The 72089-nt window shown below is 34.0% G+C and overlaps 6 protein-coding genes across 6 annotated transcripts in view; 2 read left to right on the plus strand and 4 right to left on the minus strand.

The window, feature by feature from the left end:
- Nucleotides 1-32889: 32889 nt before the first annotated feature.
- On the minus strand, nucleotides 32890-33641 carry LOC107647986 (long chain acyl-CoA synthetase 5-like). Its single transcript, XM_021104144.2, has 4 exons — nucleotides 33585-33641; nucleotides 33396-33452; nucleotides 33264-33312; nucleotides 32890-33017 (listed from the first exon to the last, which is right to left on the minus strand). Exons 1-4 carry the CDS (start codon nucleotides 33639-33641, stop codon nucleotides 32890-32892), a joined length of 291 nt encoding a protein of 96 aa, XP_020959803.1.
- Nucleotides 33642-35276: 1635 nt separating this feature from the next.
- LOC107646416 (uncharacterized) lies at nucleotides 35277-42147 on the minus strand. The gene is made up of 5 exons (XM_016350600.1): nucleotides 41959-42147; nucleotides 36062-36623; nucleotides 35759-35963; nucleotides 35513-35656; nucleotides 35277-35406 (listed from the first exon to the last, which is right to left on the minus strand). Exons 1-5 carry the CDS (start codon nucleotides 42145-42147, stop codon nucleotides 35277-35279), a joined length of 1230 nt encoding a protein of 409 aa, XP_016206086.1.
- An 8692-nt stretch (nucleotides 42148-50839) lies between these two features.
- On the plus strand, nucleotides 50840-55373 carry LOC107647985 (GDSL esterase/lipase LTL1). Its single transcript, XM_021104145.2, has 5 exons — nucleotides 50840-51243; nucleotides 51321-51448; nucleotides 51583-51825; nucleotides 53794-54046; nucleotides 55026-55373. Exons 1-5 carry the CDS (start codon nucleotides 50877-50879, stop codon nucleotides 55259-55261), a joined length of 1227 nt encoding a protein of 408 aa, XP_020959804.2. The 5' UTR covers nucleotides 50840-50876; the 3' UTR covers nucleotides 55262-55373.
- A 4381-nt stretch (nucleotides 55374-59754) lies between these two features.
- Nucleotides 59755-60183, minus strand: LOC148554759 (uncharacterized). Its single transcript, XM_088490478.1, has one exon. It carries the CDS (start codon nucleotides 60181-60183, stop codon nucleotides 59755-59757), a length of 429 nt encoding a protein of 142 aa, XP_088346604.1.
- Nucleotides 60184-63032: 2849 nt separating this feature from the next.
- Nucleotides 63033-64268, minus strand: LOC107646413 (uncharacterized). The gene has a single exon (XM_016350597.1). It carries the CDS (start codon nucleotides 64266-64268, stop codon nucleotides 63033-63035), a length of 1236 nt encoding a protein of 411 aa, XP_016206083.1.
- Nucleotides 64269-71036: 6768 nt separating this feature from the next.
- Nucleotides 71037-72089, plus strand: part of LOC107645748 (GDSL esterase/lipase At5g33370-like) — a 1502-nt gene continuing 449 nt past the window's right edge. Inside the window, exons 1-3 of the mRNA XM_016349833.3 lie at nucleotides 71037-71304; nucleotides 71384-71511; nucleotides 71587-72082. Coding sequence (XP_016205319.1) covers nucleotides 71064-71304; nucleotides 71384-71511; nucleotides 71587-72082 — 865 coding nt within the window. The 5' untranslated portion in view covers nucleotides 71037-71063. The remainder of the gene's footprint in view (nucleotides 71305-71383; nucleotides 71512-71586; nucleotides 72083-72089) is intronic.

Genomic DNA, 72089 nt, shown 5'->3' on the forward strand with positions numbered 1-72089 from the left:
AAATCAAAGATTAAAGTATAGAATACTCCCTTTGAATATTTGAATTTCTCCCCCTTTCTAATTGTCACATGGCTCCCCCTTAATGTATGCTATTTTACCAAGGAAAGCTTTATACCTGTAACAATTTTGATCAAGTCTAAGGCAACAATGTTATTCAACATATTCATTATGTAATGTTGAATGGCTTGATTTATGAGCAGAATTGAATGATAATCAAAACTTATTTGTTATCAATAATTTGATTTTCTGCTCAATCACATAAAAATAATTTTGGTTCCAACAAAATTGATGTTTCCTGAAGCAGCTTTTCAAGCCCTTTTGAAAATATTTTTCAATAAGCAAATCAGATCAAATTAATTTTAGCAAAAAAATATTTCTAGTCAAGCATGATCATCTCAAACCATAGCAACTATCAAACTTTATGTTTACATCACAGCTTAAAGGAACTGCCAAAAATAAATCTAAAACAGCAGACTTTTATCAAGGTAAGGCAAATGTATCACAATCACAATAATCCTCATTTTACCAAGATAAGTCAAAATAAATTTCAGACAACAATCAAGGGAACATGTGCATTATCAACATTAAACATATTATCACACCAAGAAATTGAAACTTGAAACAAAGGAGATCATGAATCCTCAAAAGAATTTCATCCCTGTTTTGTTGTTAATTTCAATTTTCTTGCACCATTTCTCCCCCTTTTGGCATCAAGGGCTCCTGCAAAAATGACAAAGAACACAAAATATGCGAAATATACACAAAATGTTAAAAGTGTATCACCAAGTCATAGGTCCAACAGTATCCAAACAGACAAAATAGAGTGTCAAATTGAGCCTAAACATTCCAATATCAAATACTAAACAGATTAATCATCAGATAAATGAAGTTCAGATTCCTCAGCCCCTTCATTACTAGCAGCTCCCAACTCCTCCTCAAGGCTCTCCAGCATCAGACTTACCCTGTCCTTGCATCTCATCCAAGCCTTTTCATTTTCATAGGCTAGCTTGCGTGCCGCCTTATGGGATTGTACCATGAGCTCCGACATGTTTAAAAATTCTGTGAGAATTTCTTTGATAGATTCGGTTGCCTTGGAGGACTCAGGCCGACTTTCATATTCACTATCCGAAGCCACAGATTTCTTCCCTTTGGTTCCTTTAACAGCTCTTCCTCCTTTAATCATAGATACCTTGTTTTCTACAGCCTCATTTAGGAGATCAATTTTAAAATATTCAAAAATACTTGTTAAAAACATCCCATAGGGCAGATTCGCCTTTTTGGTGCTTTTAACTGATTCCCACATGTGTCTGATCATAAGGTAACCAAATGATATAGGAGTAGATGTAACAAGATCAAAAATGATGAGAGAGTCAGAGAATGTTACTCTATTATGGGAGCCGCCTTGAGGGGTCAGGATGTGGGTGATGATCCTGTGAAGCAGAGAGTTGGTAGGACTGAGGGCTTTGTGGGTAGGAGTTGTGCCATTCAAGCCGGATAGGTTTTCACAGATATGTTGGAGGACAATCTTATAGGTGACTCCGACCTGGGAGTCCTATTTCTCGGCAATATATGCTCTCGGCCCCTCCTCTTTGTAGCCTAGAGCCGTCCCAATAGTTCCAGTGTCAAGAGTTATGTGAATCCTCTTCACATAAGAGTGGATGGTGCCATCAATCAATCGCATGTTGGCATAGAACTCACGTACCAAATCGGGGTAAACCGGTTTCTGGATGTGAAGCAGTGGTGTTCATTGGAGAAGTTCAAAAAGAGAAGAAATATTTATCCCTTTGTTGGTGAGTGAGTCGAGATTGACGAGATAGGTGGCACAGAGATAGCGTTTTTCCATAACCTCCTTATGGAATTCATATGAAGCACATGAGTTGAACCTGGCAGGATCATAGTGAGAGTGTGGTTTGCTGAATTTGTTCTTGAAATCCAAGGACTCCAGGTTTGCTGGTTCCTTGGTGTTGTGCAACGCGAACCCTTTTGTTTTCTGAGCACTCCTTCCGGGTGTGGCTTTCTTCGGTGGAGATGGTGGTGGTGATGGAATGGGTGAGGTGTGTGATTCTTCCTCTTCTGCCACAGGAACCTTTTTCTTCTTTTTCCTTGAAGAGGTTTTCGTGGCTATGACTTTCCTTCTCATGGTGTCTGTTTGTTTCGAGGGTGGTGAAGGAGAAGATGAGGATGTAGAATGGATATGGATGTGAGTGTGAGTTTGTGGTGTGGATGGTTTTTAAGAGAATAAAACCCTTTCACTTTTTCTAGGGGCGGTTTTCTTTTTCATGGTAATGAAAATGGAGAAGTGGAAGATGGGGGGTTGAATAGAAACCGAATTGAGTGAGGGAGGAGGGAGGTTAGGGAAGCATTAAATGTGGAGTAGAGAGAGAATTGGAGGGAGTTTAATGACCATTAAGGAGCGGTTAATACCCAAGGAAGTTTCTCTTTTATTTGAAATAAACTGAAAAGTGGTTTTCTAGAATCAAGGGATTAGATGAAGAAAAAGATTTGATTTGATGAGACAACAAAAGGAGATTGTGATTTACACAAAGAGAAACTAACAAAACGGTCAGAGTGGGGTCAAGGAAATTTGGTGGGACCCATAAGAATTAATTTCGGCGTAGTCTCCCCCTTGATCACAGCCCTTCCAACACATTCTGATTTTTATCTCCTCCTTTCCTACGAGATAAAACTGAGCAGAATCAAAATTTCACAAGTTATCAATAGAACTTAAATCAATCATTCCCAAACTTTTTCTCAAGGTGCAGAATCTGTCTTCACAGAGGGGTTTTGTAAAAATGTCAGCAAGTTGGTCTTCAGATTTTACAAATTGAATATCAATAGTACCCTTTTGCACATGTTCTCTAATGAAATGATATTTAATTTCAATGTGCTTGGTTCTTGAGTGCAGAACCAGATTTTTTGAAATATTTATAGCACTCATATTATCACAAAACAAGGGTATACTATTGATCTTTAATTTGTAATCTTCCAACTGCATTTTTAACCAAATTAATTGTGAACAACATGCAGATGTAGCAATGTATTCAGCTTCAGCTGTGGATAGAGCCACTGTGGCTTGTTTTTTGCTTGACCACATGTTGAGTGATCTTTCAAGGAAGCAACATATGCCGGAGGTGCTCCTTCTATCCACCCTATCTCCCGCATAATCTGTATCACAAAACCCTAATGCACAAAAGTCATCAGATTTAGGATACCACAAGCCATAATCACAAGTTCCCTTAATGTATCTAATGATACGCTTAACGGCTGAAAGATGAGATTCTTTTGGATGAGATTGAAATCTTGAGCATACACCCACACTTTGAACAATATCCGGTCTAGAGGAAGTAAGGTACATGAGTGATCCTATCATTCCTCTATACCTTGTTTCATCCACATCTTTGCCATCATCATCCTTTTCAAGTTTTATGTTAGGATGCATTGGAGTTCCCATTGGTTTGGAACTTTCTAGGCCAAACTTTTTGATAAGTTCTTTTGCATACTTTTCTTGCTGAACAAAGGTACCACTAGGAGTTTGTTTAATTTGAAGGCCAAGAAAGAAAGTTAACTCTCCCATTAAACTTATCTCAAACTCACTAGTCATGAGTTTTTCAAACTCTTCACACAAGGACACATTGGCCGATCCAAACACAATGTCATCAACATAAACTTGAACTAGGAGGATATCATCATTAGATGCTTTAATAAATAAAGTAGTGTCGGTGGTACCCCTTTAAAATTGATTTTCCAACAAGAAGGCACTAAGCCTTTCATACCAAGCCCTTGGAGCTTGTCTAAGACCATAAAGAGCCTTAGATAGTTTGAAAACATGATTTGAAAATTCTTTATCTTCAAAACTGGGGGATTGTGCCACATACACTTCTCTATCAATAAAGCCATTAAGGAAAGTACATTTAACATCTATTTGAAACATTTTGAAACCCTTATAGGCAGCATAGGCAAGAAGCAACCTAATTGCTTCCATTCTAGCTACCGGAGCAAAAGACTCATCAAAATCTATACCCTCTTCTTGATCGTAACCTTGGGCCACTAATCTAGCCTTGTTACGAACAACTTGTCCATCCTCACCAAGTTTATTTTTAAAGACCCACTTAGTACCCGTCACCTTCTTACTATCCGGATGAGGTACTAGTGTCCAAACCTCATTCTTGTCGAATTGAGCAAGCTCTTCTTGCATTGCTTTGACCCATGATGGATCTGCAAGAGCTTGTTTTATATTGTTGGGCTCCATTTGTGACAAGAAGGCAAAATTTCTTGGTTCAGATTGTCTTTTGGTTGAGGATCTTGTTGATACACCTTGAGAGGGATCACCAATGATAAAGTCATGAGGATAACCCCTCATGGACTTCCATTCTCTAGGCTTCCGGATTGGTGTTGAGCTTTGATGAGCTTCTGTGGATCTCACTATTTCAATTTCTCTTGCTGGCTCAAGAGACAAAATGGAAATGTCTCCTCCAATCTGACGAGACAAAGCTGGACTGGCAGATTCTTCATTTTGAGTAGACTTGGGATTTTCTTTACTTGTTCCAGCTTCTTCACAATCTAAATCATTATCTATCACAGTACTGGGAATTAAATTAGAATCACAAAAAGTAACATGTATAGATTCCTCTATGGTCCTATGTTCTTTGAGATAAACCCTATAGGCCTTGCTAGTGGTGGAGTATCCAACAAACATCCCTTCATAGGATTTTGGATCAAATTTGCCAAGGTTTTCTTTATTGTTAAGTACAAAGCATTTGCATCCAAAAACATGAAAATACTTAAGATTTGGAGGGGTTCATTTCCATAATTCATAAGGAGTTTTCTTCAACCCTTTTCTAATAATTGTCCTATTCAAAATGTAACAAGCTGTATTTACAGCTTCAGCCTATAGAAATTTAGGAATCTCATTCTCACTAAGCATTGCCCTAGTCATCTCTTGAAGGCTTCTATTCCTTCTCTCAACCACCCCTTTTTGTTGAAGGGTTCTAGGACATGAAAAGTTATGAGCAATTCCAAAGTCATCACAGAGTTTTTCAAAGTCTTGGTTTTCAAATTCTCTTCCGTGATCACTTCTCAAATGGGCAATTTTTAAATCTTTTTCATTTTGACTTTTCTTGCAAAGAGTTGAAAAAGCATGAAAAGCATCATTTTTATGAGCAAGAAAAAGTACCCAATCAAATCTAGTGTAATCATCTACCACCACAAGACTATAGTGTTTACCTCCTAAACTTTGGGTTCTTGTTGGACCAAAAAAAATCAATGTGTAACATCTCTAATGGCCTTTTGGTTGAGATTCCATCTTTTGGTTTAAAAGAGTATTTTACATGTTTGCCCAATTGGCAAGCATCACAAGTAAGATCCTTATCAAATTTGATATTTGGAATTTCTCTAACAAGATTTTTCTTAACTAGCTTAGAAATTTGGTACATGCTAGCATGACCCAACCTTCTATGTCATAGCCATTTTTCAGATTCAATAGAAGTAAAACATGTTACATTTTGTTCTTTCAAGTCCTCAAGAGTCAATCCATACACATTATTGCACCTTTTAGCCTCAAACAAAATATCCCCAGATTTTTCACAAACAACAAAACATACAAACTTTCTAAAAATAACTTCAAAGCCTAGATCACACAATTGGCTTACACTAAGTAAATTATGTTTCAAACCATTTACAAGAAGAACATCATTTATACAAGATGAAAAGCTTTTACCAACTTTCCCAACAGCCACTATCTTTCCTTTAGCATCATCACCAAAAGTGACAAATCCTCCATCATATTCATCAAGCTTTATGAAGAAGGTTGTCTTTCCGGTCATATGCCTAGAACATCCGCTGTCCATATACCACATATTCTCCTTCCGTTTGGATGCTAGGCACACCTACAAAACAAGCTTAAGTGACCTTAGGTATCCAAATTTTCTTGGATCCTTTCACGTTAAACCATCTCTTATGTCCTAAGCCATTATAATCAAAAACAACTTTGTAAACTTTATCACCAATCATCCTCTCACCAAAAAAGCATTGAATGGGAAAGTGTCCATTTCGGTTACATAGCCTACAAAATCTTGGAGTTGCTGTTTTGTTCAAGCTTGTCGGGGTTTTGAAACCTTGTATCATTGGAAGATAAAGTAATGTTTTCAAAATAAGGTTTCTCAACAGATTTATAGAACCCCAAGCCAGCTTTATCATAAAGAGGTTTTTGACTAGCCAAGATTTGATTTAGATTTTTAGAACTTTGAGTGAACTTGGCTAAGTCATCTTTAAGTCTTTTGACCTTTTTAAGCAACTCTTCATTTTCTTTAAAACAGTTTACATATGCAACAACTGAATGGTCACTTTCACAGCTTCTAAGTTGGGCTTTTAACTGCTTATTTTCTTCAACAAGATCACAAGCAGTTTCGGTCTCCCTTACTTTTTCTTTGAGAAAACTATTTTATGCTTTAAGGATGGTGATTTGTTGTTCAAGATCTTGGTTATCCAACAAGAAGCATCTTATTTTTTCAGAAAGATGATCTATCATAAGATGAAGAGATTTAGTGTCAGGGTTAGGAATGATTACTTGTTCAATGTGGTCAGCCATAAGACATGGTTGAGACTTTGTTTCAGATTCTTCATCGTCTTCTGAGTCATTTTTCAGATCCTCCCATGATGCCATCAGTCCCTTTTTCTTTCCTTTCTTCGGCTTTTCTTCCTTCTTCAACTTAGGGTAGTCAGATTTGAAATGCCCCGTTTCCTTACAGTTGTAGCATGTCACCTTGTTGAGATCTTTCTTCTGTTTTCTTGAGCTGCCTTCTTTGCCTCTCTCCTTGAGCTTCACCATTTTTCTGAATTTTTTGGCAAACAACACAAATTCATTTTCAGAATCACTGGATTCATCATCCAGGGGGTTAGTCACAGATGTAAAAGCAATTCCTTTCCTTTTTGAATCTTTTTTCAAATAAGTGTTTTCAAAAGCAAGTAAATTTTCCCTCAAATTATCATATGTCATGGAGTCAAGACCACTACTCTCAGAAATAATTAATGCTTTTGTTTCCCACTCTTTTGTGAGACATCTCAATATTATTCTCACTAGCACAGATTCAGGATACTTGATTTTCATAGCATCCAAGCCGACAATGATGGTGTTGAAGCGCTCAAATAATTCATCAATGGATTCTCCTTCCTTCATTGCAAACATTTCATACTCTCTGTTTAACATATCTATTCTGGTCTTTTTTACCATGGTGGTTCCTTCATGAGTAACTAGGAGTTTGTCCCAGATTTTCTTTGCCGTTGTGCATCGTGATACACGTCGATACTCCTCGAAGCTGATAGCACAGTTGAGTAAATTGATGGCCCTGGCGTTGAGTTCAACCTTCTTTCTGTCATCTTCGGTCCAGCTTGCTTCTGGTTTAAGAGAGACAACTCCTTCGGCACTTGTGATGGTTGGATATTGAGGACCCTAAAGGATAATCTTCCAAAGTCTGTAATCCACTGCTTGCACAAAGATCTTCATTCTCTCCTTCCAATAGGTGTAATTTTTCCCATTGAAAAGAGGAGGTCTGTTGCTTGACTGTCCTTCGGTCAGGTTGTAGGACACCAGATTTGAGCCACTGTTTTCTGCCATCTGGATATTTTCACCAAGCTGCAAAGCTTGATCTCTTTGAGACCAAGCTCTGATACCAATTGATGGTTTTTAGTGGCTAAGAGAAGGGGAGGTTGAATCTTAGCCCTTTTTTTGCTTAATAACACTTGCTGGTCTTTGAAACAACTTCTGGAGACTTTTTTAACTTTTTGTCTCGTACTCAGCCACGAGACTTTTTCTTTTGTCTCGTACCCAACCACGAGACTTTTCTTTTTGTCTCGTCAACCGGCACATGATATTTTTCAGTTTTATCTCTTGGGCAGCAGAAACAGAAATGGAGTAGAAGAAGGAGAAGATTACACCAAGATATATCCTGGTTCAGCTGCTAAGTACAGTGCAGCCTACATCCAGTCTCTATCACAACAATGATGGAATTTCACTATAATCATCCTTGATTACAAACACCAATTCTCCCTAGGAACTACCCTTCCTATCCGGGACAAGTCCAGAATCTAAACCCCAATCCTGAACTTGACTTGGTCACTGCCAAGCTTTCAACTGCTAACTGCTAACCCAACTTGCAAAGGGATTCCCACAGAATCATGAAACACAACACAGATGCACAAAGGACCTCTAAGGACATCTATGGCTTTTTCTTTTAATTTTGTATACTCTGCCTTTTTCCGCTCTATGGCTTTCTCTTACAAACCTCACTGTTTGTCTTTTTCCATGAGACTCAAGACAGACAAAATTAAATAGAAAAATTACAAAATCGAAAACATTGAAGGAGAAGAACTTCTGTTAGCTTAGGTAGCTATGAAAACCCTGTGCTTTGCACTTTCACTCCTTGCTTCAAGCCCTGGCTGTTCACCCTTATATATAGAGGAAGCCTCCACGGTTGAAACCAAACAAACCAAGCTAATCTTCTTCTTCTTCAACCAGAACCGGTTCGGCCAGAGAGAGAGAAGAGATAACTCATGCAAAACCCAACATGCAATTACCTCTAGTTCTTCCTTGGTCACCAATCTTCATCAATCCGAGCCCTCCATCATTGCCTTGCTCTCCAAGATGAACTCCTGGCTCTTGATGCTTCATGATGATGATAGCTTCATCTGCTCCAATCTCTGCTTCCTCCATCACGTAGCCACTGTAGCTACCTCCTGTGGTGGTTGAGCAGAATCAGAGACAAGCCATCCCTCCAAGGATCTTCTTCTCTGACCGAGATCTTTATCATCCATATTTGATATGGAGAAGCCAAGATCTCTTCACAAATTCTTACCACAAGTGAATGAGAATCTTAGCCACAGCATACTTTTAGTGTTCTTTTTCTTGTCATCATTGTGATGGTCTTGTGGCGTGCATCTTCTTCTCTTCGGTGGCTAGCTCTAGCTTCCATGGTTTGCTATGTAATGACCGAATAGAGAAGAAAGAAATGAGAGAGAGGAAAGAGAAATTATGAACAATTAATGAAACAAAGAAAGAGAATAAAAGTGAATTAATTTCTCACTCTCTTTGCTGAGTAGCATGTAGCTTGATGCAATCAATCATGTCAATCACACTTTCTCTCTCATGGTTCTCAATGTAACTTAAATTCAAATTAATTGAATTTTGATTTATTTTAGTTCTTTTTATTTTAGAATTTTGATTCTTCTATTGTGCAGTTTGTAGATAATTAATTGTGGAGAATTAAGGAAGCTCTGCTGTTTGTTCAAGTAGAAATCAAAAGGTAGCATAATCTATTTTTGGTTGAACTACAACTCCTAAATGTGAAAGTTTAGTAGTAGAAGTAGGTGTAGCTATAACAATGACAATGTTCAAATTCTTTGATTTGTAGAAGTGTTGTACCATATGTATAGTTTCACTTCCACCTCATAGTTAGAGTGTGGCTAGCCAATGTTGGAGGGCCATAGACATTTTATGTTGTAAGCTAGTCTTTACTTCAAGTATTGTTGTCAAACTCGCAAGTTAACTCGTAAACTCGTACAGTTTAGATATGGAATCGAGTTGACTCGGGTATAGACTCGATCCTATGTAAACTCGGCTAGACTCGGTCAAACTCGATCAACTTTGCGAGTCTAGGACCGAGTTAGCGAGTTTGTGTTTTTCTTCATTTTTGCTCAAAAAAAGCGTCATTTTGAAACAAAAAAAAATACTTTTTCTATTAGGGTTACGATAACACTCCCAAAGAATGAAAAAAAACTCACTAACAACTCACTCATCTGCATCGTTTCTCTCAAGTCTCACTTTTTCCATGTTCTACTGCAGTCGCCGTACCCTGTCGAGCTGCCAATGTTTGCCAGTGTCTGCTACCTCTACTCTGATTTGCGCTATTGTCTTTGTGAATTTTACCTTTGTTGCCCTCTACTCTGTATTTCTTCACATCTCCACTATCTGCAACTCCATCGTGCTATCACCGTTCACGAGTTTGACTACTTCTCCTACAGTCCTATCTATCTGCTCTGGTTCGCGCCGTCGTAAAGTCCATGACTCTTTGTTGCCGTCGTTTTGTGCTACTACTTCACCCTCACCACCACTGCCTGCTGCACCCTTGTCATCGATTCGTTGTTGCTGGGACTTTGCCCCTTATTTGCTTCTGCATCATCTATTTTTTGTATGCCTTTTCCCTTTCTTTGAGCCTTTGCTTCTTGATTTAAGTTTTTTTTTTCTTTTTAAATTTTATTGCTTCTAATTTTAGCTTATTACTTATCGTTTATGTTAGATGGCCAAATAGTTTATCTATTCATGGCTGTTAGTAATTAATTATTTTGATTAGAATTAATTGTATGTCGTAAATAGATCGTTGAAGTTGTAATGAATGTTGAATTGTTAAATGTTTATTATTTTAGTTATGTAGAATTAAAGATTTATAATTTTTTTTACTTTTAGTATTGCAGCTTTGGTAAATTACAGTGTTAGTATAATTTATAATTTAATTATTTTTTGGATTTTTAATTTGTTTATTTGATATTATTCAATGTTCAATTAAAGATTTAGTATTACAGATTTAGAATTTTTAATTTTATGTATTCTATGTTGTATTTGTATAAGAATAATTGTAGAAGATTTAAATGTGTATTTTAAAATATTTATTATAATGTGTGTTACTATTTAAATATATTATATGCTTTAAGATTGATATTATTAATTTTAAAAGGTTAAAATTGAGTAAATATACATTTTCTATATATATATATATATATATATATATATATATATATATATTAAACTTAGGTGAACTCGTTCAAGGTTTGTAATTTTAGGCTTTTGTTTTTTTAAGTGGAGAAATTGAGCCACAAAATCTGAATTTTTTCAAATTGAAAAAGCTTTGCAAATTTTTTTTAACTTGTATTTGAATTTTTGGATTTAATTATTGTCTTGTGGATATTTGATTATAACTGAATTTTTTAATATGATTGTGGAATGTGTTTGATTATAATATGATTATATGATATTGAATTTTGATTTAGATTTCTTGAGTTTGATTATTACTTTGAGTGTGTTTGATTATAACTAGGTTTTGTAATTTAAATTGAAATGTATTTGATTATTATCATATGATTATATCATGAGATTTAATTTTGATTTAAACTTTTTAGTTTAATTATTACTTTAAGCGTGTTTGTTTATAACTGAATTTTATAATATGATTTTGAGGCGCGTTTGATTATCATATGATTATATCATGAGGTTAAACTTTTAATTTGGATTTTTTGAGTTTACTTATTACTTTGAAAATATTTGAATATAATTGGATTTTGTAAGAAATGATAGATGTTTCTTAAAACCTAAATGTTATCATAGCTATCCAACACTTATTGTTTGAATAAGCCATATCAGTATTTTTATCAAATATAAACCAACCAGTAAAATAATCAAAGGATATCTGCTGTCAATAGTAGCCTGGTTATGTTTTTGCTGGTTATAAAACTAAGTAGGCATCAATATATATCACTAGATGATTACAATTTTATGATAAATTTCTTTTATTTGTTAGATCTTCCTAATGACCATAAATCAAGGTTACCTAGCAATAATCAAATTAAACAAATATTAAACATACAATTCCATTATGCAAAATAACATAAGGCATATATATTGAAAAAAATTTGAACAAGCTAAGAGTTTAAGAAGCATGATTTTAGATACAACTTTTGGAATAGACACGAGCAACAACAATTGATGGTTTTTAGTGGCTAAGAGAAAGAGGTTGAATCTTAGCCTCTTTTTTGTTTAATAACACTTGCTGGTCTTTGAAACAACTTTTGGAGACTTTTTTGCATTTTTGTTTCGTACTCAGCCACGAGACTTTTTCTTTTGTCTCGTACCCAGCCACGAGACTTTTCTTTTTGTCTCGTCAACTGGCACGAGATATTTTTCAGTTTTATCTCTTGGGCAGCAGAAACAAAAATGGAGTAAAAGAAGGAGAGATTATACCAAGATATATCCTGGTTCAGCTGCTAAGTGCAGTGTAGCCTACATCCAGTCTCTATCACCACAATGATGGAATTTCACTATAATCATCCTTGATTACAAATACCAATTCTCCCTAGGAACTACCCTTCCTATCCGGGACAAGTCCAGAATCTAAACCCCAATTCTGAACTTGACTTGGTCACTGCCAAGCTTTCAACTGCTAAGTGCTAACCCAACTTGCAAGGGGATTCCCACAGAATCATGAAACACAACACAGATGTACAAAGGACCTCTAAGGACATCTATGGCTTTTTCTTTTAATTTTGTATACTCTGCCTTTTTCTGCTATATGGCTTTTTCTTACAAACCTCACTGTTTGCCTTTTTCCATGAGACTCAAGACAGACAAAATTAAACAAAAAAAATTACAAAACAGAAAATATTGAAGGAGCAGAACTTCTGTTAGCTTAGGTAGCTATGAGAACCCTATGCTTTGCACTCTCACTCCTTACTTCAAGCCCTGGCTGTTCACCCTTATATATAGGGGAAGCCTCTACGGTTGAAACTAAACAAACCAAGCTAATATTCTTCTTCTTCAACCAGAACCGGTTCGGCCAGAGAGAGAGAAGAGATAACTCATGCAAAACCCAACATGTAATTACCTCTAGTTCTTCCTTGGTCACCAATCTTCATCAATCCGAGCCCCTCATCCTTGCCTTGCTCTCCAAGATAAACTCCTGGCCCTTGATGCTTCATGATGATGATAGCTTCATCTGCTCTAATCTCTGCTTCCTCCATCACGTAGCCACTGTAGCTACCTCCTGTGGTGGTTGAGCAGAATCAGAGACAAGCCATCCCTCCAAGGATCTTCTTCTCTGACCGAGATCTTCATCATCCATATTTGGTATGGAAAAGCCAAGATCTCTTCACAAAATCTTACCACAAGTGAATAAGAATTTTAGCCACAGCATACTTTTAGTTTTCTTTTTCTTGCCATCATTGTGATGGTCTTGTGGCGTGCATCTTCTTCTCTTCGATGGCTAGCTCTAGCTTCCATGGTTTGCTGTGTAATGACCGAATAGAAAAGAAAGAAATGAGAGAGAGGAAAGAGAAATTATGAACAATTAATGAAATGAAGAAAGAGAATAAAAGTGAATTAATTTCCCACTCCCTTTGCTGAGTAGCGTGTAGCTTGATGCAATCAATCATGTCAATCACACTTTCTCTCTCATGGTTCCCAATGTAACTTAAATTCAAATTAATTGAATTTGAGATCCATTACTTAGTGAAAGGTGGGATCCGTTGGAAGCAAAACAACTTGCTTTCTTTCTCAATTAGATTCGGACCAAGCATAGAATCACTTAGCAAGGATTATAATTTGGGCTTGTAGTAACACAATTCAATCTGGCCCATTTTCCTTTTGATTTCGGACCAACTTCAATGGTCTAGTAACAAGTATTTAATTTGGGCCTGTATCACAAATTCTGACCCAAATACCACAACAAATATTCAGCCATAGAATCAATTTAAATTTTTGTATCAATGCTGAATGTGTTTTCAATAGAATTGGGCTTGCACCATTTTTTCTTTTATTTTCGGCCCAAACATACCTGCATAGCAAAAATTAATTAATCAACATATATGAATTAATATTTTTTACAATTAAATAAATTAATAATGTTTAGTCATCACAAATATTAGCTTAGAGTTTTCCAAACTCATCAATCTCCCCCTTGATGACAAACATTATTAAAATTGAAATGGAAAGAAATCAAAGATTAAAGTATAAAATACTCCCTTTGAATATTTGAATTTCTCCCCCTTTCTAATTGTCACATGGCTCCCCCTTAATGTATGCTATTTTACCAAGGAAAGCTTTATACCTGTAACAATTTTGATCAAGTCTAAGGCAACAATGTTATTCAACATATTCATTATGTAATGTTGAATGGCTTGATTTATGAGCAGAATTGAATGATAATCAAAACTTATTTGTTATCAATAATTTGATTTTCTGCTCAATCACATAAAAATAATTTTGGTTACAACAAAATTGATGTTTCCTGAAGCAGCTTTTCAAGCCCTTTTGAAAATATTTTTCAATAAGCAAATCAGATCAAATTAATTTTAGCAAAAAAAATATTTCTAGTCAAGCATGATCATCTCAAACCATAGCAACTATCAAACTTCATGTTTACATCACAGCTTAAAGGAACTGCCAAAAATAAATCTAAAACAGTAGACTTTTATCAAGGTAAGGCAAATGTATCACAATCACAATAATCCTCATTTTACCAAGATAAGTCAAAATAAATTTCAGACAGCAATCAAGGGAACATGTGCATTATCAACATTAAACATATTATCACACCAAGAAATTGAAACTTGAAACAAGGGAGATCATGAATCCTCAAAAGAATTTCATCCCTGTTTTGTTGTTAATTTCAATTTTCTTGCACCATTTTTCCCCCTTTTGGCATCAAGGGCTCCTGCAAAAATGACAAAGAACACAAAATATGCGAAATATACACAAAATGTTAAAAGTGTATCACCAAGTCATAGGTCCAACAGTATCCAAACAGACAAAATAGAGTGTCAAATTGAGCCTAAACATGCCAATATCAAATACTAAACAGATTAATCATCAGATAAATGAAGTTCAGATTCCTCAGCCCCTTCATTACTAGCAGCTCCCAACTCCTCCTCAAGGCTCTCCAGCATCAGACTTACCCTGTCCTTGCATCTCATCCAAGCCTTTTCATTTTCATAGGCTAGCTTGTGTGCCGCCTTATGGGATTGTACCATGAGCTCCGACATGTTTGAAAATTCTGTGAGAATTTCTTTGATAGATTCGGTTGCCTTGGAGGACTCAGGCCGACTTTCATATTCACTATCCGAAGCCACAGATTTCTTCCCTTTGGTTCCTTTAACAGCTCTTCCTCCTTTAATCATAGATACCTTGTTTTCTACAGCCTCATTTAGGAGATCAATTTTAAAATATTCAAAAATACTTGTTAAAAACATCCCATAGGGCAGATTCGCCTTTTTGGTGCTTTTAACTGATTCCCACATGTGTCTGATCATAAGGTAACCAAATGATATAGGAGTAGATGTAACAAGATCAAAAATGATGAGAGAGTCAGAGAATGTTACTCTATTATGGGAGCCGCCTTGAGGGGTCAGGATGTGGGTGATGATCCTGTGAAGCAGAGAGTTGGTAGGACTGAGGGCTTTGTGGGTAGGAGTTGTGCCATTCAAGCCGGATAGGTTTTCACAGATATGTTGGAGGACAATCTTATAGGTGACTCCGACCTGGGAGTCCTATTTCTCGGCAATATATGCTCTCGGCCCCTCCTCTTTGTAGCCTAGAGCCGTCCCAATAGTTCCAGTGTCAAGAGTTATGTGAATCCTCTTCACATAAGAGTGGATGGTGCCATCAATCAATCGCATGTTGGCATAGAACTCACGTACCAAATCGGGGTAAACCGATTTCTGGATGTGAAGCAGTGGTGTTCATTGGAGAAGTTCAAAAAGAGAAGAAATATTTATCCCTTTGTTGGTGAGTGAGTCGAGATTGACGAGATAGGTGGCACAGAGATAGCGTTTTTCCATAACCTCCTTATGGAATTCATATGAAGCACATGAGTTGAACCTGGCAGGATCATAGTGAGAGTGTGGTTTGCTGAATTTGTTCTTGAAATCCAAGGACTCCAGGTTTGCTGGTTCCTTGGTGTTGTGCAACGCGAACCCTTTTGTTTTCTGAGCACTCCTTCCGGGTGTGGCTTTCTTCGGTGGAGATGGTGGTGGTGATGGAATGGGTGAGGTGTGTGATTCTTCCTCTTCTGCCACAGGAACCTTTTTCTTCTTTTTCCTTGAAGAGGTTTTCGTGGCTATGACTTTCCTTCTCATGGTGTCTGTTTGTTTCGAGGGTGGTGAAGGAGAAGATGAGGATGTAGAATGGATATGGATGTGAGTGTGAGTTTGTGGTGTGGATGGTTTTTAAGAGAATAAAACCCTTTCACTTTTTCTAGGGGCGGTTTTCTTTTTCATGGTAATGAAAATGGAGAAGTGGAAGATGGGGGGTTGAATAGAAACCGAATTGAGTGAGGGAGGAGGGAGGTTAGGGAAGCATTAAATGTGGAGTAGAGAGAGAATTGGAGGGAGTTTAATGACCATTAAGGAGCGGTTAATACCCAAGGAAGTTTCTCTTTTATTTGAAATAAACTGAAAAGTGGTTTTCTAGAATCAAGGGATTAGATGAAGAAAAAGATTTGATTTGATGAGACAACAAAAGGAGATTGTGATTTACACAAAGAGAAACTAACAAAACGGTCAGAGTGGGGTCAAGGAAATTTGGTGGGACCCATAAGAATTAATTTCGGCGCAGTCTCCCCCTTGATCACAGCCCTTCCAACACATTCTGATTTTTATCTCCTCCTTTCCTACGAGATAAAACTGAGCAGAATCAAAATTTCACAAGTTATCAATAGAACTTAAATCAATCATTCCCAAACTTTTTCTCAAGGTGCAGAATCTGTCTTCACAGAGGGGTTTTGTAAAAATGTCAGCAAGTTGGTCTTCAGATTTTACAAATTGAATATCAATAGTACCCTTTTGCACATGTTCTCTAATGAAATGATATTTAATTTCAATGTGCTTGGTTCTTGAGTGCAGAACCAGATTTTTTGAAATATTTATAGCACTCATATTATCACAAAACAAGGGTATACTATTGATCTTTAATTTGTAATCTTCCAACTGCATTTTTAACCAAATTAATTGTGAACAACATGCAGATGTAGCAATGTATTCAGCTTCAGCTGTGGATAGAGCCACTGTGGCTTGTTTTTTGCTTGACCACATGTTGAGTGATCTTTCAAGGAAGCAACATATGCCGGAGGTGCTCCTTCTATCCACCCTATCTCCCGCATAATCTGTATCACAAAACCCTAATGCACAAAAGTCATCAGATTTAGGATACCACAAGCCATAATCACAAGTTCCCTTAATGTATCTAATGATACGCTTAACGGCTGAAAGATGAGATTCTTTTGGATGAGATTGAAATCTTGAGCATACACCCACACTTTGAACAATATCCGGTCTAGAGGAAGTAAGGTACATGAGTGATCCTTTCATTCCTCTATACCTTGTTTCATCCACATCTTTGCCATCATCATCCTTTTCAAGTTTTATGTTAGGATGCATTGGAGTTCCCATTGGTTTGGAACTTTCTAGGCCAAACTTTTTGATAAGTTCTTTTGCATACTTTTCTTGCTGAACAAAGGTACCACTAGGAGTTTGTTTAATTTGAAGGCCAAGAAAGAAAGTTAACTCTCCCATTAAACTTATCTCAAACTCACTAGTCATGAGTTTTTCAAACTCTTCACACAAGGACACATTGGCCGATCCAAACACAATGTCATCAACATAAACTTGAACTAGGAGGATATCATCATTAGATGCTTTAATAAATAAAGTAGTGTCGGTGGTACCCCTTTAAAATTGATTTTCCAACAAGAAGGCACTAAGCCTTTCATACCAAGCCCTTGGAGCTTGTCTAAGACCATAAAGAGCCTTAGATAGTTTGAAAACATGATTTGAAAATTCTTTATCTTCAAAACTGGGGGATTGTGCCACATACACTTCTCTATCAATAAAGCCATTAAGGAAAGTACATTTAACATCTATTTGAAACATTTTGAAACCCTTATAGGCAGCATAGGCAAGAAGCAACCTAATTGCTTCCATTCTAGCTACCGGAGCAAAAGACTCATCAAAATCTATACCCTCTTCTTGATCGTAACCTTGGGCCACTAATCTAGCCTTGTTACGAACAACTTGTCCATCCTCACCAAGTTTATTTTTAAAGACCCACTTAGTACCCGTCACCTTCTTACTATCCGGATGAGGTACTAGTGTCCAAACCTCATTCTTGTCGAATTGAGCAAGCTCTTCTTGCATTGCTTTGACCCATGATGGATCTGCAAGAGCTTGTTTTATATTGTTGGGCTCCATTTGTGACAAGAAGGCAAAATTTCTTGGTTCAGATTGTCTTTTGGTTGAGGATCTTGTTGATACACCTTGAGAGGGATCACCAATGATAAAGTCATGAGGATAACCCCTCATGGACTTCCATTCTCTAGGCTTCCGGATTGGTGTTGAGCTTTGATGAGCTTCTGTGGATCTCACTATTTCAATTTCTCTTGCTGGCTCAAGAGACAAAATGGAAATGTCTCCTCCAATCTGACGAGACAAAGCTGGACTGGCAGATTCTTCATTTTGAGTAGACTTGGGATTTTCTTTACTTGTTCCAGCTTCTTCACAATCTAAATCATTATCTATCACAGTACTGGGAATTAAATTAGAATCACAAAAAGTAACATGTATAGATTCCTCTATGGTCCTATGTTCTTTGAGATAAACCCTATAGGCCTTGCTAGTGGTGGAGTATCCAACAAACATCCCTTCATAGGATTTTGGATCAAATTTGCCAAGGTTTTCTTTATTGTTAAGTACAAAGCATTTGCATCCAAAAACATGAAAATACTTAAGATTTGGAGGGGTTCATTTCCATAATTCATAAGGAGTTTTCTTCAACCCTTTTCTAATAATTGTCCTATTCAAAATGTAACAAGCTGTATTTACAGCTTCAGCCTATAGAAATTTAGGAATCTCATTCTCACTAAGCATTGCCCTAGTCATCTCTTGAAGGCTTCTATTCCTTCTCTCAACCACCCCTTTTTGTTGAAGGGTTCTAGGACATGAAAAGTTATGAGCAATTCCAAAGTCATCACAGAGTTTTTCAAAGTCTTGGTTTTCAAATTCTCTTCCGTGATCACTTCTCAAATGGGCAATTTTTAAATCTTTTTCATTTTGACTTTTCTTGCAAAGAGTTGAAAAAGCATGAAAAGCATCATTTTTATGAGCAAGAAAAAGTACCCAATCAAATCTAGTGTAATCATCTACCACCACAAGACTATAGTGTTTACCTCCTAAACTTTGGGTTCTTGTTGGACCAAAAAAAATCAATGTGTAACATCTCTAATGGCCTTTTGGTTGAGATTCCATCTTTTGGTTTAAAAGAGTATTTTACATGTTTGCCCAATTGGCAAGCATCACAAGTAAGATCCTTATCAAATTTGATATTTGGAATTTCTCTAACAAGATTTTTCTTAACTAGCTTAGAAATTTGGTACATGCTAGCATGACCCAACCTTCTATGTCATAGCCATTTTTCAGATTCAATAGAAGTAAAACATGTTACATTTTGTTCTTTCAAGTCCTCAAGAGTCAATCCATACACATTATTGCACCTTTTAGCCTCAAACAAAATATCCCCAGATTTTTCACAAACAACAAAACATACAAACTTTCTAAAAATAACTTCAAAGCCTAGATCACACAATTGGCTTACACTAAGTAAATTATGTTTCAAACCATTTACAAGAAGAACATCATTTATACAAGATGAAAAGCTTTTACCAACTTTCCCAACAGCCACTATCTTTCCTTTAGCATCATCACCAAAAGTGACAAATCCTCCATCATATTCATCAAGCTTTATGAAGAAGGTTGTCTTTCCGGTCATATGCCTAGAACATCCGCTGTCCATATACCACATATTCTCCTTCCGTTTGGATGCTAGGCACACCTACAAAACAAGCTTAAGTGACCTTAGGTATCCAAATTTTCTTGGATCCTTTCACGTTAAACCATCTCTTATGTCCTAAGCCATTATAATCAAAAACAACTTTGTAAACTTTATCACCAATCATCCTCTCACCAAAAAAGCATTGAATGGGAAAGTGTCCATTTCGGTTACATAGCCTACAAAATCTTGGAGTTGCTGTTTTGTTCAAGCTTGTCGGGGTTTTGAAACCTTGTATCATTGGAAGATAAAGTAATGTTTTCAAAATAAGGTTTCTCAACAGATTTATAGAACCCCAAGCCAGCTTTATCATAAAGAGGTTTTTGACTAGCCAAGATTTGATTTAGATTTTTAGAACTTTGAGTGAACTTGGCTAAGTCATCTTTAAGTCTTTTGACCTTTTTAAGCAACTCTTCATTTTCTTTAAAACAGTTTACATATGCAACAACTGAATGGTCACTTTCACAGCTTCTAAGTTGGGCTTTTAACTGCTTATTTTCTTCAACAAGATCACAAGCAGTTTCGGTCTCCCTTACTTTTTCTTTGAGAAAACTATTTTATGCTTTAAGGATGGTGATTTGTTGTTCAAGATCTTGGTTATCCAACAAGAAGCATCTTATTTTTTCAGAAAGATGATCTATCATAAGATGAAGAGATTCAGTGTCAGGGTTAGGAATGATTACTTGTTCAATGTGGTCAGCCATAAGACATGGTTGAGACTTTGTTTCAGATTCTTCATCGTCTTCTGAGTCATTTTTCAGATCCTCCCATGATGCCATCAGTCCCTTTTTCTTTCCTTTCTTCGGCTTTTCTTCCTTCTTCAACTTAGGGTAGTCAGATTTGAAATGCCCCGTTTCCTTACAGTTGTAGCATGTCACCTTGTTGAGATCTTTCTTCTGTTTTCTTGAGCTGCCTTCTTTGCCTCTCTCCTTGAGCTTCACCATTTTTCTGAATTTTTTGGCAAACAACACAAATTCATTTTCAGAATCACTGGATTCATCATCCAGGGGGTTAGTCACAGATGTAAAAGCAATTCCTTTCCTTTTTGAATCTTTTTTCAAATAAGTGTTTTCAAAAGCAAGTAAATTTTCCCTCAAATCATCATATGTCATGGAGTCAAGACCACTACTCTCAGAAATAATTAATGCTTTTGTTTCCCACTCTTTTGTGAGACATCTCAATATTATTCTCACTAGCACAGATTCAGGATACTTGATTTTCATAGCATCCAAGCCGACAATGATGGTGTTGAAGCGCTCAAATAATTCATCAATGGATTCTCCTTCCTTCATTGCAAACATTTCATACTCTCTGTTTAACATATCTATTCTGGTCTTTTTTACCATGGTGGTTCCTTCATGAGTAACTAGGAGTTTGTCCCAGATTTTCTTTGCCGTTGTGCATCGTGATACACGTCGATACTCCTCGAAGCTGATAGCACAGTTGAGTAAATTGATGGCCCTGGCGTTGAGTTCAACCTTCTTTCTGTCATCTTCGGTCCAGCTTGCTTCTGGTTTAAGAGAGACAACTCCTTCGGCACTTGTGATGGTTGGATATTGAGGACCCTAAAGGATAATCTTCCAAAGTCTGTAATCCACTGCTTGCACAAAGATCTTCATTCTCTCCTTCCAATAGGTGTAATTTTTCCCATTGAAAAGAGGAGGTCTGTTGCTTGACTGTCCTTCGGTCAGGTTGTAGGACACCAGATTTGAGCCACTGTTTTCTGCCATCTGGATATTTTCACCAAGCTGCAAAGCTTGATCTCTTTGAGACCAAGCTCTGATACCAATTGATGGTTTTTAGTGGCTAAGAGAAGGGGAGGTTGAATCTTAGCCCTTTTTTTGCTTAATAACACTTGCTGGTCTTTGAAACAACTTCTGGAGACTTTTTTAACTTTTTGTCTCGTACTCAGCCACGAGACTTTTTCTTTTGTCTCGTACCCAACCACGAGACTTTTCTTTTTGTCTCGTCAACCGGCACATGATATTTTTCAGTTTTATCTCTTGGGCAGCAGAAACAGAAATGGAGTAGAAGAAGGAGAAGATTACACCAAGATATATCCTGGTTCAGCTGCTAAGTACAGTGTAGCCTACATCCAGTCTCTATCACAACAATGATGGAATTTCACTATAATCATCCTTGATTACAAACACCAATTCTCCCTAGGAACTACCCTTCCTATCCGGGACAAGTCCAGAATCTAAACCCTAATCCTGAACTTGACTTGGTCACTGCCAAGCTTTCAACTGCTAACTGCTAACCCAACTTGCAAAGGGATTCCCACAGAATCATGAAACACAACACAGATGCACAAAGGACCTCTAAGGACATCTATGGCTTTTTCTTTTAATTTTGTATACTCTGCCTTTTTCCGCTCTATGGCTTTCTCTTACAAACCTCACTGTTTGTCTTTTTCCATGAGACTCAAGACAGACAAAATTAAATAGAAAAATTACAAAATCGAAAACATTGAAGGAGAAGAACTTCTGTTAGCTTAGGTAGCTATGAAAACCCTGTGCTTTGCACTTTCACTCCTTGCTTCAAGCCCTGGCTGTTCACCCTTATATATAGGGGAAGCCTCCACGGTTGAAACCAAACAAACCAAGCTAATCTTCTTCTTCTTCAACCAGAACCGGTTCGGCCAGAGAGAGAGAAGAGATAACTCATGCAAAACCCAACATGCAATTACCTCTAGTTCTTCCTTGGTCACCAATCTTCATCAATCCGAGCCCTCCATCATTGCCTTGCTCTCCAAGATGAACTCCTGGCCCTTGATGCTTCATGATGATGATAGCTTCATCTGCTCCAATCTCTGCTTCCTCCATCACGTAGCCACTGTAGCTACCTCCTGTGGTGGTTGAGCAGAATCAGAGACAAGCCATCCCTCCAAGGATCTTCTTCTCTGACCGAGATCTTTATCATCCATACTTGATATGGAGAAGCCAAGATCTCTTCACAAATTCTTACCACAAGTGAATGAGAATCTTAGCCACAGCATACTTTTAGTGTTCTTTTTCTTGTCATCATTGTGATGGTCTTGTGGCGTGCATCTTCTTCTCTTCGGTGGCTAGCTCTAGCTTCCATGGTTTGCTATGTAATGACCGAATAGAGAAGAAAGAAATGAGAGAGAGGAAAGAGAAATTATGAACAATTAATGAAACAAAGAAAGAGAATAAAAGTGAATTAATTTCTCACTCCCTTTGCTGAGTAGCATGTAGCTTGATGCAATCAATCATGTCAATCACACTTTCTCTCTCATGGTTCTCAATGTAACTTAAATTCAAATTAATTGAATTTTGATTTATTTTAGTTCTTTTTATTTTAGAATTTTGATTCTTCTATTGTGCAGTTTGTAGATAATTAATTGTGGAGAATTAAGGAAGCTCTGCTGTTTGTTCAAGTAGAAATCAAAAGGTAGCATAATCTATTTTTGGTTGAACTACAACTCCTAAATGTGAAAGTTTAGTAGTAGAAGTAGGTGTAGCTATAACAATGACAATGTTCAAATTCTTTGATTTGTAGAAGTGTTGTACCATATGTATAGTTTCACTTCCACCTCATAGTTAGAGTGTGGCTAGCCAATGTTGGAGGGCCATAGACATTTTATGTTGTAAGCTAGTCTTTACTTTAAGTATTGTTGTCAAACTCGCAAGTTAACTCGTAAACTCGTACAGTTTAGATATGGAATCGAGTTGACTCGGGTATAGACTCGATCCTATGTAAACTCGGCTAGACTCGGTCAAACTCGATCAACTTTGCGAGTCTAGGACCGAGTTAGCGAGTTTGTGTTTTTCTTCATTTTTGCTCAAAAAAAGCGTCATTTTGAAACAAAAAAAATACTTTTTCTATTAGGGTTACGATAACACTCCCAAAGAATGAAAAAAAACTCACTAACAACTCACTCATCTGCATCGTTTCTCTCAAGTCTCACTTTTTCCATGTTCTACTGCAGTCACCGTTCCCTGTCGAGCTGCCAATGTTTGCCAGTGTCTGCTACCTCTACTCTGATTTGCGCTATTGTCTTTGTGAATTTTACCTTTGTTGCCCTCTACTCTGTATTTCTTCACATCTCCACTATCTGCAACTCCATCGTGCTATCACCGTTCACGAGTTTGACTACTTCTCCTACAGTCCTATCTATCTGCTCTGGTTCGCGCCGTCGTAAAGTCCATGACTCTTTGTTGCCGTCGTTTTGTGCTACTACTTCACCCTCACCACCACTGCCTGCTGCACCCTTGTCATCGATTCGTTGTTGCTGGGACTTTGCCCCTTATTTGCTTCTGCATCATCTATTTTTTGTATGCCTTTTCCCTTTCTTTGAGCCTTTGCTTCTTGATTTAAGTTTTTTTTTTCTTTTTAAATTTTATTGCTTCTAATTTTAGCTTATTACTTATCGTTTATGTTAGATGGCCAAATAGTTTATCTATTCATGGCTGTTAGTAATTAATTATTTTGATTAGAATTAATTGTATGTCGTAAATAGATCGTTGAAGTTGTAATGAATGTTGAATTGTTAAATGTTTATTATTTTAGTTATGTAGAATTAAAGATTTATAATTTTTTTTACTTTTAGTATTGCAGCTTTGGTAAATTACAGTGTTAGTATAATTTATAATTTAATTATTTTTTGGATTTTTAATTTGTTTATTTGATATTATTCAATGTTCAATTAAAGATTTAGTATTACAGATTTAGAATTTGTAATTTTATGTATTCTATGTTGTATTTGTATAAGAATAATTGTAGAGGATTTAAATGTGTATTTTAAAGTATTTATTATAATGTGTGTTACTATTTAAATATATTATATGCTTTAAGATTGATATTATTAATTTTAAAAGGTTAAAATTGAGTAAATATACATTATTATATATATATATATATATATATATATATATATATATATATATGTATTAAACTTAGGTGAACTCGTTCAAGGTTTGTAATTTTAGGCTTTTGTTTTTTTAAGTGGAGAAATTGAGCCACAAAATCTGAATTTTTTCAAATTGAAAAAGCTTTGCAAATTTTTTTTAACTTGTATTTGAATTTTTGGATTTAATTATTGTCTTGTGGATATTTGATTATAACTGAATTTTTTAATATGATTGTGGAATGTGTTTGATTATAATATGATTATATGATATTGAATTTTGATTTAGATTTCTTGAGTTTGATTATTACTTTGAGTGTGTTTGATTATAACTAGGTTTTGTAATTTAAATTGAAATGTATTTGATTATTATCATATGATTATATCATGAGATTTAATTTTGATTTAAACTTTTTAGTTTAATTATTACTTTAAGCGTGTTTGTTTATAACTGAATTTTATAATATGATTTTGAGGCGCGTTTGATTATCATATGATTATATCATGAGGTTAAACTTTTAATTTGGATTTTTTGAGTTTACTTATTACTTTGAAAATATTTGAATATAATTGGATTTTGTAAGAAATGATAGATGTTTCTTAAAACCTAAATGTTATCATAGCTATCCAACACTTATTGTTTGAATAAGCCATATCAGTATTTTTATCAAATATAAACCAACCAGTAAAATAATCAAAGGATATCTGCTGTCAATAGTAGCCTGGTTATGTTTTTGCTGGTTATAAAACTAAGTAGGCATCAATATATATCACTAGATGATTACAATTTTATGATAAATTTCTTTTATTTGTTAGATCTTCCTAATGACCATAAATCAAGGTTACCTAGCAATAATCAAATTAAACAAATATTAAACATACAATTCCATTATGCAAAATAACATAAGGCATATATATTGAAAAAAATTTGAACAAGCTAAGAGTTTAAGAAGCATGATTTTAGATACAACTTTTGGAATAGACACGAGCAACAACAATTGATGGTTTTTAGTGGCTAAGAGAAAGAGGTTGAATCTTAGCATCTTTTTTGTTTAATAACACTTGCTGGTCTTTGAAACAACTTTTGGAGACTTTTTTGCATTTTTGTTTCGTACTCAGCCACGAGACTTTTTCTTTTGTCTCGTACCCAGCCACGAGACTTTTCTTTTTGTCTCGTCAACTGGCACGAGATATTTTTCAGTTTTATCTCTTGGGCAGCAGAAACAGAAATGGAGTAAAAGAAGGAGAGATTATACCAAGATATATCCTGGTTCAGCTGTTAAGTGCAGTGTAGCCTACATCCAGTCTCTATCACCACAATGATGGAATTTCACTATAATCATCCTTGATTACAAATACCAATTCTCCCTAGGAACTACCCTTCCTATCCGGGACAAGTCCAGAATCTAAACCCCAATTCTGAACTTGACTTGGTCACTGCCAAGCTTTCAACTGCTAAGTGCTAACCCAACTTGCAAGGGAATTCCCACAGAATCATGAAACACAACACAGATGTACAAAGGACCTCTAAGGACATCTATGGCTTTTTCTTTTAATTTTGTATACTCTGCCTTTTTCTGCTATATGGCTTTTTCTTACAAACCTCACTGTTTGCCTTTTTCCATGAGACTCAAGACAGACAAAATTAAACAAAAAAAATTACAAAACAGAAAATATTGAAGGAGCAGAACTTCTGTTAGCTTAGGTAGCTATGAGAACCCTATGCTTTGCACTCTCACTCCTTACTTCAAGCCCTGGCTGTTCACCCTTATATATAGGGGAAGCCTCTACGGTTGAAACTAAACAAACCAAGCTAATATTCTTCTTCTTCAACCAGAACCGGTTCGGCCAGAGAGAGAGAAGAGATAACTCATGCAAAACCCAACATGTAATTACCTCTAGTTCTTCCTTGGTCACCAATCTTCATCAATCCGAGCCCCTCATCCTTGCCTTGCTCTCCAAGATAAACTCCTGGCCCTTGATGCTTCATGATGATGATAGCTTCATCTGCTCTAATCTCTGCTTCCTCCATCACGTAGCCACTGTAGCTACCTCCTGTGGTGGTTGAGCAGAATCAGAGACAAGCCATCCCTCCAAGGATCTTCTTCTCTGACCGAGATCTTCATCATCCATATTTGGTATGGAAAAGTCAAGATCTCTTCACAAAATCTTACCACAAGTGAATAAGAATTTTAGCCACAGCATACTTTTAGTTTTCTTTTTCTTGCCATCATTGTGATGGTCTTGTGGCGTGCATCTTCTTCTCTTCGATGGCTAGCTCTAGCTTCCATGGTTTGCTGTGTAATGACCGAATAGAAAAGAAAGAAATGAGAGAGAGGAAAGAGAAATTATGAACAATTAATGAAATGAAGAAAGAGAATAAAAGTGAATTAATTTCCCACTCCCTTTGCTGAGTAGCGTGTAGCTTGATGCAATCAATCATGTCAATCACACTTTCTCTCTCATGGTTCCCAATGTAACTTAAATTCAAATTAATTGAATTTGAGATCCATTACTTAGTGAAAGGTGGGATCCGTTGGAAGCAAAACAACTTGCTTTCTTTCTCAATTAGATTCGGACCAAGCATAGAATCACTTAGCAAGGATTATAATTTGGGCTTGTAGTAACACAATTCAATCTGGCCCATTTTCCTTTTGATTTCGGACCAACTTCAATGGTCTAGTAACAAGTATTTAATTTGGGCCTGTATCACAAATTCTGACCCAAATACCACAACAAATATTCAGCCATAGAATCAATTTAAATTTTTGTATCAATGCTGAATGTGTTTTCAATAGAATTGGGCTTGCACTATTTTTTCTTTTATTTTCGACCCAAACATACCTGCATAGCAAAAATTAATTAATCAACATATATGAATTAATATTTTTTATAATTAAATAAATTAATAATGTTTAGTCATCATAAATATTAGCTTAAAGTTTTCCAAACTCATCAACAATCAATGATAAGGGGTGGAAAAAATTATTAAACGGTTTCAGCAGTGGAAACCAATTCCTTCTTGATGCTGTGACAAGTTCAATATCTTCCAAACAAATCATGAATTGTAAAATCTCTTCATTGATCATACTCGGTAATGCTATAATCAAACATAAAAAAATTAAAACTCATGCTATAATCAAACATTTTCTTATAGTGATAATCAAACTTCAAAATTCCTAAATCATCAATCACAACAGTAAATGAGAAATGACCAAAATCTTTCAGATAACTCAAAGGAGTATTCAGAAATTGACAATAAAATTTTTAACCTTGGAATCCAATGCTTTGTTGGCTTCAATTCTTTCACGTTCTACAGAATGAAAATAAAAGAATAAAAGAAGAATGAAGCTGAGCGAGAGACCAAGGATTTGCTCGGTCATCAAATCGCTCTAGTCACTAGTTTATCAGTCCAATCAGTTTAACCGATGGTTCAACTAAAAAACCGTTTTAGAAATAAATTATAAACACTACAAAAAACATCGTTAAAATTGACGGCCAAATCGACGGCCAAGCTGTCGATAATATTAAAAATCGACGGCAGAAGTGGTCACTTTTAAATTTGTCGATTTTTCAAAATTCTATTAAAATCGACGGCTTACCAAGATGTCGATAATAATCTAATAAAATCAACAGTATTTCTGTCTATAATATGATTTTGAGAATTTTGCTTGCTTAATAAAATCGACAACTTTGCCTTCGATATTAATATATATAATCGACAATATTTTTGTCGATATTTAATTCAATAAAATCGACAAAGGACCGTCGATTTAATTATTTAGATATTGACAAATGCTTAATAAAATGGATAACAATGCCGTCGATAATATTATATAAAATCGACAACATTTTTGTCGATATTTGATTCATTAAAATCGATAAGATTGCCGTCGATTTAATTATTTAGATACCGACGGCTTTTTTGTCTATATTTTGTTCTTTTTTGTCTATTTTATATTTAAAAACGACAACATTGTCGTCGATTTTAATAGCTATATTTTTTTTTTCTATTTGAAAAATAGTAGACAATTAATACAAATAAATTTTTAAATATAGAAATAAAATTTATACAAAATATTAGATAAATAAACTTCTAAATATTAGATAATGAGTTTACAAACTTATTAAAATAATAAATAATCCTCTAACATAAAGACTCAAGACAAGATAAATAACTAAACTTAGACTTATATTCGTTATTTAAACTGCAATCTACTAATAATACAAAATATTCAAAGTAAAGTAAATAATCCTACTCATACTCATCTAAATAATGATGTATTATGTTTGGGAGATCCGTGAAAATTGTGTTTCTTCTTGTTACAAGGTCTGGCCTCCAGTTAGTACCAGCCACAAATTTCACCTGAATCCATATATTAGAGATTAACTAAATAATCCATATATAAAAGCTTAATAGTAATAATAAATATGAGAAAAACGAATTAGGGTGAAAAACAAATTTTATATTATACTGTAAAATACTGGTTAAGTATCTTGCCTATGAACCGTGAAGGCATGAATAAATTAGAATCTAACAAGAAGGTATTTCTACAGACAAATACTATAGTTGTTGATTCAATAGAAGTAAAAAATCACACACTATTAATCACTCAATTCATTAGAAAACCATGTGTTATTATTATTTTTTATCACAAGTACAAGAACTAGTTAGCATCAATGTTAAAAGAGATCATTACGAATCTTACTACAAATGTTTTATTGCACTACAACTACAAATGTTCATCACAACTTTAAACTAGTTGACATTATGATTGAGTGCCACAAATGTAAAACTACCAAGAAAACTTGAACTTTATCTTAATGATTTTTCAGTTTAGATCATAATGATGTGCCAGAGGAAACGGTGAGAGATACTCTAGGAAATTAAGTATATATCTTTTCTGAGTTAAAATTAGTTAAGATAATTACAATTATTGCTTTGTTATCAGTTAGTTTCATCTATTATTTGCTTGTTAGTTCTGTAACTAAACTCTAACTACTAGTTAGGCCCTAACCTACTGTATTTACTAGTTAAGCGTCCAATATTTTATTTTTCCAAACAAGGCCTTAATTTGGTTTAATAGAAAAATTTGTCTTCCAATACATGGTTTTCACCTTTCTAATTTATATACTATTTTGTTCTTCAATATCTAAGGGGTGTATGATTGTTCCCTGTCAAAGCTAGCAGAACTAAAATTTTATACAAATTTGGAGAAATTATATATCCTCAATTTGGTCATTCATATGCAGAATAAATTTGTCAAATGTGGTTAAGAGGGTAGTAAAACAAAGCTCTAGAGAGAGGCTCTATGTTCTAAAAACGTGGTTAATAAGTCACAGCTAAATTTAAATGATATTTTCACAATAAAAGTAATGAACCATAATAGAAATAGCATAAGATTACATAAAATAGATTTCAGAAAAAGAAGCTTACAACGGCCTTCAGAGAACATCATTCTGGTCTTCTTTCTTAGACATAGCTTTACTTCATAAAATTGAAGCATCCTCTCCAAAACCTCCATAGAAATGGCTACGTCCTTATTGGCAAAACAGAGGTCTATATTGTCAGACTCCAATAACTTCATAAGTGGTGGCTTAAATTTTCTCACCATCTTGTCAAAGAAAAGAAGTATTAGAAAACAGTTAGCTCTATTAATTTTTTCATGGAAGAGAATAATAAAAGAAGAAGAAAAACAAATTGTGGTGGTTAGTACCTCAAAACTGGTCAAATCCGAAGAAACAAGAAGACCTTCTTATTTGGCCAAAGAGATTGCTGCTTGAATAACTTTCAAATTGAGAATTGCATACCTCAAAACCAGCCACAAGTACTACAAAAAAGAAATAAATGTGATTGCTTCTTTATAATACAGAGACATTTTAGGAAACCTGTGTAGAGAATCAGTGAAAACTTACTCTTGAGCATGGTTCTGAAAACCGGACCGGACCGGCCGATTCAACCGGAAAAACCGGGAACCGATTACCTAGCTGGTTCGGGTAACTTAAAAAACCGAATGGCAAAGAACCGGTGAAAAATCGGTCAAATCGGCAATTAACCGACAAACCAGAAGAACCGTCCGCTTTTTTGGCGGTTTAGTGGTTTGAAAATTCAGAAGCCAAACGACGTCGTTTTGGCTTTTAAAAAAAAAAAAAGAAAGAAACTGGCGTACGCGTTAACCTAACCCTAATCACTAATCAGCCACCAATCACCCAAGCTCCCAGCCTCCCCTTTCTTCCCCCCTCACCCACCATTCACCAAGGCCACCATTGCCACCGCCCAGTCGCCCACCAAGCTCCAGATTCTAGAGCGCTCCTCATTCGCCAGTCGCCACCCAGCAGCGCTCCTCATTCGCCACCCAGCAGCGCTCCTCATTCGCCACCCAAACCACTGCACAACAGCCGCGACCACCACCGCGTTGAACCCGCCTCTCATTCGCCGGTAAGACTGATTTTCTTGTCTTCTTGATTTTGAACATGCTTCCCACTAATTGTGAGCTCGCCTGTTCTGTTTGAAAAAAAAAATAACAGGGCATCTGAGTTAAAAAACAAAATAACATATGAATCCAGTTAAATATGCTTCAGGTTCAATCTGTTTTTCAAGTCGTGTTGAGTCTCGAACCAGTTTTTCAATCCAGTTTTGTTGCTTCTGTTTGCTGCTGCATGAATCTGTTTTTGATTCTCTGTTTTTGCTGCTTCATGAATCTTCAATCTGTTTTTGCTGCTTCATGAATATGTTCTGATCTTGATTTTTGTTTTTGATTTTCTATGCTGCCTGTTCTGTTTGCTGCTTCGGTTTGCTGCTTCATGAATATTTTTGTTGCTTCTGAATGGAAATAGTTTTAAATTTTTATTTTACCTGAATCAGTTGATTTCTGTGACTGTCAAGCTGCATGAACAAATTACATATATTATGAACAATGTCAATTATCTAGGCAGCAAAATTTATCTTTCATATACATGACCAAATGAAGCTCATATATACCTGTATGTTGACATAATCTTCTGTGTCATCAATATATTCATGCATATACAAACAGTATCATGATCATGATGAATATTTTTTCCTCCAACAACAAGTTCACCTACAACTGCGACAACCACACCTTCAACTTCCTCGTCCATAATGGCTTCATTCGGTTTCTCTGTTTTTCTCTCTAGATCTGTTTTCTCTGATTCAATTTTGTGTATATATGTATACATTTTTGTGTAAATTGTGTTGTTTTGAATTTGATTTGTTTTGTTTGAATGGTGCAGTACTGAAATTGATCTGGTTTTGAAACTTTAATTAAAATAAAAAAAAGAAACTGATGATCCTCTTCTGAGCTCACTGTCACCACCGTCATTCCTCCCTCGCCGTGTCTCCAGTAAGCCGCTGCTTCTTTAGTTTTGATTTCTAAGATTCTGGCTTCTGAGTTGATTTTTTGTACTAGATTCTGAATTGGGATTGTGTTCTGAGTTGGGTTGTTCCTTAATGTGAGTCTGAATTTAATTTGAATTGTTTCACTTAGTTTTTCTGTTTCTGGATTTGGAGGTTGAGTTGTCTGTAACTCTGTATTCTGAGTTTTTGTTGTTGAAAAGCATTGAATTTGTTGAATTTAGTTAGGGTTTGGTTAGTTATAAGAGGCTTGTTCCGTTTCCCCCCTTTTCTTGCTAGGATTGGAAATCCTGTATTTTACATATCCATACGATTGAGTCCTTGGATTTCCGAAATAGTGTAAAGTGCTTCGAATCATTGCTATTTGACTCGGACCTATTCTAAAAAAGTCGAGGCATTTCGAATTTTTTGTTGACACGGACAAAGTCAAGGAAAACCTCTGAAATTATTTCAATATTGCACAATAAGAAATTTCATCAATGTGTTATTCAATTGAATTGTATATTGCCAGCCCAAAAAGGGATAATTGAATTGTATAAGAGAATTGATGTTGAATAATTAGCCTTGGCTTGACAATGTTGCCTGCAAGATCTTTAATTTTTTGCAGCTTGAGTGGAAATTCTGCCTCAGTTAGTTGTTTTAAAGTTGTCAATAAATTTAACTCAATCTGAATATTATCAATGAACTTTTCATCTTCAATTTTTTTTATATCTTAAATTCTATTAAAATTTTTTTACTTAAAAATTCATGAATTTTAATGAATTTAAATATATAAAATTATATATTAAATTTTTAATAATTTTATTTAATATTTAATTAAACCGGTTGAACCCCGGTTGAACCCCGGTCGAACCACTGAACCAGTGAACCAGTCGTCTCACCGGTTCATTGACCGGTCCGGTTCTCGCAACCTTGCTCTTGAGAAACTTCAATGCATTTGAAAATGTCTTCAATAGCTGAGAAGTTTCAGAAATAAATAGATGAAAAATATTGATCACATTTAATAAAAAATCATGCTTTGTAAGAAGACACTGATGTAACAAATAATTTTAGTAGAAGAACATCGGGTATCTTCTTTTCTTCTACAAAAGCAATTGAGATCTCTGCATGGCATATAATAAACTCTATTGCTCCAGCACCTGAGCATACACATACATATGAATGCTAATAAAAGTCAAACTTTGAAAAATAAAGATTAAAATACTAATACAGAAGATATTCTTGATATGAAAAGAACCTAGGAACAAAAGTTATAAACACTAAGGCTTCTGATATAGTATATCTATTATTAACGAGATTCTATGTTCTTTAAACTTGGGACAATGAATTCAAACTTAAAAGAATCTTTTAAATGATTAGTCATGTTAAAGAAGTTAAGGGCTCACCTAATGTATCATACAAAGGAACACAATAAAGTCCATGAGCATTACAGGCCTGTAGTTATGTTGCACTTAGTCAACAAGAAACATTGAGAGGATGACAAAACAAAATGTGAAAGCGAAGAAATGAAAATGAACCTCCATGCTTATTATCCACCCAGGGCAATTGGCACCATAGATACCACATTTCACTCCCTGAAATTGGCATCATATTGATTAATCTCATACTGCAAGAGATGATTCTTTCCTAAGAAAAATAAAATAACTAAATGATCATTTCTAAGCTCTTCATGAAAAGATAGCAGCAACATCAAAGAAGTACCATACAAGAGCATTGATCAAAACAAGTGGAAAAAAATGTTTCCTTTTGTGGTAAATAGGCATAGGTGACTTGCTTGCCCGTAACCCCAACTGCAGATAGAGCTTCCAACTTTCTGTATCACCTCGTATACTTCTTTGTAAGTTTGCCACTTGTACTTGCCAACCTATAAATAGTGACACAAAATTCACAACACAATGGCATCTGAAATGATCCGTAAACTTTTTATATAACTCACATGTCCTTTATGCAGAAGCTTAAAGTGTCTCTAATGTCCCTAGTAAAAAGCGTTGCAAGACACTAAAGTTCTTTACAGATTTCTTCAGCATAAAACGAAGTTACATATAGTTGATCCGCACATTAAATCTAACTTAATAAAAAATTAGAGAACTAACACCGAAAATAGAGAAGAATCCTATAAATCCATATCAGTCATGAAGAAAGAATACAAAATTGCAGGATAACACAAAAAATGAACAAAAGCTGTGATAACACTCGCAATGTCTTTCTTCCTTCATCAATCTTTGAATTGAAGACCTATATCATTGAGAAAAGTAGTGAATCATATACAAATGCTGAGCAAATTTTTTATTGATGAAAAAAATCAATTGAAGAACGAAAGAGAGAGACTAACTGATTTTGATTGAGCACGGTCAATTGAAGGTAGCAACAACAACGACACAGAGAGATGAAGTGATTAATGAAATGTGATGAATTGATTATGCTAACTAGGTTTCAGTAATATTGATGCGATTGTTATTAACAAACGCAAATTCAGAATTTCATTATGAAAATAGTAGATACAACAACTGCAAAAATAAGTATAATAATCAGAGAGACTGAGAGAAACTTACATGAACAGGATGGCGCGGCGATGGACTCGGCGGAGGAGGAGGAGAAGAAGAAGAAAAAGAAGCTCTACTGATCTGCTCTCTGCCTCTCTCCGTGACGGTGACTCCTTCTCTGGTCTCTACTCTCAAGTGTTGGAGAAGAAGAAGAAGTAGCAGCTTCACTCTGAACTTTGATTCTCTGGAAGTTTGGGGTTAATGTTTGGGAAATTGATCGAAACAAAGGACGCAGGTAATAAAGGCGGGCATAATTTTTTGTTGATAAAAATCGACGGTAAGTTAGTCGATTTTAGTTAAAACAAAAATCAACATATTAACTGTCTATTTTATATAATAAATTTACACCGTCCATTTTATTTTAAAAGAAGATCTCAATCGTTTAAATTTATCAACGGGAAAAGTTGTCGATATTATAATTATTAAAATAGACAACTGATCCGTCGATTTTAAAGAAAAACACAATTATCACCCATTATCTCGTCGGCAATGTGACGATAAGAGAAAGGTGCTGAAAGTTGCTAAAATAATAGGCAGCATTATCATCGATTTTAATATTTTATTTTTAATAATTTCTTTTTTTATTTTATCGACGACAAGCCGTCGAAAAATATCGACGGAAAGTTTGGCCGTCGATGTTTGGCGTCGATAATTACATTATTTCTTGTAGTGAAATAAACATCCTAAAATATAATTATAGTCTAATATAAATCTTAAAATATCTTTGAAATTTAAAATACTACATAAAATATCATCAACCAAATACATATGATGTTATCAAAATACAAACTCAAAACTTAAATAATAAAAAAACATATCTAAATATTAAATGCCAACATGAAGATTTATCAATCATCAAAATTCGCAAAAATTCGCAAGAATTTGTTGCAAATTTTCTTCGGTGGGATCATCTTCACCTTCATTTCTACCCTCTTGAGCAAAAGAATCAAGAGATACAGCATAAAGACCACTACTACCACCGCCACTTTGATATAAATCAGCATCAATATCACCCAATAAAATACACATGTTATCATTATATTATAAATAAACAGCATTCTAATAAATCATTAGAAAATAAACTATAATACTCACGCAATAAGTCATCCACATTACTAGGAAGATTAGGCGCTTTCTCTACAACCTCTTCCGTCACCCAAAAGTCAACTGAATTGATGCTTTCATAATCAATTGGATCATATTGTATCTTTTGCTTTCTTTTTTCTTTTTCCTTCCTAAAAAGTTAAATACAATATATGAAGAATTAATAATTTACAAATTTGTTATGATAAAGATTACATACGAAATAATATGATATTGCATGAAACATATATTACCTGGATTTAAGACGCAAATTATAAGTAACATAAACAATATCATTCCCTCTATCATGCTCCAATCTATTCCTTCTTTTTGTATGAACATGGTAAAAGAAACTCCAATTTCTCTCACACCCAAAAGAAGCAGATATTTGTCTAAGAATGCGAACAACTATCCTTTGTAAACATGGAGTAGAACTACCGAATAACCTCCACCATTCATCTACCAATTATAAAACCATAACATATTAGAAGTTTTTAATTAAGAACATAAAAGCATAAAACAAGTTACTATATAAACAAATATTCAAATATTCTTACCAAGCTTAAGTTTAGATGCAACTCGAATAGCTTCGGGTCTATCAAAGCTTTCCTTCCGATCTCTATATAAATGTATTTCTTTCATTGTCTCAACTGAATCCAAATTATTACATTTGCAATACAAGGTAACAAGATCAAGTAAACCTCGCATAACAGCAGGTGCTTTCTTATAATTTTCATTAAAAAAGAATGCAGGATTCAGGAAGTAAGCTGCTGCATGAAAATCTTTCTTCAAATGCTTGTCCCATCTTGAGTTAATAATATCTGTGTACGGTTGATATGCAGTTTTGTTTTGCTTAAACATCTTTTTAATTGCATCTTTTATCCTTAACATTCCTTCATAAACATATCCCAAAGATGGTTTATCATCAGCATCAACAAGCCTCAGCAATTTAATCAAAGAGCCCACAAGTTTACATGCAGTAAAGCAATCATCCCAAAATTTGCTATCTAAAATAATAGCACTCACAACTCTACCATTAGCACTCGTTCCTAATTTGTGACTAGTAAAAAATGAATCTACAATCAATGCTTGCGAATCCGCTTCACGATCAAAGATGCTCTTCAATGTGATAAATACAGTTGCAAAACAGTTTGCACCAGGACGTACAATTTTTTTTTCAATTAGGTCTTTTTCTAAGTCAAGATAAGAAAACCATATGGTTGTACACAAATATTGTGATCTTTGAAGCACGTGATGCAAGGTTAGAAATTAAACACTAAATTAAACATTGAATTTGTAACGACCCACATTTTTAAAAATATAAATAAGTTATAATTTAGCTTATAAATTGGAGTTTCTTATTTTAAAAAATTATTTTATTATAAGTAATTGAATTAATTTTATAACTATTTAAATTCAATCAAATTTATATTCTTATATATATTTTTATTATGATAAAATATTTTACATAATTAAAACTATAATTCTAGTCATTTATAAGTAATAAAAAATATATGTATATTTTAATTAGAGTAATTGATATTTTTAATTTAAAAATAAAGTTTAGTTAATAATATTATTATTGAGCTTAATATCAGTCGATATGAATAAATATGGGTATTTTTCGATAAACTTAACTTTACTAATACTTCACCGTATATTTTTTATCATTTACTAATATCATTTATATTAGTAACTCATATATATTATTACTTATATTTTAATATATCCAGTTTTCATAATTATCTATTTAAAATATTTATAACTTGAACCGTTGACTAAATAGCTTAGACCCTTGACACGTGGCCACTTAGGGACACCTGCCCCTTTTAAGCAAACGCATCATCATCATCATAAGTCATTTCAATTCCTTTCTTTCTTTTAATCACTGAACATCACAAGAAAAATAAAACGAAAGGCCGTGAGAGAGAAAATAAAAAACCATGGAACCTCCAACTTTCAGCGTTTGATTTCTTGAAATTTGTAATTATAATAAAAAATCTAATTTGATAAAGGTGTTTGTATTTTTTTTTTTTTACATGTTGCCTCCACTTTTGATTGGTGGAAGTTGACAGTGACGTAGCTCTCCTATCCCTTAAGTTTGGTCAACTGAAGTTCTAGGAGGTACAGACGATTTCTGATATTTTTTTTTTTGGCAGTTCAGTCAAAAAACTTTTCTGTAGCCTCGAATATTTTGATTTCATATGAAATTAGGATTTCGGTGAACTCTGACAAATTAAATTTGTGTTGGATAAATGAATGGTTGTTATGATTGATTATTGATGGAGTTTGATTGACTTTATATTGAATTTTGTTGATATATTGTTATATGTGATTAAACTTGTGATTTGGTCATGTTTGTGCTGCCCAAACTGTGATAATGAGGCTGATTTGGGACTGTCAATCTATTAGTTTTTGAAAAAAATGGGTGAGGTTTAATAGTCAAGGAATTAAATTAAAAGCTGTGAAAAATTGGTAACCGTAAAACTTAAGAACGGGTTAAGATTTAAATGTATATTTTAAAAAAAATAAGGAGGGTTTCGATTCTTGGTGAAGAGAAGAATCAGCTAAGAAGAATTATTTTTGAGGCAATATACTTGTATTTTTATGAAAAGATTGAGTTTAATATTATCATTATATAAGTTTTTTGGGTATTTTGGGTAATAAATAAAATTCAGGGGTAAAACGAGCATTTTATAAAATTTTAGAGTTATTTATATAAATATGAAACAAAGTTAAGGTTTAAATATAATTTTATAAAATATTAAAGTCAAAAACAAAATATTAAAGAATTCGTAATTTAGAGAGTAATTAATAAAAATTTGAAAATAAGGTTTTATAAAATAAGTTTTAAGAGTATTATAAATATTATTTTAAATATTTGTTTAAAATTACTCATTTACATTAGAGTAAATTATTATTACAAATTATTATTTATCAAGATATGATTTTATAAAAATATTATTGTATGTATTATGAAAAATAAAATAAAGAGTGGTAAACAAACAAGTTTTTTTAAATGCTTTAGAAAGACAAATCTAAGTTAGGGATCTCATGATCCCCTCTTCATAAAACATCTAGGAAAAGATGAGGGAAGAATGTAAAGATAGTTTTTTATGTTAAAAGAATGATGAGAAAAGAAAAGAAAAGAAAAGAAAAGAATATATTAGTTAAAGGAATCTTTGCCACAGGAGAGCAGAGAGCAAAGACTAAAGAAAAATATCTAAAGAACTTCTACTACAAGAGAGCAGAGAACAGAAAAGAAAAGAAAGAAGGAACAAGCTGAGATGATTGTCTACCTGCTGGAAACGAGCAGAGATATGATGGTGAGTCCACCAAGATTTGCTTTCCAGAGATACATCGGCCAAACTAGGGGATGGTCACACCTGTAAGACAGAGGTTGCTTACAGAGATTATCAATACATATATTAGCCAGAGAGAGCCTCACCTATAAGACAGAGATTGCTTACAGAGGTTATGTTTGCATACATAGGCTCAAGAGAGTCGCACCTGTAAGACAGAGGTTGCTTACAGAAGTTATGATACTGGAAACCAAATTCAGACAAAAGTTGCTTAGTTATGTCGGAAGCGGGTCGAAACCGACAGATAAGTTCATTACCTGCACTAGGAATAGACATGCATTATACCTGTTTGCACATATTTGTTTATAAATGTGTTTTTTGTAATTGTAGGTGTGCTATATAATTGCTTAATTTTTGTGTCCTTTATTTGTTACATCTAAATGTATTCTATTTAGACTTAACAAACAAAAAACACAAAAATTAATTATTTTTCAATATTTAAAGATTGTTGTATATGTATATCGTATAAAAATATAATAGTTAATTTTAATATATATTTAGCATAATTATGTGTACATAAAAATTAAATATCAAATCAACTATCATATATTTATATATAAATATATATCGTGTTTAATTTATTTTTATATTTTAATATATATTATTATATTTTATATAAATGACTGATTTTGAATATATTATAGTTGCATATTCATATATTTTGGATGTTCCACTCACTAATAACACATTTAATTAATATTATAACAACATGTTTTCTTCGATCGTGATGACAAAAGTGTACACCATTAATGATAATAATGAACAAAGTACGTTGTTATGAATTAATTGAATGTAAATGAAAAGGATATTAAATTAATGTTAAAACTAATTATTAAAATACAAATTTTAGTGATAATAGTCTTATAACTATTTTTTTAGTTAATTTATTTTCTACAATAATTACATATTTGTCATCGTTATTATCGTTATACTGATAAGTTGTAGGATTTTTATGATTATTGGAAAGATATATATCAATAATTGTTATAATTGTCATTAAAAATTTTTAACAACAAAATATAAAATGACTAATATTTAATTATCAGTAAATTTAATTAGGTCTATTTTTGTTACACTAAAACTAAAATAAATTATGGTTGTTAAATATATTTTTTTGGTAATATATATATATATATATATATGGGCAAAACACTAAAATAAGCCAAGGGAAAAAAATTTTTACGCAAATCCGCTAAACCAAAATTTGGTTCATGAATCAACCAATGCATGTTTATATGTAGTTCGAATCAATTAGATTCGAACTTGATCTACACATAATTCGAATCATGACACAAAACTCACACACACTAATTCGAATCAACCTGATTCGAATTACACACATAAAATAATTCGAATCAGGTTGATTCGAATTACACCCTCATTTATTAAAAAATTAATAATTTATTAAAAATTTATTAAAAAATTAATAATTTAAAATTAAAAAAATATATATTTTATTTCATATATTAAAAAAAGCTAACAAAATATTTAATTACGAAACTTTTTTAAAATATTAATGAGTTATCAATTCGAATTTCATACAATACTCTTTTGTCCATTTTTAATAGCTCATAAATATTTTTTAATAAATTTTTTTAAATTATATGGTGAGATATTACATGATTCGAATTATATGGTGAGCAATTCGATTCTATACAATATTCTTCTGCCCATTCTTGATAGCTCATGAATATTTTTTAATAAATTTATTTTAACTATACCACAAAAAAATATTTTATTCTATGCAAAATAATTTAAAAAATTGATTAAAAAATGTTAGGAGTACTATAAAAATTTGTAATGTTCTAATGACTTAAGTAAATACATGCATGTACACAAATTTTAAATAAAATACTCTACATAGTCAATAATAATTTAGAAATTAAAGAAAATATTTTATTCCATCCAAAATAATTAAAAAATATATTTTATTCTATACAAAATAATTTAAAAAATGGCTTAAAAAATGTTATGAGTACTATAAAAGTTTGTAATATTCTAGTGATTTAGGTAAATACATGATAAAAATATATTTTCTTTAATTTCTAAATTATTATCGACTATGTAGAGTATTTCTTTAATGTCCTAAGTCATTACAAATTTTTATAGTACTCCTAACATCTTTTAAACCATTTTTAAATTATTTTGCATAGAATAAAATATTTTTTGTGGTATGATTAAAATAAATTTATTAAAAAATATTCATGAGCTATCAAGAATGGGCAGGAGAGTATTATATAGAATTCGAATTGCTCACCATATAATTCGAATAAGAGTGATTGAACTTCCCATGCGTAATTCGAATCATGTAATATCTCACCATATAATTTAAAAAAATTTATTAAAAAATATTCATGAGCTATTAAAAATGGACAAAAGAGTATTGTATGGAATTCGAATTGATAGCTCATTAATATTTTAAAGAAGTCTTGTAATTAAATATTTTGTTAGCTTTTTTTAATGCATGAAATAAAATATATATTTTTTAATTTTAAATTATTATTTTTTTAATAAATTATTAATTTTTTTAATAAATCAGGGTGTAATTCGAATCACCCTGATTCGAATTATTGTATATGTGTAATTCGAATCAGGTTGATTCGAATTAGTGTGTGTATGAGTTTTGTGTATAATTCGAAGCAATATAATTCGAATTATGTGTAGATCAAGTTCAAATTTAGTTGATTCGAACTACATATAAACATGCATTGGTTGATTCATGAAATAATTTTTGGTTTGGCGGATTTGTGTAATTTTTTGCTCCCCTTGGCTTAATATAGTGATTTGCCCTATATATATATAAAGAAAAAGAGAGAATTAAGACAAAAAGAAAGTAAGGATTTAGCCTACATATATAACAAAAAAAAAATAGGAAGAACCAATTAGGTCATAAGTCAACTTTTTTTTTAATTTAATTTTTTAAATAAAAAATAAAAAGAAAAAAATCACTAAAAATGTCAATTTAATTTCACTTTCAGCCACATTCAGAGTACAAAATAAAAAAAATAACTGTTTCAATCTTTATCTCGCATCGTATTGCCACTTTCATGATCTCTTTCCACATTTGCTACTCTCTAAGGATTGTCGTTCACCTTCCAATATAGTATCTTCCATTGTGAGGCTGACGCCGCCGATCGTCGTAGTCCACCGTGGAACGCCGTGACTGCCAAACACAACACCTTTTTTATCGGACGCAAGAGCCTCCGCCACACATAGGCTTCACGCCTAACAGCAGCATTGTTCACTGCGGAACCCAACGGCGCCGAGGAATGCAAGGCCATCCATTGTCGTCAAACGTGATCCCAGCATCGTCCCCTCTGCTTCGCTTCACATTCATCACGCGTTGCTTCCTTGTCTTTTCACCTCTATCTAGGGCTGGCAATGGGTAGGGTAGGGTAGGGTTTGGACTCTACCCTAACTCTATCCGCAGGTTGAAAATTTTATTAAAACTCTACCCTACTCTACCCGCGGGTTGAGAATATCTCAACACTAACCTTACCCGCACCCTAAAGTTCTAGACCCTACCCTACCTGCAGAAATATCAAATTTTTACAAAGTAAATATAAAATTCAATCATTTCAAATTTTATACATATTAATAACATAAAAAAAACTAATGCCTAAAATTACTAAATTAACTAATTAGTTTAGTGGTTGTTCACTTATTGTAAGTTATTATATAAGGGAGGTTGTGGGTTCAACTCTCATTTCCTTCACTATATACCCATTTTTTAATAAAATATGTGTTATATATGAGGTGCGGGTAGAGTAGGGTAGAGTACACCCTAAACCCGTACCCTACCCTACCCGCAGGCATACCCGGACCGTACCCTACCCTACCCGAACGGGTTGGATCGGATTAGATATCCGCGGATAGGGTATGAATTGCCAGCCCTACCTCTATCCGCGCAAGTTGCAGGCCGCCGCCGGCAATGATTTTATTCTTTTTCGTCTTACGCCTATTGCCGCTTCTTCTTATTCTCCTTGCATTTGTTGCTATCGTGACGCCCTTCCTCTTCTTCATTTTGGATTTTTTTTCTTAGGTTTTATTTATTTTTATTATTTTAGATGTTTCTTTTCCTACTTTTCAAATGTTTCTTTTCAAATAATTTTGGATGCATTGTTTTTGTTAGGTTTTGAATTTTTTAAAATAAATTTTTGAATTTTTAAAATAGTTCTAGATTTTTTTTATTAGATTTTGCATGTTTCTCGTGATAATTTGAATTGATGTTCCTTCTAAAGAAATTTTAAAAAGCTTTTGGATATCTCTTTTTTGCTAGGTCTTGTTAGTTGTTATGTTTTGGATGTGTTTTTTTTTTCTTATTTACTTTTGGATTATTCTTTTTCCTGGTTTTGGATGTTTCTTTTCTTTTAAGTTTTGGATGTAAAACCTGGTTAATTAACGGCTAATTAACTCACAAATGAGATTTTATTCTAGAAAGCTAAAAATATAATTTTTATGGCTTAATATGATTGAGGAGATTGAGACGAGAATTTCAGTACCAATTTTGTAGAAATCGGACCAAAATTGGACCGAACGGGCCAAACCGGGCCAACCGGACCCATAATGGGCCCTTGACCCAACATAACTAAACCCTAAAACCCTCATTTCAGCACTCTCTCTCCTCACTACACTCATGAAACACGCTGAAATGGAGGCCAAGGGGGAAAGAACACTCTCTCAAGTTCTATCTCTCCTTTGATCTTCAAACCACCATAACTTTTGATCTAGAGCTCCGATTGTCGCACCGTTTATGGCCACGCGTTCATCACGGAAAGCTCTACAAAACTCATACAATCAATCTTGAGGTAAGCCACCGTTTTCTCTTTGAATTTTCAGCTTTGATTTCGAGTTTCATGAGCAAAAATGTTGAGATTTTGGGTTCTTTGATGTCATATGACCCAACTCTCTTGAAGGAGAAGGTTAATCTTGTCTCTTTGAACCTTGGGTATGGTAAGATTCTTAATTCTAGTGTAATTTGTTGTTCTATGATGTTTGGGTATTGAGATGTTGTGTATGGGTATGATGATTGTGGCTTAGGTTGTGTGTATGTGGATATTGGAGCTTGATTGAGACTTTGAAAAGCTTGAAAAGGGATTTTTGGTAATAAAAATATGTTCTTGGAGGTGTTGAGACCTTGAGAGCTTGTGGACAAGTGATTTGGAAGTTCTTCGGTTGAGTTTGGAAAATCGGCTAAGGTATGGTCTCGGTTTCTCGTATCTAAAATGTAATGTGGTAGGAAATACTTAGGCTAGAGACCCTAAGATAGGCATTAAATTGTTGATGTTGTTGAATAGTTGAGATATATGATGTGGTCATATATGTGGTATATGAGAAAAATGCATGTTGTGATATATGCTTGATAAATGTTTGAGGTTGAGTTGTGGATGGAACCATGCGAGAGTGAGCATGGTAGTGATTATGTGTAATGTTGGCTAATTGGTAATGGTGTTATTGGAAATTGGAATGAGAAATGATGTATGCCATGTTAATGTATTGGTAATTTAGCCATTTGATTGAAGTGGCTTAAATGGTTAGTTGGTAGTTTGTGAATTGTGGTAACGTGTTAATGTGCGAGTTGTGGAGGCTTGATGTTGATGTTTGGTATATTTTGATTGATTTCAAAAAGAGTTAAAATTGGCATGCTTTAGTTGATTTTAAAAATGGATGAAATTGGTTTATTTGAAAATGGCACTTTGTGGTTTTGTATGAAAATGTGGTTTTTGGGCATACTTTGATGGGACGTAACTTGAATTCCGGATCCCGTTTTGTGCCAAATTTATTTAGAATTGAAATTGGATCCGGGGCAGTTATGCCGTTCGAATAACGGGCAAAAAACATTTTAAAACGATGAAGTTATGTCCCTTGAAAGATTAGGGGTTTAATCTGTGAATTCTGCAGCTTTTAACTTAGAAAATTTTTGGCAGAATGACCCCCTACATGTAGGCGTGCTTGATGCGTGCACGTCGTTTTTCAAAAATGCACCATCCACGCGTGCGCGTGGCTCACGCGTACGCGTCGATGTGTTAAAATAGTTGTCCAGCCAAAATTTCCGAGAGTTGTGCCGGTTTTGTGCCAGATTTGTGCCTGGGGCACGAAATGTACGCACGCGTACGCGTGGCTGACGCGTAGGCGTCTCCTGGCTGTTTTTTCTATCCACGCGTGCGCGTGACGGACGCATACGCGTTGATTAACTTCTTGGCCATCCACGCGTGCACGTGGAGGACGCGTACGCGTGGCCCTATTTTCATCCCAAAGTTGATTTTTGAGTTTTAAAAGCCAAATTTCATACTTCTAAGCCTCTGATCTCACCACTTATGTCTTAAATCATTATGATATGCCTAGCAATGAAAAAAGGAGTTAGGGGATGTGGTAACTTGTGAGTTAAGCAAGGGAAAAATGAATGATTAATGAGGATCAAAGATGACTATATGAGATGCGGAGGATGGCGGTGGAAGTGCTGTATGTGCCATGAGCCTAAGGGCTGTAATTGTTATGAATTGGCTGGTTATGGATTTAACCATGACCCAGATGGCTGAGTTATTGCCGTGTTACGGCGGTGCCATTATTGATTATGGCCGAGTAAAAATGCATATATGCTATTGAATGAAATGTGAATGTTTCACTTCCACTATCTGAGACACGAGTTTTCCTGGAAGAAAGTAGTGGCTAGCCACCACGTGCTCCATGTGGAGACTCGAGACTCTGTTGACCCTATGTCGTAAGTGTGGCCGGACACTATGAAAGTTCCGGATGAGCTCGCCCCCGTGAATATATACCAGTGAGGGTGTTGGATATGGATCATGTTTATGATCTCGATTATGTTGAGTATAACTCGAGTTGGGAATGCGCGACAGAGGGACAGTCCAATGGTTAGTTACCAGGAGTTGTCGGGTTGGCTATATAACCGACAGATGATATCATCAACCATTAGGGACAGGCATTCATCATATTGCATACTACGTGATTTGTTTGAGATTGTCTAATTGACTGCATATTACCTGCTAATTGTCTAAATGCCTTATCTGTTCCTATTTGTATATCTCTGGTCTGATATAACTGTGTTTGCCATATTATACTCCTGCTGGTGGTTGGGAGGTTTGAAGGATTTGGAAAGGGAAGTATTAGTTAGACTGAAAAATCTTTAGTCAGTTGCCAATTATGATTTAGCTTGTTTATAAGCTTTGAATTGATCTGGTGGAAGTTCTAGGATTTCTTTCGGCTTTCCTCTGATATTACATGTTACATATGTGGGAACTGTTACCATGCTGGGAACCTCCGGTCTCACCCATGCGGATTTTGTGGTTTTCAGATGCAGGACGTGAGGCTTCTCGCTGAAGCATGCTGGAGACTTCTGGATTAGCGAAGATCCTTGTTCTTGGAATTCTATTTTTGGTTTATATGTTTTGCTTAGCTACTTTTATCTCCACTGAATAATACAAACTGTGATGACTCCTCTTAGAGGGGATTTTGGAGAATAGGTTTTCTTGTATTTATGTCCCTTTGAGTTTTTTTTTTTTGAGGTTTCCTATTTTATTTACTTGTATATATTGTTATGCTCAGACCGGTTATCTTCGCAACCGGGTTATGAGTATTGATATTCATGTTTTTGACACTCCTTGGTATATGTATAACCTCGCGTTGGTTTATCCTTGTTAGTCACGTTTTTTATCGGAGTGTTGCGCTTTCGAATTGCGATTTTGTTTTACCCATTTTTCTTCAAAGGCTCCTAGTTATAATCTTTACTCACTCTACTATATGTACTAAATTTTAAATTTTAGAGGTCGTAATACCTTGCTCTCTCTGAATTATGACTTAAGCATAAGACTCTATATGGTAGGGTGTTACATTGGATGTTTTTTTTATATTTTGGATGTTTGTTTGTTTTGGGTTTTGGATGATTTTTTAATAATTTTAGATGTTTATTTTCTTAATTTTCGGATGTTCTTTTTCCAATATTTTTTTGATGTCTCGTTTTGTTAGGTTTTGGATGCTTTTTTTTGTTATGTTTCGGATGTTTCTTATTATTAAAATTTTTTAAGGTGATATTGAATTTTTAAAATAAATTTTAAAATTTTTAAGATAATTTTAAAAATAATTTTGGATAATATTTTTTTTAGATTTTGGATTTCTTTTATATATTTCATCATAATAATTTAAATTCATATTCTCTCTAAAAAAATTTAGAAAAAATTAATTACTAATTAATTTCAATTAATTACGCTCTTAATTAGTTTCTTAGCAGAATTACTATAACAATATGATACTTTAATACTTTCTGCTATTTTGATTCTTTTTCAAGACCTTAGCTTTTGCCTTGTCCATACCATCTACGTGCTCTTATTTACAACACATAACCATAGACATTATAAATGCGGGCGATTTTACGGCATGTACCGGAATAAATAAGGTGGGCGGGGGGAGCATTTAACTTTTGTTGCAATATTATTTACATTCACATAATCACATGGACTGATTGATAGTTATAAATCCAATATCTCCGAATTTTTATTTGAATAATTATTTTTTAAAGCTTAGTTATAAATATTACGTTAAATAATAAATATAAAAGCGCTGATGCAATAAGTTGCTATCTCTATTACTTGATAGGAATAAATTGAAATTGACAAAAAAAAATTATAAGATGTTTAATATTAGAATTTTGCTAGATAAAAAATGACTTGTGTTAATAATATTAACAATAGATTTTAGAATTGACCAAATAAAGTAAAAAAATACTCCACCCTAAGTTACCTTCTAAATCTTAACATTAGGATAACTATCTGCATATTTAGTGAATTGAACATCTAACCATTATTAATTGTTCATGAGTAAATCGAATCAAAAGAAATAATCATCCAATTAAAAATAATGAACATAATCATCTGCATACCTATTAAATTAAACATTCAATATATCCAACGTTCATATTATTTAGTATTCTCATTGTCTACTTCTATATTTTTTCTTAATATAATTGTGTGAGTCATACATTCTTACTAAAACTTCATAATATAATTAAAGAACAAATATTTGATGCTATAGTTTAGATAGAATTTTTCAAACATCCGGGTTAGTGCATGAGATTGACAATAATCATTATGCGCCCAATGAATTTCAGTGCGAACTTTAATTTCCCCACTTCTGTAACTTCTTGCTTCTTGCTTCTTGCATTTGGTTTTCTTCTTCATTCCTTAAATATATATACACAAGAAAATGGACTCTAGTCAATATTTGAAAAGGATAAAATACTGAATGGCAGTGTTCCCCACCATCATTATTAAGGTGATCGTTGACAAGTATTTTTTTTTTCTTTTATTATTCTTGGTTTTATCTTTCAAACAAGTATAATAATTCTTTGTTACAGAATGAATTCTGATTTTTTTTTAATTAAGAGAATAAAATATAATTTTTAATTTTTTAATAATTTTTTTTATATTTTTTTTAATCTCATTTATAAAATTAATGATAAAAATTACACTTTATTTTTTCAAATAAAAAGAATTGAAAAAATTCACTCTCACAAAAAACATAAGATAAGATTAAAATAAGGTTCTGAAAATCGGTTCGAACTGGTCGAAGCGCAAATAAAAAAGAAAAGTGAATCAGTCAAATGCTAAAATCGAAAATTCAAAAACCGCTTTTGAACTGTTAAATCGGCTAGGAATTGGACAGTCAAACCGAACCGTAACCCGACCGATTTTTTTAATTAAGCTTAGACGGCGCCGTTTTGTATTATATTGGGGCACGGGAGGTAAGCCCCTGCCCTTGCCCCCTAACCAAAATGCGCTCCTGCCTCTCTCACACACAGCTAGTCCGAGCTCCTCTCATCGAGCTCCTGCTCCTCCGTCACTTTTGTCCTACCACCGCTTGCTACCCCCGCTGACGCAACTGCGAATTTGGAAGCCACCGTCGCAGCGTCGCATCTTCCTACCCCTCCGTCGCGCAGCAACCGTCGCAACTTCCTTCCCCTCCATCGCGCAGCCACCATCCGTCTGTTGCGCAGTCGTCCCGATGGCGCCAGCTCTGTTCCACCTTCAGCCTTCGATCATGCTCCACTGCTCTCTGTCTCCCTCTTGCGCCAACTTTGTCGTGTTCTGCGCTTCCTCAGTCCCTGGTATTCAAATATTTTTTTTGTACTATAATTGAATAACTTTTCATTAATTTTGTGAACTGTGAACTGTGAACTATTAATTTTTTTTATTGTTAATTTTGTGAACTGTGAACTGTTAATTTTTCTTATTGTTAGTTAATATGTGAATTGTGATTTTTCTTTTAGGATTGTGGATAATTTTAAATAGTTGTTGTTAGTTAATCTGTGAACCTTGCTGTTGTTATTGGGTTGAATAATTGTTGAATAATTGTGCATAACCATATATGTTGTTGGTAATATTAATTTTGTGATGTTATTAATTTTCTGGTTGTGTTGTTGCTGCTGTGGGTTCTGGGTTCTAGTTTGCTGTTGTGTGTTTTGTGGTTGTGCTATGTTGATCATCTTTATGAATTGTCAATGTTCACTCTTCACTTGCATTGTGTTGATCATCTTTTTCAATTGTCAATGTTCTTTATCAGAACTGAGAAGGAAAATGGCAATCTGAACCAGCAAAAGGATTTTCGCAGTGTCAGCGCGTGCTCACACTCGCGGGAATAAGAAAACTACTTCTTTTTCTGCCCTCTAGTACCTCTTTTGTAACACCCTAACTTTTAGCACCTCATGATCGTACTAAAAACTCAGGCATTACTTACCTCTAAACCTTTTTATTCTATACTATTTTTATTTAACATTGAGCCTTCACAAATACGAACCGAAAATCCTCAATTAAGAAAACACACACACACACATATCATTATATACATATACTTATTTCAAGATTCTCAAAATACAATTTCTACCCCTCTAAAAACTAAAATAATAAATAATGAGGGAAAAATAAAACCTAAGAACTCAACTTGTAGATATAATCTTCTATGCTCATATAGCTCCGTACTAAATCTTCGCACCTGTAGCTGAAATGGATGGAAATAGGAGGGTAAAAACTTGGGAGTTCTTAGTAGGGTCGAGGTATAGAGTTATATTCATTATCCAAATTTAAAACTCATATTTTCATTATAAAAATTTTATGCAAAATGACATTTCAAATATTTCACCGCTTACTAAGAAACTATTTTAACCAAAACTTACCACTGATCCTTCCAATGACAAATTTGAATTCATGAAAATTTGGACGATTAATTTAATTAAAATTAAAGGTGAAATTTAAAAGATTATTTAACAATTTATTCATAATAATACAATATTTATTTTTTTAATTAAGTTATGTACCAATTACCATTTGATTTTATCGTTAAGAATATGATTAATTTCATCTGAACTAAATATGATCCTCTATATATATATATATATATATATATATATACGAATTTAATTTTGTTGTTTTATTAGTGTAAAATCATTTTACACGTACATCTAATCACATTATACCATATTAGTAAAACTATTAATCATGTGAATGGTCATCTAAAAAATTAATTGTGATTGCACGACGTTTTACACAGTTCAATGCATTAAAATTAAACTATATATATAGGTGTATCAAGATTTTAGTAGGTGTTTGCCAATGAATTATAGCTAACTCAAATGGCATAGTCTCTTTATACTCAATTAAGAGATTGTGAGTTCAAGTTTTCCTATCTTTAATAAAAAAAAAAAAAGATTTTAGTAAGTGTTTGCACTATTTTTAATGGTTGATATCAATCATAAAATATATACATAATTAATATTAATAACTAAAAATACAATAACTGAAAGTATGATGCATAAAGTAAAAAAGAGGACATAGGTAGCTAGCTGTAAGCATGATGCATTAAACAGGAAATAGCTACGTAGATATGGTACAAATTAATAGGTGTGATTTTTAAACAAGATCAATAATGGATATGTATCATGTATGTGTATTTATTACAGTCATTTTCTTCATCAGCTGGTAGCAGAGGAAATTTAATTGGGAACATGAAAGAATCACAACGAATGAGGTGTATATATAAAGTTACCTTTCTTAACCCAATTGCTACTACTAAATTTCTCATCTTTGCTGGGGCTGGTTCACTATTCCTTACAATAATGGACCAAAAGAAGCCACCAATTAGAAAGAGTGTTTCTATGTATATTGTGTTATTATTAGGGTTTGTGATTGGTGGAGTGAAAGTAGTTGAAGGTCGAGCTTTCTTTGTATTTGGAGATTCATTGGTTGACAATGGAAACAATAACTACCTTGCAACCACTGCAAGAGCTGATTCATACCCTTATGGCATTGATTTTCCATCTCACAGACCCACTGGCCGCTTCTCCAATGGCCTTAACATCCCTGACCTTATCAGTTACTTAATTACATCTATCATTTTCATATTAATTTCACTCAAATCCATCTATCAATTAATAATTGTATGTTTGTAGGTGAGAAACTTGGGTCAGAACCGACATTGCCATATTTGAGTCCAGCGCTTGACGGAGAAAGACTACTCGTTGGTGCCAACTTTGCTTCAGCTGGAATCGGCATTCTCAATGACACTGGAATTCAGTTTGTAAGTAATTTAAGTTTGTATTTTTATTTTTTGTAAAGAAAAAAGAGAAAATACCGAAAATGAAAACATAACATAAATACACAGATATTATATATATTAATTGTATGGTATTGCACTATTATTAATGAATGCAGATAAACATAATAAGAATAATGAGGCAATTGCAGTACTTTGAGCAGTATCAGGAAAGAGTAAGTGGATTAATCGGAGAAGAAGGAGCAACAAGACTGGTGAACGAAGCATTGGTTCTGATAACGTTGGGTGGCAATGATTTTGTCAACAACTATTTCTTGTTACCCTTCTCTGCCAGATCCAGACAATTTGCGATACCGGATTATGTTGTATACCTCATCTCTGAGTATCGCAAAATTCTTGTGGTAATTCCATTTTATTGGTTAAGGATTTTATTTTATTTGAACCTTCAACTTATATATTTAAAATGAAAGATCCAAAAATGGTCATCACATAACGTACTTGGGTATTTATTAGGTCAACAAATCTAGTTGTTGCTATACATATATTTTTTTAGAAAATACCACTCCCCTCTCCTACAGATGCTAAAATCACATTCCTCTCTCCTTTATTTATAAAATATATATTCTCCTCTTTTATAACTTTTAAAAAATCTCATTTTAATTCATTTTAAATTTTTTTGTGTTAACTAATATTAACTTTATCTATTTTCAAAAAAAATAAATTATCTTTTACAAAAATACCCTTTAACAAAATTTTTATTTTTTTATCATTAAATTTACTTAACAAAATAATTTTTAATAAATTATTTTTTATTAATTAAATTATATTTTTATCAAAATATTTTTTTAAAAATTAATAATTAAATTATTTTTTTAACATATCTTTCAATAATTTTTTAATTATTAAATTATAATTTAACCAAAATTTTTGTTAACAATTATTTTTATATTTTACTATTAATTTTTTGATATCAATATATATTATTTTAACATTAAATAAAAAAATTTTACTATTGTTAATATGTATAACAATTAATATATATTTACATTGAAAAATAATCTTACTAAAATTTTTTATTTAATATTAAAATAATATATATTGATATAAAAAAATTAATAGTAAAATATAAAAAAATTGTTAACGAAAATTTTGGTAAAATTATAATTTAATAATTAAAACATTATTGAAGGATATCTTAGAAAAAAAATTTAATCAATAAAAAAAATAATTTATTCAAGAATATTTAGATAAGCAAAATATAATGATAAAAAATAAAATTTTTGCTAAAGAATATTTTTATAAAAGATAATTTATTTTTTCTTGAAAAATGGATAAAGTTAATATTAATTAACACAAAAAATTTAAAACGGATTAAAGAGGAAGTTTTTTAAAAGTTACAAGGGAGGGGAATATATATTTTATAAATAGAAGGGAAGGAAGTATCATTTTAGTATCTCATAGATGAGGAAAATGGTATTTTTTCTATATTTTTTTGGTAGTGGGAAATTATTGCTTTACCCTCAATCATTCAAGAATACTTATAGCAAGTTTATGCTTTTAAATTATTAAATGTACAACTAGTGGTTAGATAACATAAATCATAATGTATGTGTTGTTACCTAAACTTTTAGAATTTTAGGAAAAATGAGTATCTCACGTTGTATTAGACTATTAGGATATCTATGACTAAAATATCTAAAATTTAATCATGGTATGTTCTGTTCTTATCTTTTTTAAATAAAAATAAAATTTCAGTTTAAAATTAAATAAATCTATGTATTTGGAGACATGATTTTCTTAAAAAATTAAAAACAATAAAATTAATCAGTTATATAATATATATATATATATATATATATATATATATATATATATATTCTAACGAATAAATTCTTCTTTTTTATGAGTAGATTTTGCTATCTTAAATTGATAATTCTTTATAATATTCGAATTAAATGATAAATATTATATACCTCAGTTTAGTATAAATTACTCTGGTGTATATTTTATATTTTTATAATAAAAATAATAAATTAAAAATAAAAAAAACATAAAAATTTATCTTTTATAGTACTATAAAAAAAATAAAAAATATATATAAGATATCATTTCTCACTAAGTGTAACAATGATAAGTTTATTATATATTGTAGTACTAATGTACTATGTACTATGTGTATGTGTAACCATATTATAAATGTGCCTTCAAAACAAAACAAAACCAAAAGCAAAAACTATAAAAGTATAAATGCAAAATTAATGTATGTTGTCGACTTGTCGTCTCTCACAAAGTCTTTGGTATCAAATCTTAAAAGATTATTTTTTTAGAGTTTAGATCCTTGAATTAAAATATAAAATAAATGCATGCAGAGGCTATATGAATTGGGAGCAAGAAGGATTATGGTAACTGGTACAGGACCATTAGGTTGTGTTCCAGCAGAGTTATCTCAACATAGCAGAAATGGAGAATGTTATGCACCGCTTCAAGAAGCTTCTGATTTGTTCAACCCTCAACTCTTTCAACTCATTAATCAACTCAACTCTGAAATTGGTTCTGATGTCTATATTTCTGCAAATGCCTTTGCCATGAATATGGATTTTATTGGTAATCCACAACAATTTGGTACGTACTTTATTCAAAGAAATTAAAGTATGCGGGGAAATTAATATTATTATCAGTAATAATAATAAAGAAAAGACGATAAGTTAAGGTAGATATTATAAGTAGAATGACTCGTTATTATTGCATGCATTAATAATATTACCCAACCCATACCCAAGTGTAGATAGATAGATGGAGTTAAATAATTGTGATATCAATAGTTGGTTTCCACTTTACTACTGGAATATAATTGTACTACAGTTGGGTAGTGGGTACAAATATTGTTTAACTTGGTTGTTGAGGGGAATTAATGTCTCTGTAAATCATAGGTGTATAGTATTAATATATCATTCAAATTATTTTATTTAATATTTAAGAAATTATCATTCATTAGCTGATATTTTATATACAAATTAAAGTAAACAATATAAAGAATAAACACCCACTCTAATCAGTTGGAAAAATCAAAATTGAACACGCACATATATCTTATTATTTTGTTATGAATTACAAAATTGTTCCTTGTTAAAATATGTGAAGTATGCTTGATTGTTAAGAAATTAATAAAAATATAAATATATATGCCATTAAAAATCAATTTTATTCCTAAATTTATAGTTAAAAATTTGTGTCACGTATCTCATATATATGTCTAATTTTTTGATAATATATATATATATATATATATATATATATATATATATATATATTCTTGAAATTCATGTTTTATTAACAAAAAATAATATATGTAGCTTAAAATAATTGGGGCATTTACGAATTAGGTTTGTCCTATTCACTGACTTCACCTCAATCATCACTGACCTTACCTTACCCTTTTGGATATTTTGGTATTTTTCTTGCTATAAATGAAGGAAAGCTAATCTGATTGGAAACATGATGGTTTTTACTTTACTTGGTAAAAAACACATTTATTTTTCCATGACCCCAGGCAATAGAAAATCAAATAGAGAAATAATTCATTCAACTTGTAACGGTGCAGGATTTATAACATCAAAAGTAGCATGCTGTGGTCAAGGACCGTACAATGGGATTGGACTATGCACACCAATATCAAACTTGTGTCCAAACAGAGATTTGTATGCATTCTGGGACCCCTTCCATCCCAGCGAGAGAGCCAACAGAATCATTGTTGACAGGTTCATGATCGGTGACTCCACATACATGCATCCCATGAATCTCAGCACCATTATGCTCTTGGATTCATCATCCACCTAGCTACCTAGCTAGTTATAATAATATTATGTTATTAATTGCGTATCATTGTCTATTAGCTAGTATTATAAGAAATTTATTGGAAAAGAATGCAATTCGTAAAGAATTTTTGTTTTTTGTTTTTTGTTTTTTTAGTGAAAGTTTATTTCAGAAAGACGGATAGAGTAAATCATTGTTGTGTTTCTATAGTTAAATAGTGTGAGGTTTTTTTTTTTTTTTTGGATTTGAATACTATGAGTTAAATGTCTAGTTTGAGGGTTGTAACCTTTTGTCTTTTTTTTTTTTTTTTTGTTAAGACTTCTACTATTGTAGCTTGATACGCTATAAATATATTCAAATCTATTGTCACTTATAGTTTTTGTCCTTTTTGAGTCTTAATTTGTCAGTGATTGGGTATCTAATGGGCTTTAGATTGGAGATTCAACAATGGGCTTTAAAATTTGAGTCCAACTAACTGAAATTTGTTCTTATTTTCGGCTGAAATGCTGAATGGCCTTTATTGTATGCAAACTTTGACTATTGACCCAAAGGAAAAGAAACACTAAATAAACAAAGAAAAAAATTAAATTAAAGTGGAAGGTTTGGTAGTTAGCTTGAAACATTTTTGTTTATTGCCGTTTCCCGTTTTCTTTTTTCTATGTGCCCAGCTTTTCTTTGTTTTGTGGGTTGGGCAGGGCCTAGCCCATGACATTGACAAAAAAAAAACAAAGAAAAGCCTATTTCAATTAAATTATGAATCATGTCCAAAGAAAATAAAAAAATTAAATTAAATTACGAAAACAATCATTAGCACATGAAGTGGCGAAGTTCACAGGTCACGGCACTCTCTACCAGAATTGGATCATGCATAGGCCACTGTCCATCAGGAATATCCTCCGAGGAGATCAGCTTGCCGTCTCTAGATTGCTAAACAGTTCTTGACTGCTGTCAGGAGCTATTTGAGAGGTGAGGAGCACTAATTAAATTACTGTAGAGGACAACTCGAAGTTCCACGATACTGTGCAAATACCATAAGCAGAGCTTCTAAATAAGGCAGAGGGGGTGAAGTGGGTTGCTGTATTGATGGACGAGTCTGCATAGGCGGCCATTGACCTTGATCTAGGGTTTTCAGATTATGAGATTGGTAGATTGGGGAGGTTGTCTCTGTTGCATGTGTGGTTAGCTTCTTTGATTGGAATGTGCGGTTATAATTCACCTCCCTCTTCTCCTCCAGTTTTGACGCTCTGCAAATAGGTCGGCCTCACATTTTCCTTTTGTTCTTCTTGCATTTCAGCACAGCAATTTCCTATCTCGGTTCTTTTACAAGAGTCGCGTGATGTATATAAATCTCTTTTGTATATTTTGTTGATATACCCTTACATTTTGGTATTAGGTAATGATACTTTCAGTTGGGGGTTGGGAAATAGGAAATCAATTGTAATAGATGAAGGTCTTGAGGAAACAAAAGGAATAGGTCCGGGTTGGGATATGGGATTGTTGTTTGGGTTTTGTTCCGTTCGAGTACTGCCGAGGTATGTGTCTCCCAGCGAAGCTGCTTATCTATTGGGGAGCTATACGTCGTCCGGGAGGCAGTCTTCAGGATTAACCTCGGCACGATAGAATGCGGTGGCGGGAGCACCTGCAAAGAGCACTCCGACGCTCAAGTAAGCATGTGAATTATAAAAAGTGAGAGTAATGAATTAGAGTGAGTTCTGTGACCTGTCCTCCTTTGAGCTATTTGGTCTCGTTTTATAGATGAGCGTAGTATTGTCTTCTGTTTGTTTGTTCCGATATTATCGGTTTAGATAGCAAGTTTCGTTGTTGTTGGTAACGGCTGGGAAGTGGGATTTGACTTTGCGTGTGATTGTGATCAGGTCGTGGATTCTGTTCAGCTAGTTTGTTCTCTGATTTTGCGGTCGGTTAGGATAGTAGGATTTTGTTACTGAGCTTATCGGGGTACACGTCATAGCCCCCAAGCTTGTCTGGCTCTGTTCCGCTAGTGGCAGGCAAGCTTTGTGTATTCGTCTTTTGCAAGATTTTCCTTCTTCCGCTATTTTGTAGGTTTTTTTTTGGGCCCCCTTTGTGCTGAAGAGAGGATATTGGTTGGAAGGAAGTCAAGGGGTTTTCTGCGTTGTGGAATGTGCTGCAATTAATGCGCCCCTCCATTTCTTTGGGTTTTCGATGTCTTTAACGGTTATCTTTTAGTGTGCCCACTAAGTTAGTGGGCTTTGTAATAATATCTCATTCTAGGCTTGGAATTGACATTTTGCTTCTTCACATTCTACCTGTTTAGGCTGCAGTATGACTTCCAAAGGTTAGTTCCCCTTCTAATTTTACTTCTGTTTTTTCTTTTGAAATGGCGAAAGAGAAAGATAAGAAAAGGGATGTTGAAGAGAAAAAAGATAACCCATATCATTGGGTTCATGATGACGTCAAGACTTGGTCTTCATCGTACATTGATGCTAAGTCCATGTGTGAACTCGAGGGCTTACGGGTGGTAAGGGAAGGTGTGGGTGTTAAGTTACTTTACTGTTCTAGTAACGATAGGGTTTTCGAGAGGAGGGGTGACTGGCAATACTTTTATATGTATATGCCTTGCTTTTTTTAACTTGGTGTGAAGCTTCCTTTCTCTGCGTTTGAGTGTGATGTGTTGACTCAACTGAATTGCGCGCCTTCTCAGTTACACCCAAATTCTTGGGCGTTTCTTCGCGCTTTTCAATGTTTGATGGAGTTTCTGTCTTTTCCTTGTTCTCTTTCTTTATTCTTTTCACTATTCCGGTCAAAAGGGGTTCGGAGGGGGTTGTGGGTATGTTTGAGCAGTTACCCTGGACGTTCCCTTTTCCTTCTTTATAAATCCTCTTTTAAGAATTTTAAATCCCTGTTTGTGAAAGTGCGGTCAGTCGAGGCCGAGTATCCGTTTTATTTGGACGACGAGCTGATAGAGAGGTTTCCTCTCTATTGGTGTTTAGAACCGTGTCAGATCCTTGAGGCTATTGAACGGAGTGAGGAGGAATAGAGGGTGTTAGATTTTTTGGTAGAGTCTTTTGCTGATGGGGAGTGTTTGTCTATTCCTGAGGTTCTTCAACTTCACGATTCAGGTGATAGTGAGGGTTTGAAGGCTTACATAGGTAATGTTTGGCTTTTTCTTTTTGTTTCTTCATATTTTAGATTTAATCTGACTTTTTGTTGCCCAACGCAGGTAGACGAGTTTCTCTCCTCGATCCGTCACGCTTTCAGTCCTTCCTTAAGAAGAAAAAGGAAAGGATTACTGATGCCTCTCAGGTTGTGAAAGAAGGTGGTGGGGACGCCGCCCAGTCTGTTGCTCAACCATCGTCTTCTTTTAAGAGGAAGAGGGATGATGCTGAGAGATCTGTGGAAGTGATTTCTGAAGGTGATAGAGAAGCTATGGGAGCTGATAAATCTTCGTTTGATAGACAAAAGAGGTTGCATGGCTTTATCCCTGGTACCAGCTCTCATTCATTGTGGAGTGATCAGTTCCCCTTTGTCGAGCTCTCCGACAGGGTGTCTCAATACCCCGGCGATATGCTCATGACTCGCCGGATTGGGGTAGAGAGTTTAGGGAAGTTTATCCAGGTTGATATTCTGTTCTCTGCTTATTTTATTTGTTCTTGTGTGTCTTCATTTTAACCGAATTTGATGTTTCGTAGATTGTTGCTTCGTGACTAATGTGTGTGGTCGGACAACTGAACTTATTGGTGCCGAGCACTAGGTGGCTATAGATAGGATTGCTGATCTGGAGAGGACTTATAAGGAGAGAATTGCTGAACTGGAAAAGTCTGTGAAAGAGAAGGATGACGTTGTTATGAATGCTACAGCCAAAATGAAAGAATATGAGGAGGAAGTTGGTTGTTTGCGGGACCAGATCCGGCTTCTGCAGGCCGAGGTTAAAGACAGTGATGTTGCCAAAGGTCAGCTTACTTCTAGGGTTTATGAACTGGAGAAAAACGGGATGGAGATGTTCTCTTATGGGTTTGAACGTTCTGTGAGTCAAATTTCTGTGTTGGCTCCGAAGTTTGATAGTAATCAGCTTGACATGACTAAGATAGTGGTCGGTGGAAAATTGGTTGTGGATGGGGGTGTGGAGGAGCATGACGATAATGTTCCCCCTTCTTAGTCTTTATTTGATATTTGTCTCTTTTGTAATTGTTTTTTAAACTTGTGGTTATGTACTTGTGTATGATGGATCTAGTTGGTTTGGTTTTGAGCTTGTTTGTTGGTGCCAACCATTTCTTAGTCGGTTAGATGTTTATGTTAATATTGTTTGCTTTTGGCATTTTGCGTTTGCGACTAAGGTAGGAAACATAGAATTCGTCTTTTGTTTGTTTGAAAATTTGCATGAAACTGAAAAATGATTGATTATAGATTTGGATATTGATAGTGAGATTTGGTCTATTGTGTGTCCGGCCTCGTTAAAATCCACCTTAGGCAAAACCCTCTCTTTTGGGAAAAAAGCTCTAAGGGGGAAAAAGAGTACCTTCATTCACGAATTGTACAATTTAAGATCTATACATCTTTAATGAAGAAATATTCCAATTTCCTGGTATTGGGTTGCCTTGTAATGCTTGGAGCTGGTAAGCCCCCATTCCGAGCACTTTAACTACTCTGAATGGTCCTTCCCAATTTGCTGCGAGCTTTCCATGTGAAGGTGGTCGTCTGGCTTCATCTGTTCGTCTGAGTACTAGGTCTCCTTCTGTAAAAGTCCTCGGTACTACTCGTGCGTTGTGTTTTCTTTCAGCTATCTCTTTTTTGGCTCTTTGTTTGACAGTCGCGATTTCCCTATCTTCTTCGGTCAGATCAAGCTCGGCGTTCCTTGCGTTTATATTGTGTTGGTCATTGTATAGCTCGGTTCTCAATGTGGGAACTCCGACCTCCACATGGATTAATGCTTCTGACCCATAGACTAGTTTGAAGGGTGTTTCGCCCATGGTGGTTTGTATTGTTGTGTTGTAGCTCCATAATATTTCTGGGATTAGCTCGGCCCATTCTCCCTTTGCATTATCGAGCTTTTTTTTATTGCCTGCAATATAACTCGGTTAGCAGCTTCGGCTTGCCCATTGGTTTGTGGGTGTTCGACCGAGCTGAAATGATGTTGAATATTAAAGTTCTTTAAAAATGAGCCGAGCTTATTATCTGTAAATTGTCTACCATTGTCTGATATTATTTTCCTTGGTATTCCAAATCGGCATATGATTTTTTTCCATATGAAAGATCGTACCTTTTCGGCTATTATTCTTGCTAATGGCTGTGCTTCTATCCATTTTGAGAAGTAGTCTATTGATACTAAAAGAAATTTTACCTGACCTAGCGCTATTGGAAATGGGCCGAGAATATCGAGCCCCCATCTGTGGAAAGGCCAGCTTACCTCCATGCTGTGTAATACTTCGGCCGGCTTTGTAGAGATGGCTGCGTGCTTTTGACATTTGTCACATGTCTTGACTTTTGTTATGTAATACCTTTTCATGGTCGGCCAATAATATCCTGTTCGGACGATCTTTGCGGCGAGAGCTCGTCCTCCGAAGTGGTTCCCACATACGCCCTCATGAACTTCGTCCATCACCTCTTTTACCTCATCTTTATTTAGGCATTTTAGCAATGGTTGTGAGAAACCGCGCCTGTATAGTTCTCCTGCTATGTTTGTGTAAAGGCTTGCTTTTCGTTTGAAGTGTTGCGGGTTGAGCTCGTCTCTGGCTACGATACCTGCATTGATGTACTCAAGGAAAGGTGTTCTCCAGTCGCGGAGGTGGTTAATGCTTGTTATAGATAATAGTTCAATGCTGGGTTTTTTAAGTGTGAGTTGTGATAATGCCGATGTTTGTGTGTCCACCCTAGTGGCGGCAAGTTTGGATAATATGTCTGCTCTAACATTCTTTTCTCTATGCACATGTAGAATAATGAATGAACTGAACTTTGAAATGAGATCCTTTGCTATGAGCCAATATCGCTCTAGCAATGGATCTTTTACCTGAAATTTTCCTCGAGTTTGTTGAACCACCAAGAGGGAATCACAATGTGCTGTCAAGATTTGTACTTGGAGGTTTAGGGCGAGCTTAAGTCCTGCTATGAGGGCCTCATATTCGGCCTGATTGTTGCTTGCCGGGAAGTGGAACTGGAGGGATTGCTCGGCCACCACTTTGTCCCCTTCTTTCAGGATTATCCCAGCTCTGCTTCCTCCTCGGCTGGACGCCCCATCAACGTGTAACTCCCAGAGTTTATTGTGCTCGTCCGGGGTTAGTTCTGATATGAAATCTGCGAGAATCTGTGCTTTCAGTGCCGGCCTTGGTTGAAATTGGATATCGAATTCCGAGAGCTTGATAAACCATTTGGTCAAACATCCAGCCAATTCTAGTTTTGTCAGTATTTGTCTTAATGGTTAGTTTGTCCCCACTATTATTGTGTGGCTTTGGAAGTAATGCCTGAGTCTTCTTGCTGTTATTACAAGTGCTAAAGCTAGCTGTTCTATCCTCGGATACCTTTGCTCCATTGATTGCATGACTCTACTGACGAAGTATACTAGTTGTTGTAGTTTTCCTGTCTCAATGACTAGAGCCGAGCTTATAGAACAATTAGAAACAGATAAATATAAGTATAAAGGTTTACCGACTTCTGGTCTTTGCAGCACAGGTGGTGATGATAGAATGGTTTTGAGCTCGGCAAACGCTTTCTCGCACTCTTCTGTCCATTGAAATTTCTTATTCTTTGATATTGTTTGGAAAAAATGGTATGATCGGCTTGACGCTGCTGGCAAGAACCGGGATAGTGCCGCTACCTTTCCTACCAATTGTTGTACTTCTTTTATTGTTCTAGGGCTCGCCATGTTAAGTATTGCCTCACATTTTTCAGGGTTTTCTTCAATTCCTCGTGAGGTCAGCATGAATCCAAGGAATTTGCCTCCTTGTACCCCAAAGGCACATTTCTCTGGATTGAGTCTCATATTGTATGCTCGGATCTGTTCAAATATCTCCCTGAGGTCATCGCAATGTGACTTTTCTTGAGTGGTCTTCGCGACCATATCATCCACATAGATTTTCATGTTCCGACCTATTTGACGACGGCACACTTTGTCCATCATTCGTTGGTAGGTTGCACCTGCATTCTTTAGACCAAATGGCATTACTCTATAACAAAAATTTCCATGCTCAGTTATAAATTTTGTCTTGCTTTGGCCTTCTGGATGCATGAGGATCTGGTTGTAGCCAGAGTATGCATCCATGAAGCTCAAGCTTTTGAAACCTGATGCATTGTCTACGAGTTTATCAATGCAGGGTAAGGGATAAGCATCTTTAGGGCATGCCTTATTTAAATCTGTAAAGTCGACGCACATGCGCCATTTACCTGAATTTTTCCTTACCATTACCACGTTTGAGAGCCATGTGGTGAATCGGATTTCTTTGATAAAGTTAGCTTTAAGGAGCTTTCCGGTTTCTTCTATGGCTGCCTTTGATTTTTCTACCCCGAGATTCCTCTTCTTTTGAGCTATAGGTCGGCTTGTTCTGTCGGTGGCGAGCTTGTGGCAGATAATGTTTGGGTCTATACCTGGCATGTCTGCTGGGGTCCAGGCAAATAAGTCGGCGTTATCTTGTAGCACTTTTATGAGCTCCAATCTTTCGTTTCCTTGTAGTGCTTGACCGATGTATGTGACTTGTTTTGATTTTGACGTCAGTGGGACTTCCTGGAGCTCGTCTGCTGGTTGAGGCCTTTCTTGGGTGTCCCATTGAGGATCGAGTTCTGCTAGGGATAGTACCTCATTTGTGTTGTGAATTTCTTTGACTTCTTGTTAGACATCTTTTCCTGGAGCCGACTTCTTTAGGCTTGCATTGTAGCATTGTCGAGCTTGTTGGCGATCTGAATGGAGTGTCGCTATCTTTCCGTCCTGTGCCTGGAATTTGACACATAGATGAAAAGTTGAAACTACTGCCCTAAACATGTTCAGGTCTGGTCTTCCGAGGATAATATTATAAGGACTAGGGCAATCAACTATAAGATATTGTATGCCAATGATCCATGACAATGGGTGGTTTCCCATCATTGTTCTTAACCATATGTAACCCTTGATTGGAACTCTTTCTCCAGAGAATCCGACTAGTTCTCCGGATGAGGGTTGTATGAGTTTTTCAGATATTTTCATTTTTAGAAAAGTAGTATAAAAAAGAACATCGACACTACTACCTGGGTCCAAAAGGACTTTTCTTACCAATAGCTCACCTGTTTGGATGGAAATTACCACTGGGTCGTCTGAGTGTGGTGCGGCCGAGCATATGTCCTCCTGGTTGAAAGTGATTTCTAGGTCGGGTACATTTTTGTTGCTATGTGGTATTGTTCCTTCGATTGCCATCATTCCATGGTAGCTACGCTTTCTCGCCGAAGTTGTTTCGCCTCCCCCGACGAATCCTCCGGATATGCAGTTTATAACCCCTTTAGGTGGGGTGTTGTTTGACCATTTATTGGCTTCCTTGCTTTTCGAGGTTTGTTGGCATTCTTCTTTGTCCCTGTCACCCTCTTTGTGTTTTCTTCCTTCGATGTATTTATCTAGGAGGCCTTGTTGAGCTAATCTTTTCAAGAGATCTTTGGCTATCACGCACTCATTGATTGTGTGTCCATACTTCTGGTGGAAGGCACAGTGCTTGCTTTTGTCAATAAATCGCTGGTCTTGATAGCTCCCAGCTCTTGCCGGCAGTTTTATGATTTTGGCGTTGAGTATTTCTTTGATGATCTTTTCCCTCCTTGTGTTAAATCTGGTGTAGTTGTCGAATTTTGGGGTGAGCTTGAATGGTTTGCCGAGTTCTTTACTGTTCACCGACCTTTGCACTCTGTCTTCCTCCTTTCTGGGTTTTCTTTCTGTTTTGTTGGCCTCACAGAGTTCTTCAATCTCCATTTGTCCAGCTGCTCTTTCTCGGAACTCTTCTAATGTCTTCAGCTTAGTGACCGCGATTGTCTTTCTGAACTTTCCGGATCGGAGGCCGGCCTTGAGGGCATGTAGGTGGACAGCGGGGTTTAGGTCTTGTATTTCCATGGTTGCTTCTGTGAATCTGGTCATATAATCTTTTCAAACTTTCTTGTGGACCTTGGCGGATGGTGCTGAGGTAATCCGATCCGTGTACATAAATCCGTGCCGCCGCAAAGTAGTCGATGAAGGACCTTGCTAGCTCTTCGAAGGAAGAGATTGATCCTGCAGATAATTTTGAAAACCAAAATAGAGCAGCTCCGTCAAGGTAAGTAGGGAAAGCTCTGCAAAGCAAAGGTTCATTATTAGGTCCGTTAAAAAATATCATAGACTAAAATTTCTTAATATGAGCTCGGGGGTCACCAATCCCCTTATATGGCTCGAGCGAGGAAGGTAGCGTAAAATGTTTTGCCATCTGGTAATTCGTGATTTTTTCAGAGAACGGGTTGTCCAAGGTCAGCCTCTCTTTTGGTGGTTTGACACTTAGTAGGTCTGTACTGCCTTTGGTTGGGCCCTTTTCATCATTCTTACTGGCGCTGTTCTGGGTGGACAACTCAGCAAGCCGTTTGACTTCTGCTTGTAGTTCGTCCATCTGGGCCAAAAGTTCGGCCTGAGTGAGCTGGTGAACTCCGTTGTCGGCCATGTTAAAAGGTTGGAGAAACCTGTGTAAAAGAGAAAAAATAAAGTGCAATATATAAGAAATAGTGGGGTTAGATTAACTGCTTCGGCCCCACGGTGGACGCCAAATGTTCCGTTCGAGTACTGCCGAGGTATGTGTCTCCCAGCGAAGCTGCTTATTTATTGGGGGAGCTATACATCGTCCGGGAGGCAGTCTTCAGGAATAACCTCGGCACGATGGAACACGACGGTGGGAGCACCTGCAAAGAGCACTCCGACGCTCAAGTAAGTATGTTAATTATAAAGAGTAAGAGTAATGAATTAGAATGAGTTCTGTGACCTGTCCTCCTTTGAGCTATTTGGTCTCGTTTTATAGATGAGTGTAGTGTTGTCTTCTGTTTGTTTGTTCCGATATTATCGGTTTAGATAGCAAGTTCCGTTTTTGTTGGTAACGGCTGGAAAGTGGGATTTGACTTTGCGTGTGATTGTGATCAGGTCGTGGATTCTGTTCAGCTAGTTTGTTCTCCGATTTTGCGGTCGGTTAAGATAGTGGGATTTTGTTACCGAGCTTATCGGGGTACACGTCAGGCTTGATTCTAGTTTAGGTTGTCCTGTTTTAGATCCGGGTTGGATTATTGGCCTGGATCCCTGTCCAAAAAAAATTATGAAAACAATAATGTATCACTTATTCTTAACCTAATTTACTTTAGCTTATTTTTTCTTTTTCTCTTCTGACTTGAGCGTCGGAATATCTTTTGCATGTGTTCTCACTTGTGGTGCTCAAATTCAGCCGACATATAGCTCTCTCTGAAAAAGAAGCCTACCGAAATTGAAATCGCTATTGCTCGAAAGATCATCACAAACGAAACAATAATATATAGGGCAATTTACTTGAATAAAATGAAGGAGATAAATGTTTACTCAAATACAACAATGGCAATACCGTTACTTGCGTGTCCTGATTCATTATTATCTAAATCGTGGGAAGTTACCACGATTTTACTATTTACACATAAACCGTGGCCGGTAAACACGGTTTAGGAATGAGAAAAAATGGGCATAAATAAGTAACCACGGATTATGCATGAATAAGGTAGGTGAAAACCGTGCTAGGTTCCCACGGTTTATGAGTAAACTGTGTGAGCATAAAATCCCCATAAATTACCACAGTTTATGTTTGGAGGTGTATAAATGGTGGAAACTCACCGTGCTAGTATTAATTGTTTATTATATAATTTTTTTTAACCAAAATTATAATTAAAAATTATTAAAAAAATAAAATTATTTAATATATTGGACCAACTCAATGTTAATCAGATTTTTTATTTCTATTATAAAATATAAAAAAAATTAATTCTAAAAAAAATCATGTTATTTTTTAGGATTTAATTTTTTTTACTGTGTTTTCATAAAGTTTACACAAAATTCACCTATCACATTGACTAAACTTATTTATTTAAGTAAAATTTATTTATGAACTCAGCAAACTTATTTACGTTTTAATACGATTTGAATTGTATTAGTATGTTTTTATTTTTTAATCAATTTAATTTTATATAAATAATTAAAATTTTAAATTATAAAATTTGTATTAGTTTGTAATTTAAAATTTAAATAGACATAATTTAAATTAATAATTTATAAAATTTTATATATTCGTATTATTGTACTCATATGATTTTTTTTACTATTGTACTTATATGATTAATTATATTTATTCGATTTAAAAAAAATAACTGCTGTTAATTTTTAACAAATAAATACACTTATATTATTTTTAAATTAAAATTTTTTAAATAAATGTACTGTTATTATTTTAATTTTTTAATTTAAATAAACATATTCGTATTATTTTAAAGAAAATTTAAAATTAATATAAGTAGGTTTATTTAAAATTTTAAATTTTAATATTTTAAATAAACATATTCTTATTATTTTAAAATTTTTTAAATTTAAATAAACGTAATCATATTATTTTAAATAAGTATATTCTTTTAATTTGAAAATAATATGAATGTATTTAAATAAAAAAATCAACAACCATTATTTTTTTTAAATCGAATAAATATAATTAATCATATGAGTACAATAATACGAATATATACAATTTTATAAATCATTAATTTAAATTATATATATTTAAATTTTAAATTACAAACTAATACAAATTTTATAATTTAAAATTCTAATTATTTAAATAAAATTAAATTAATTAAAAATAAAAATATACTAATACAATTCAAATCGTTTTATTATTATTATTATTGTTATTGTTATTATTAGTATTATTATTATTATCATTGTTATTATTTTTATTATTATTGTTATTATTAGTATTATTGTTATTGTTATTATTATTATCATCTCACTCATATTTATAAGATTTTTTTCTTCATAAACCGTGGTAAGTAGGAGGGTTTTATGATCAAAATTCTCTCTTCATAATCCGTGGTAAGTAACCACGGTTTATACACATTGCGTCTCATGTATAAACTGTGCTTACCTGTCACGGTTTATGTGTAAATGATAAAACGTAGTAACTTACCACGGTTTACATAATAATAAATCAGGACACGCAAGTAAAGAAATTGTAATTGTTGTATTTGAGTAAACATTTTTTTCTTTTATTTTATTCAAGTAAATTACTATATATATATATATATACACTGGGACGGATCCAAGCACAACAATGAGGGGGGCACTTGTCCCCACAATGTTTTTAATTTTTGTTTTAAAAAATATAGTTATATATAATATGCCCTCACTTCAAATTTTAAATGACTCCATTATAAATAAAATAAATTTAATTAGCTAAAGTTTTAGATTTATTTTTTTATTTATTTTTTATCATTTTGACTATTATTTAACCTAATCAAATTTAATTATTGTACCGTCACTTTTTTATTCTCTTAAACCCTCTTCTTATTTTTATATTTTCAACCTTCCTTTTCTATTCCTTGTCTAATGGTCATCTTCTCTTCATCAAAAAGTAAATTTTAAATTCTTCAATTTTTTTATATAGCTCTCCATGACTCTATATGTATCTTTCAATTTCATTATTTTTCTTTTTGATATTTTCAATTGCAATTTTTAATTCAAACAATTATAGTTTAGGTATTAATCCAATATTTTATTTTTTCCGTGACTTTATATATTTTGTTTTATTATCGACTTATTCATCCTTATTACTTATTTTTTATCTTTTGTTCTATTATATGTACTTATGTTGCATATAAAATTTTAAAATGAACTGATTAATTTACTAATTTAGAATATATTTTTTATTTTTAAAAATAATGATAAAAAATATTTTAATTACAATATATAATTAAACAGATACATAAAATCTTTTATCTAACATTATATCAAAATTAAATTAAAAAATATATAACAAATTTAATTATTTAAAAAAATAAAAAAATTATAAATTATATTTTTATTATTTTATATCAAAATACTTTTCATATAAAGATTTAATTTTTCTAGTATTTATATATAATTCTAATTTCAAATTATAAATACTAATGTATAATTAGGCGCTAATATGTCAGTTAATTCAGTTTTTTATTATTAAATGTGTATAAAAAGATTAGTTAGGATAATAAGTTATCTATAATTTAATTAAAATATTTTAATTTTAAATTTTAAAAATAAAAAATATTTTTTTATAAATTATATATAATGAATAATATTTTAAGAATAAAAGTATTCACTAACTCTTTTTAATTTTTATATCTCCATATAATTAATAATATTTAACAAAACTTATTTAATATATATATTTTTGCCCCACTCCTAAAATTTTTTGGATCCGTCACTATATATATATATAATTCTAATGTGTTTTCTTTATTCATTTTTTTTGGAGTTAAACCCTAAAATTGTTCTTGCGATTGGCATTTTTTATCAATTTAATTTCTTAAATTCTAATTGTACTACTTTAATTTTTCATATTTAAAAAAATACAAGCTAGTCTCAACATTCTTTCTGTTAAATATAATCTAACGTTGTGAGGAACTAATTTAATATATATTTTTTGAATTTGAGAGATTAAAGTAGCACAATTAGAATATCAATAATTAAACTAATGCAAATCGCCAATCTTAGGGCCGGAGGTTAACTCTCAATCCATTTCCCCATTTCCGTAAGCTTTTTGGTTTAGGAGGAGTAATTAACTAACAAGGGCTGATTTTCACACGTGTGTAGAAAGTTGTTCACTGAAGGTGAAACTAGCTTGAAAAACTGAAAATGAAAGAAAACACAAGTTGATTGAGGTTTGAGAGGGTAGCTGTAAGTTGCGACCAAAACGCCACCCTATTTATGTTGATCACATGACCCAATGATCCCTATCCTCATTGACCCCACCCACCCATTAATTCAATTAAATATTCATTCCTATACTTAGCACTTTAGAACCACATCATGTAGCTTTGGCCCATTTAAATTTAAATTTTAGCTCCTAATTCAACAAATTGCATGAGAGTGACCGTAGAGTTTAGCATAATAGAAAAGCCACAATGATTAGCCATCAATAGAGAAGTCATGCTCTTAATGTGTTTGATGAAATGTTTCTTTGATCTTTATCGGTTTTACATCGCTGCCTAATTTCATGACGCTTAAGGGAACTTGCGGTTCCCCATAATTTAGGCATGTCTCAGAATTAAGCCACCATTTAGAATGAACAAATTAAATACATCAAACTGAAGTAAAGCGACTTGAATAAGATTGGATCATGTGATCAAATTAATAGTCTTAGGCTTATACTACATAGTTTTTCAAGTTTCAGCCTGTGGGATCTTCCAAAACTAGTCATCATTATCCAATTATTGTGGAATATTCCGACATCAAGGAGTTAATGTTATTTGAATTTTCCAGTAAGATGCTACCATTTAAAATCACTTTCCGTAATATGAATACTGGTCCACTTAGATTTAGACCGAGTTCAGGATGAATCTTTTGAGACTAATTAATTATTAGAATATAATATAGTTCAAATTATTATAGTGAAGAACATATACATGAGGCTTTGATTTCATCGCACACTAGCTTTTGAGTCAGTGTCAAATCAACAAACTAGATTCCACAATTGGCTATACACCAAAGCTGGCAGAGCATATAACTCGCATTCTGTGCCCCTGAAACTGCTATAGTTTTAAATGTATCAACGCACTTTGATATCAACTACTATGTTATTAACTACTTTTCTTATGTAGCTACTCTTTCATTCTCGCATTAATGGATTTAAATCCTCTATCTCCTCTTTTCGACTTTCCATTCCAAGCTCTCAATAATAATAACAGTAAAAATAAAAACTAAAGTACTAATTCTTAGTTTCTTACCACTTTATATTATATATTCAATTGCTACTTTAATTTATTCGGTTACTTTTGATAAACAATGATGTTAAATATACATAAAAAAATCATTCATTAAATTAAATATTCGTATAAAATATATGTTTAAATATAAAATACACATTAAAAATAAGATATAAATACATAGTAACGATTTGATTATTGATTATTTATGAATATATAACTTTTTTTGCTTAACAAATTAGATACAAATACAAATAGAAACTCCAATTCGTAACATACTAGGATGAAAACTCAGGTACAGTTAATTTCACGTAAAGTTGATAGTTGAAAACCGTTAAATGATTTGACTGATTTGACTAAATCTTTATCTAACAGTTCTCAACTATTAACTTCACGAAAAGTTAACTGTACATGAGTTTTCACCACATACTAGTCTTTTGTTTGTCTATGCAAATATATATTACGCCAAATTATATGGCCTATTATTGATGCCATGATCAAGCAATAATATTACATGAAATTGTGGTAACTGATAAAAAGCATACATAGAATTCCACAATGTAATTTTATTTTTGATGGTTTTGGTGAATTTAAGAATCAGAAACTTAAAGTCCCCCGCATAGTAAGAGAGTCACCAATGCAATTATTTGAAGTACTTTCCCTCCTCTTCTTCATCCTTATTCTTGATTCGGCGGTTTGCTTTAATTCTTGAGAGGTGGTAGAACAACACATTTATGAATGTAGTTTTACACAAAGAGATAGATAGAGTTATCAATCTCTCACACAGTCACATCACAATACAACACTACCTAGTACCTTATATTATATTATATATACCCTTTTCCAATCTCCATGCAAACCACGACACTACTTATCAGCAAACACAGAATCATATACAAAATTAAACTAGAATAACCAACCCTAAGCTATGGCTAGTTATTGTATAATGATAAGCTTAATGGTTGTGTTTCTTCTTGGTTCTTGTTCTTGTTTTGTTAATGCTCAACCAAGAGCATTCTTTGTTTTTGGTGACTCATTAGTGGATAGTGGCAACAACGATTTCTTGGCAACCACCGCTAGAGCGGATGCGCCACCCTATGGGATCGATTATCCGACACACCGACCCACCGGACGCTTCTCTAACGGCCTCAACATCCCTGATTTAATCAGTATGGTCCAGCAGTTTTAATTTGCATGCACACATGCATGGTTTGTTGTAACTAAATTAATTAACTGTGATTAATGTAGGTCTTGAGCTTGGGTTAGAGCCAACTCTGCCATATTTGAGCCCGTTACTTGTTGGAGAGAAGCTCCTAATTGGTGCTAATTTTGCATCCGCCGGCATTGGAATTCTGAATGACACCGGAATTCAGTTTGTGAGTATTAGTGTAATGATGAGTTTAATTTTGATGCAAGAGTGGGTTGTTGAATGACATTGAATGATTTGGCAGTTGCACATTATCCACATAGAGAAGCAACTGAAGCTGTTCAGAGAATACCAAGCACGGTTGAGTGCACACATTGGAGCAAGTGGAGCAAGAAACCACGTGAACAGAGCACTGTTCCTAATCACTCTGGGTGGCAACGACTTCGTGAACAACTACTACCTAGTCCCGTATTCAGCAAGATCACGCCAATTCTCTCTCCCGGATTACGTGCGGTACCTGATTTCAGAGTATCGGAAAGTTCTGAGGAATCTGTATAATCTGGGAGCAAGAAGGGTGCTTGTGACGGGAACAGGACCAATGGGGTGTGTTCCAGCAGAATTGGCAATGAGAAGCAGAACGGGTGATTGCGACGTTGAACTCCAGAGAGCTGCTGCATTATACAATCCCCAACTCGTTGAAATGATCAATGCTCTCAACCAAGACATTGGTTCTCATGTCTTCATTGCTGCTAATGCATATAGAATGCACATGGATTTCATTTCCAACCCTAGAGCTTATGGTATGCA

This window comes from Arachis ipaensis, chromosome B6 (assembly GCF_059453495.1).
Source record: "Arachis ipaensis isolate K30076 ecotype BB chromosome B6, ASM5945349v1, whole genome shotgun sequence".
Lineage (NCBI taxonomy): Eukaryota > Viridiplantae > Streptophyta > Magnoliopsida > Fabales > Fabaceae > Arachis > Arachis ipaensis.

Excerpts from the sequence above, each read along its gene's own strand:
- LOC107647986 (XM_021104144.2), bottom strand. The coding sequence starts at position 33,641 with ATGCCTATTTACCACAAAAGGAAACATTTTTTTCCACTTGTTTTGATC. Across the intron at positions 33,313-33,395 it reads GGTGGATAATAAGCATGGAG|GCCTGTAATGCTCATGGACT; the intron begins GTTCATTTTCAT and ends ACATAACTACAG. Across the intron at positions 33,018-33,263 it reads TCCTTTGTATGATACATTAG|GTGCTGGAGCAATAGAGTTT; the intron begins GTGAGCCCTTAA and ends GTGTATGCTCAG.
- LOC107646416 (XM_016350600.1), bottom strand. The coding sequence starts at position 42,147 with ATGGCCTTGCATTCCTCGGCGCCGTTGGGTTCCGCAGTGAACAATGCT. Across the intron at positions 35,657-35,758 it reads AATTTGCGTCTTAAATCCAG|GAAGGAAAAAGAAAAAAGAA; the intron begins GTAATATATGTT and ends TTAACTTTTTAG. Across the intron at positions 35,407-35,512 it reads GTGGATGACTTATTGCGTGA|TGGCGGTGGTAGTAGTGGTC; the intron begins GTATTATAGTTT and ends TTTATATCAAAG.
- LOC107647985 (XM_021104145.2), top strand. The coding sequence starts at position 50,877 with ATGAAAGAATCACAACGAATGAGGTGTATATATAAAGTTACCTTTCTT. Across the intron at positions 51,826-53,793 it reads AGTATCGCAAAATTCTTGTG|AGGCTATATGAATTGGGAGC; the intron begins GTAATTCCATTT and ends AAATGCATGCAG. Across the intron at positions 54,047-55,025 it reads TGGTAATCCACAACAATTTG|GATTTATAACATCAAAAGTA; the intron begins GTACGTACTTTA and ends GTAACGGTGCAG.
- LOC107646413 (XM_016350597.1), bottom strand. The coding sequence starts at position 64,268 with ATGGAAATACAAGACCTAAACCCCGCTGTCCACCTACATGCCCTCAAG.
- LOC148554759 (XM_088490478.1), bottom strand. The coding sequence starts at position 60,183 with ATGGGCGAAACACCCTTCAAACTAGTCTATGGGTCAGAAGCATTAATC.